Source organism: Pholcus phalangioides, unplaced genomic scaffold (genome assembly GCF_987345545.1).
Source record: "Pholcus phalangioides strain wild (caught in Gottingen) unplaced genomic scaffold, Ppha-v1.0 ptg000042l_1, whole genome shotgun sequence".
NCBI lineage: Eukaryota > Metazoa > Arthropoda > Arachnida > Araneae > Pholcidae > Pholcus > Pholcus phalangioides.
The window spans coordinates 11,909,034-11,966,674 of NW_028301628.1; the positions used below are offsets into that span (position 1 = coordinate 11,909,034).

Genomic DNA, 57,641 nt, shown 5'->3' on the forward strand with positions numbered 1-57,641 from the left:
TGGAACAGAACCCCAGGTCACTTTAGGGAACCTTAAATGTATATGTACCCCCAGGTCACACTTTAGTGATGTATAACAGGTAACTTATAAAAACCATTATAGAGTTGATCTGAGAATATGCCGTGGACTGTTTAAAGGATGCGGAACTGTACCGCGGGTCACTTGACTGATCTGTAAACGTATCGAAGGTGGCACACAGCAGTTGTGGTATTTCAATCTATACCTTTTCGAAGGCAGGTAAGTAAAGCTAATCCCATATATGTTCAACCCATGGCCCGCGAGCCCTATAAGCGATCAGGAAATGTGCCACGGACTATTTAATTGAAGTGAGAACGTGCCGTGTACCACTTAAGGGATCTATAACAGCACCCCAGGTCACTTAAGTGATACGTAAATGTGTTTCGGGCCACTGAAGTGATCTGAGAATGTGCCGCACTCCACTTAAGTGATATGGAACTGCACCACGGGTTTATTATGTGATCTCCTGATGTGGCTTTAATTCATTTTTACAAAGTTAGGTTTCGGGGAGCGGGCCGCATCAGTTCCCTCTGAGGGTCATATTGGGCTCGCGAGCCATGGGTTGAACATATATGGGTTTAGCTTTACTTACCTGCCTTCGAAAAGGTATAGATTGAAATACCAAAACTGCGTCTGTGTGAGCCTGTGATTTGGAGTTACAAGTTTCAATAATTTTTATTAGGAATAAAAGCAGTGGAGTTTTTTTCATAGCCCCACTGCGCGGTCGTGTGCACTTCATAATATCGTTAGGGCCCTGGGTTTCACCCCCCCCCCCCCGTCACACACACACACACAAACACACACAGGTAGCATAATGCTGATCGGGGCTAACGAGAAAGAGAACTCGAAAGAAAGAGAAAGAAAAAGAGAGAAGACTAACTCTTTCTCGTTAGCCCCGAATGCTGATTGGATGACGTTGATTTCACTAGTTTCCCATCATTGAAGAGCGAGTGTGAACCAATCTCCCTTTCAGCAGTCAGCCCTCGCTATACGATACTGATATACACAAATTCAACGCCAGTTCAGAAAATAGATCTTAGGACCTCTCAAACGCATCCCATATATGCATCATAAATAAGTTATCGACATATACACGTAGCGACCAGGAACCAATTCATTAGATTCGTCAGAGGAATGTTTTCAAGTTGCGCGCAAACAGTTTAGTAATATAAACACTTCGATAACGGACACTCCCGGTTAATGGACACTTTTAGTGAGTAATGTCAACAGGCTTGAATCTATTTCACCTCACATTAATGGACACTCTCTGTTAGAGGATAAAATTTTTAGTCTCATGTAGAAGTTTTCGTGGCACTTGAGGTTGTTGAAAAATTTCGTCAAAATCGCCAAAACCAGCGGAGGATATTATAATGTTTGCCTTCTCATTGTATTATAGAAATGTATTTCATTTACCCATCTATTAAAAGGATGTCATCGATGTTTTGTAATTATAATTATGACTTTTTCTGCAATATCATATTCATCAAAAACTCTATTAGCCAATGTAAACTGTCCGTAACAGTTACTCTTACTGTGTAGCTTCATTTAGCTTCTACTTTTAGATGATTTTATGCACATTACCCCCACAGCACACACGTTTGTAACTAACTTGCATGCCGTTCTATAACGGGGTAGAAATTTTTATTTATCTGGCTTACATTCTGAGAAATTGTAAAAAATGTTTCAGAATTTGTCACCAGATGGCGTTTTTAGTATTATCTACATGTTGCTGTACCCATATTATCATTTCACTATATTACTTATATTACTTTCATGACTGTATGTGCTTTATTTTTCAAAAGTTATCAAAGTTTGTTGAATTTCCCATGTTGTCTATTTCTCTTAAATGTTCATCTTTTTGCTCCCGGGCATCTCAATGATTCGGCGACGTCGTAAATGATTATAAGAGGTTGCGTATGCAGTACATGGTAAGTGCTCATAACTCGTGAACGGCTAAAGATAGAGCGATGGGGGAAAAGATTTAGGTATACTAAAATGGGCAAGCGCTACAAATTGGCAGCATCGAAAACGCCCCCTGGTGGGAAATTCTTGAACTTTCTTGATTTATCTCGGCAAGTAAGCGAGTTTTTGAGAAAATTACGGCTTTAATTTCTATAATTTTATTCAGCGAGATAATCATAATATGGGATTCACTAAAAAGTCGACTTAAATCACACCAACAACAGGATTTTCGTTGTGCCCCTGAATCAAGATCACTCGGAATGTTAATTTTGGGTCACCTTGTATTACTTTTACACAACAATTATAACGTAAAAAATTTAATACTTATATATCTATGCATATTAAATTCAAGAGTTATTTAAATATAAAGTTAATTCCCCAGGTCGTCGAGCTTGAGCAGTGGTATTGAAAAAGAGGTTCGAAAGATTGTGCGTGCGCATCAGCCCATCTCCTCTTCCTACATTTTCGCTCCAGTTCCTGCGTGCGAGATCTCTATCATGCCCCCCCCCCCCTCCTATCTGCACCAGGGCAAAAAAAAACTTACATTGGGTTCCCAAATACGGAAAGCTACAAGTTGTTAACATAAGTGATGCCAATGGAAAACAAAGTTGCTAGAATCACTTATAAATCGCCAGTGGCGCGAATTGAAGAATTACTGCAAATCGTAGTGTGTATTAGTAAATTCTACAGGGAGGGGTGGGACCATGTTAAATGGGATGAGCACGTCAGACAGGGTTGATCAAATCTCAAAATACATCATTTATTGAGTGACATGCCCAAAGCATGTAAAATTTTTGGCCGGTCAGGACACTTCCCGTTAGCAGACAAAATTTTCGGTCAATAATATGATTTATAAGGTTATAAGGTAAGACAATTATTTTTATCTTCGATTTTGGTAGAGAGTAAAAACTTGAATATACATCGTAAAATATACGAGGAACAAATCTGAGCATTCCTTCAAAAAAAGTTGGGTGGAGAAGGTCCAAAAGACCAAAACTAGGGGAAAATACGTGTCATATGGCGTCTAATGTTGTGTTCATGTGAGGTATTTTTCCGTAGTTTTGGTCCTCCTCCTAACCAGATCATGGCCCACCGCTCTGTCTCAATGAAGAGATTTAAGCAGGGTGGTTATAGAAGGCCTGGGCCATGCTGGAATCTATGCATATATGATCTATGCATATATGATCTATGCATATATGATCTATGCATATATGATCTATGCATATATGATCTATGCATATATGATCTATGCATATATGATCTATGCATATATGTGTTGGGAATCTAACGTGAGGTCTATAGCCGCTGTGGTGGTCGAGTGGTCATAGTGACGGACTTTTCGTCATCATCGGAAGGGCCCGGGTTCAAATCCCACCGTCGCTACAGTGGTGGTCGGCTGAAGTTGGTTTTCTGTGGTTCCCAACTTCGAGGTGCGAATACAAGCCGATCTCTCCGTTGAAAGCCACAGAGAGCAACAGGCCTACAACAGTAAAATCTTCAATCATTACACTTCACTCCTAGTTCGAAAAATAGGAGGCAGATGGTTGCACTATAACAAGCATTAGACAAAAATGAGCTTCGCATTAGGTTCACAACACGGACACGCACATTCCAACATGTACAAATTCGTTAAAAGTTCCGCAGAGGAATATAGACGAGGTGCATGTATGGTTTAGTAGTTGTAATGTGAAGTCTGTTTTGGTATAAAGCTTGTTATGCGTAGTGCTGCCATCTACAGTCAATTTTTCTAACTATAAGTGAAGTGTAATGATTGAATAATCGTGTCGTTGTAGGTCTGTTGCTTTCTTTACAACGAAGATATCGGCTCGCATTCGCACCTGAAAGTTGGGAACCACAGAAAACTAACTTCAGCCTACCACCAGTGTGGCAATGGTGGGATTCGGACCAGTTTTGGGCATCCCAACTTTTTTTGCAAAAGCGCCCCTTTTCCCATACATTGAACGAGAGAGAAAGCCAAGTAAATTTTATTTCTTCTCTGAAATCAAGCATTAGAATTACTTCCCCCACATATCATCATGATATGATTAGTATTATGACTATAATAATAAGTGTTCATTTCACATATTTGTCATATTTAACGTTTTTTACAACAATTAAATTTCGATCCACCACGGTTAGCAGTAGCGCTTCATCTCCCGCCATTAGCAATTTTTCACTGATTTTGGTCATAATTGACAGGTTTTTCCCCGCCTTTTAAAACCGTTTTTGGTGAAAATTGGAAATTTCCCATATTTTCTCGTATTTGAAATACTAAATTTATGTATTTTTCTCAAGTAATTATGGTCAGTCTAGTTTAGGGGATCTTAAACTATAGGTCGCGACCCAAACTTGGATCACGGGGCTTTTAAGTCAGGTCACACGTACCATTTGGTCACATATTCATTTGTTGCGCCACTGGTTTCAGGGGCATTGCAACGACTTCGGGCAAAGAAATAATTGAAAAATAATGAAAGAAAGAAAAGATAACTGAAAATATAGGTGAATAACTGAAAATAAATGAAATACTGAAACTGAAGCTTTAAATAGCTGAAATAACTGAATAATTGATAAATGAAAATTAGTGAAAGAAAAACTAAAAGTTAATGAAAGAAAAACTAAAAGTTAATGAAAGAAAAACTAAAAGTTAATGAAAGAAAAACTAAAAGTTAATGAAAGAAAAACTAAAAGTTAATGAAAGAAAAACTAAAAGTTAATGAAAGAAAAACTAAAAGTTAATGAAAGAAAAACTGAAAGTTAATGAAAAAAATAACCGGAAATTAATTTAAAAAATAACTGAATATTAATGAAACAAATAACTGAATATTAATGAAACAAATAACTGAATATTAATGAAACAAATAACTGAATATTAATGAAACAAATAACTGAATATTAATGAAACAAATAACTGAATATTAATGAAACAAATAACTGAATATTAATGAAACAAATAACTGAATATTAATGAAACAAATAACTGAATATTAATGAAACAAATAACTGAATATTAATGAAACAAATAACTGAATATTAATGAAACAAATAACTGAATATTAATGAAAGAAAACTTAAAGTTAATGAAGGATAGAGGTAATGTAAGATTGATGAGTAACTGGAAATAATGAAACTGAAACTTTAATAGCTCAAATAACTAAAAATTAATGAAAGAAGAAACTGAAAATTATTGAAAGAAATAGCTGAGAATTAATGAAAGAAATAATTTCAGAATGAAGCTTCCACCAATTTATGACCACTGTTTCATCCCGGACCCTATGCTAAAGCCCGGCATGCCTGCCCGTTAAGACGACACTGAATACATTGGCGTACGCAAATGGGGGGTTGGGGTTCTAACCCCCCCCCCGAGCCAAGATTATATAGCTATTTTGCAGGAAAAAAAGTAACCTTCCTCCCCCCCCCCCCCCCGAGAAGGAAATAAATCTGAAACCCCCTCGAGAAAATTCTGGGTACGCCATTGACTGAATAGTTTCACTAATTTTGAAAACCAAAATTTTTGTTGATGAATTTTGTTGAAGGAATATTTGACTAGCATTTTCAAATTAAAACTGGACCCATGGGGTCGGAAATTGATCTTTAAATAAGTGATCTTTAAACATCTCAGGGGTCACTTAAGTGATCTGGTAATGTGCCGCTCAGTTTATTTTTGCAAAATTAGGTTTCTTGTTGCGAGCCACAGGAGTTGACTCCGAGGATCCCATTTGACACTCGGGCCATGGGTTTGCATTTATTCGTTTTCCGCCAATTTTTTAAACAATTTCGTATTTTTTTTCAATGATTAGCACTTTTTGGCTGCGATCAGTGATGTCTCATATCCCCCCCCCCCCCCCACTCACGAAATATGGTAAGTCATATGCTACTGAATTACATTTTCTAACGTTTCAGTTTTGCGTTGCATTCGGATGTATATGACAATAATAATAAAAGGCAAACAACGCTACGCCTGCATCAAAATAAAAAGTCCGAAATTGTAGATGGTTATGTAGATTTTTTGTAGTAAAAATTTTAGATAGTATTTGAGATAGATTAATTTTTTTTTTTTGGGTCCTTCCGAGACAGATTTTGATTCAATCCGAAATTCTTAATTTGAATAAAGAAAAGCAGACGAGACAGACATTTTTATTGGATAGGTTCGGAGATGCGTAACTTGGACCGTACAGCAGCAAATCTCTTACAGAAACGGTAATCCTATTCGGTCGACGAGAATTGGCCAATCGGATATTTATAAGCTGGAGAGGAATGGCGGGCCAAACATTTCACGACAGACTAACCGCGGCCAAACACACTCTGTCGGGCCAGAGTCTGGCCAGGGCCGTATGCAAGGCAACGACAGAGGAGATCATCGGGCCAAAGAAGAAACATCTGGACTGTAAGATTACGAGTCATTCTAACTTCTCACGTGTTGATTCGTTTCTCTCTGTGCATTGCTATTATCTGTGAATCGCTTCGAAATTGAATTTCGCTTATGCTTATAATTGTGTAAAGAGAAATGGGCGAACGGAAAGCGGTGTTTACTTCCTTCCGGGGTCAAATATGGTCCGGGTCATGAATGTCTTTCGTAGCTGCCCTGCTCTGTGTGAGATTCGAAACTGGGTATGGAGAGGCTGAAAGGGCTCAAGCATTGTTTACTGTTCCACAAAAAGTGCGGGGGTGTATGCAGTTCTGACCTTTTGAGGGGAAGGGGTGCACAGTGAATCTCTCTCTCTCTCCCTGAGAAATTTTGATTGGCTGGCCGTCGAAAAGAATTTTAAAACTTTTTGATTTTATGAAATTTCTTCAAAAAAATTTTTTTTTTTTTAGGGGCATCACTTAAGCAGCCTGTGGCGCATCACCAAATATCCATAGTAGCCTGCAGCACAGTTCCAAATCACTTCAGTCCTTTGCCACCAGTGGCGGATTTTGCAGCAACCGCACCGGTTGCCCTGACTTCTGAAGGGTCCTGAAAAACAAAAACTTCACTTTTTTTCTAATTTAAAGGGACCAGTAGTTTCTTTTGCGCCCGGGGCCTCGACTGATTTTAATCCACCACACATAAGGACAGTGTTATGATTATGGACTGATTATACGTGGATGATGCTATGATCTCAATTTTTATTTCAGATTCTTTATTATATATATATATGTATATCGTTTGTTATTTTCACATAAATTGATAAATTTCCGTATACACCCATCCTCCGGGAAAGCTTCGATATCTCTCTGAGATGGGAAGCAGGGTGTGTCCAGTCCCTCAATGTTCAATGTCTGTGACATAATTCGAGATCACACAAGCAGCCCGTTGCTACTGATGTTTATAGAATCGTGACACAGTTCCAGATCATTTCAGTGACCTGCGACATATTTCTAGATCACTTAAGCAGCCCATGGCTTTGTTCTAGATCACTTTGGTGAATCATAGCTGATTTCTATTTCACTTTGGTGAGCCACAGAACATTTTTAGATTATTTCAGTGAATCGCGACACATTTCCAAATCATTTCGATGAACCACAGCACATTTTCAGATCTCTTCGGTGAGCCATGGCGCACACTCCATAACTCACATAAAGAAATCAACTCGGCCACAGACTTCTAAAGGTTGAGAACCACTGTTCTAGACAATAAAGAACAAGATTCAAATATAATATCTTATATATATAGACCAGCATGGGCGGATATAGAGCTCGCTGTTGAGAGGGGTGATTTTTCAAATTGGTGTGTGAATAGGGTGATTATACATCCCACATTTGTTCCATATTTTCCAGGACACTCCTGGTTTTCTTTGTTTTTTTCTCCATACATTGGATTGAAAATAAAATGTGGTTCCATATTTTAAAAAATACTAGTTCATATCAGGGCAAAAGAAAATTCTCTAGGCCGATTGATTTTCCCCTTTCTTTTCTCAATCTTTTTTACTAAGAGTATGTAATGCTTACTCTTATGTACGTAGCTACAATTTTTAGCAGTGATAAATAATTTGATGGACTCGTATGCCCTGCCATAGATAAAATAACTGCTATGTATTTTTCTTCTAGATTTGATTCACTGTACAAATGAGCAGAATGTCTCGGTGCCAGAGCTTTGCAACCTTCTGATTGAACGAACTCAACAGTCTTCCTGGGTAATAGTATTCAAAGCTCTCATAACAGCACACCATCTCATGTGCCATGGAAATGAGGTAATTAATCTTTTTTTACGATAATGTAATTCTCAGTGATTCTTTCTGGTGAATTCATCGATTTTTTTTTTATCTCAAACACCCAGTTCACAGGAGGAGTGATGGGTCTGCAGCCATAATACACATTATATTAAGGTTTCTAAAAGGTTAAGTTAACAAGGCCTCCAAAGTAGAATGCATTGTTCTGCAACGAACTCTCTGCTGACTGGAAATGTTTCTAGGCAAAGATTCACATGATTGATTTCTATACTTTTTCTTTTAATTCTTCCAGTTTGTTCTGCAGCAGCACAGGTCATTCTACGACGTACAACACAGATTTTGGCATATTCTGTTTTGGGCATTAAGGCTTCAAACTTTTCAAAGCTCTCACCTTATATCGCTTTGAATTTATACTTTTTAAACAATTTCTTGATGACTTCTTTCTTTTGTTTTTTCCCTTTCAGTGTTTTGTTTGGATCAGGGCCGTCTTAAGAGCATCATGTGGCCCCCAGGCCAAATGATATTTCTGAGGCCCTACGAGGCAAATTTTCAAAAATCTCAACCAGATCCCATTTTTGTGAGGGGCCCCCTTTTCTCTTGAGGCCCCTGGGCCATGCCCGGGTAGTCCCATGCCTTAAGACGGCACTGGTTTGGATGGGGTTTTTCAAATCACAACTATTGGTGTCCCTACAGGAGTTTTAGTGCAATGGAAAGAATGATGAAAAGGGTGTGCGTGACCAAATCTGATGATGATCATTAACCAGAGGTTTTAAATACATTATTCAAATAGCTTTTTCGCCGGGATATTTTTATTTGGTCGTTAAACAGTTTACCGTTAATGTACTTACTGTATTTTGTAATAATATAAATGGATGTATTTATATATATCCCCAATTTGTTGTACATTTTTTTCCCCATGAAAATAATTGAATTATTTATGCAGAAACTTCTCGGTCTAAAAGTTTGGTCTTAGAATTCTCATCTGAAATATTTTATTGGTTTTATTTACTGTTAATTCATTAGAAAGTTTTATACTGTTAATTCATTTGAAAATATTTATATATCTCTGTCATTTTGAATATTATATTTCAAGTGTATTTTTTTTTTTCAGCGTTTCGTCAGCTGTATGGCTACTTCCAGTTGCAAGTTTCATCTCAGCAACTTTGTGGATAAAACCACAACACACGGTAACTGTTAGATAGCATTGAATTTTTGATTACAGGATATTTATAATTCCACTGATGCTACTTTGAGTCATCTGTATCTCAATCTAATGAACGAAAGGACACTAAACTTCTTAGGTGGAAACTAATGGTTACATGGGAAGGAAGATTCTGCAGAAAAAGTAATTTAGTTTCAAACATCGTTGCTAAGGAAAAGCATTATGTTTTTTAGTCTACATAGCCGAGGATTTTCATGATTGCATATTTAAGAATTCAAAATATGAATTTGTGTCTATGTGGGCGTCAACGTCACCATTATTTCTGGCTCTAAATAAATGGGTAAATGTTCAAAAAAGACATTCTGCTGGCCTGCTCAGCTCAACATGTCTTCAGAGGTGCTGCTGACATTCTATAGTGTATGTAATACCCAGAATTTTGGGGGGGAAACTCATAAAATTTTGGTTAACGTTTTCCACAGGACGTGCACTTTCCGAGTATTGAGAAAAAAATATGAAACCCCCCCCCCCCTCATACTAACATTTCTTCTTTTTTCTCTTCATGTCTAGCATGATTGTGTTAAGTCATCATGACCTTGAAAAGTAGTTTCGCTACCTACTTTTAAGTACAAAGAAAGTTTTATACTGTATTAGTATAAAATATATAACAATATATAACTCAGCGGGCTGTCATGACTAAGGTTGATGAATTTTCATCCCTGAATGAGTGGCTCTCCACCCGCCCATGTCAGAGACAGTGTATTTACTGCTTAAATTTGCTTCATTCCCACAAGATTCTACATGGGTCTTTTTGAAGACCCGTGTAGGATTCAATTGCCTGTTCAAATTGTAAACAAAATTTGAGATCATTAAAAGGAAAAACAATCTGCAAAAACTCAAGACTTGTCATCTAGCTAATATGTGGTCATGAGTTTCATGTCACAAAAATAAGGGTTTGACCCACTAGGCCTTTAATATGCAGTTGTGGTCAGTTAAATACCATTTTCTGAGGTTTTCCATTTTTGAGTTGACTATCCCTTCAAAAAAAATATAAATTGGAGTGGAGCAGCATCGCTGTGTCTTAGATTACTGCAACACATTACTGTGAAATAGTTTTATCTTCACCAGTGCAACACAGCCACTCTTCATGAGTTTAGTAACCGGCACACCACAACCTCTGTAAAGGCCCTCTAGGCTATCAATTAATGCTGATGCTATTAGCAATGGTGATGTTTTACAGGGAATGCAAAGTATGGTCCACATAAGGTCCATGGAGGAAGGGTCAAATTGAAGGCAGTCAATGTCCTCATGAGGGAAGTGAATGTGATAAATAGAGCCCGGATTATATGCAAATGCATATGTGCATATGCTTTTGCATATTTTGACCTTTTTTAGCATTAATGCATATAAATGCATAAAATCAAAGAATTTTCAGTATAAGTGCATATTTTGAAGGTTTATTTAACTCACTCAATTTTTTTTTATAATTTTTCAAATAAATATTGCTCATATAAATAATATATTGTTCAAATAAATATTTTTATAATATCGATTTTTTTCCCGCAGGTGAAATTTAGTGAATTAATACATATTTATAAAGTATTTTACGAATATTAGCCGTTTTATTGTCATGTTAAATTTTTTTTAGAAATTTAGAAATAGTGTCGAAATTTTTTGTTTCTGGTATTTTCGTTATTGAGCAACTACGACGAACTAAAAGTAGAAAAGATGCATTTTAAAAACACATCTGCTTTTTTTTTGCATGGTAATTTTTTTAATGCATATTTTCTCATTTTTTGTACATACTTCGGAATTTTTGACTTTTTCAAGATTTCTAGTGCATATTCTGGAGTATTTAATGCATATTTTGGGATTTTCAGTGTATATTTTGGCATTTAAGTGCACATTTTAGCATTTTAAGTGCACATTTTGACATTTTAAGTGCTCATTTTTGTATTTTAAGTGCACATTTTGTATTTTAAGTGATTTTGCATTTTAAGTGCACATTTTGCATTTTAAGTGCATATTTTGTATTTTAAGTGCATATTTTTGTATTTTAAGTGCATATTTTTGCATTTTTAAGTGCATATTTGCATATTTTTAGAGCATATTTTGCCACTTTTTTAGTGCATATAATCCGGGCTCTAGTGATAAATAAAGCATAACATTTTTCACTGCGATTTCATCTCTGTCATTCATGTGTCTGTACATCTTTTTTTACACTGCACAGCACCATGGTTTCCCCTTTCTGCAAAATTTGGAGCTGCAATTTTTTTTTTTGTGAGATTCCCTTTTTCCATGTCATCATTAGTCCCTCGCCAAGTTTGTTGTCAATCAGGTTGTTAGATTAAGCTACAGATGACTCTGAGTAGTATCAGTTTAATTACAATCATCCTGCACATGTGAGTAAAAGATGGCCATGCCACTGGCGTGCCATTTTTGTTTCAATACCTTGTTTTTGATTTGATCTTGTTTTAGCAATTTTAAATATGCAGATTTATGTTTTTAGTTGCATATCCATAAGAATGTCATTTTATTTTTCCGCGAAGGCTAGCTTTTCTTGTTCATGATTGAAATGTTTCTGATATTTCTATATTAAATTAATGCAGTTGATTTTATGTGTGAACTACAGTAGGACTAAAGAAAGATTGCCACTTGAGTCACAAACCGTGAATGAAAATTCTAGGCTACCAAAAGCTCTCTAATGGTTGTCTCGATAGCCTGCCAGTGTCCTCAAACATTTTGACTAACTTGCACTTGCGAAGCTTCCTTGTTTTTTATTCCTGTCTGCAAGCGAATTTCAGACTTAAGAGATAGTTTTCCGATTTCTAAGGGGAGAAAATTTCCAAACATATTGATTATAGCACAAGTTTTTTATACATAAGATTCAGTGTTTTTACTCTGTGTATGAAATATGATATATTTTAAAGTAATCATCTTTGTCACGTTTTTGTCACTTCACAGGTTATGAAATGTCAACATTTGTGAGAAGGTATGCAAAGTATCTCAATGGTAAAGCTGCATCCTATAGATCTATGGGAGCTGATTTCTGTAAGATGAAAAGAGGGTAGGTATTTCATAGAGATAAAGTGAAACTTGGTTAATTTGAACATTGTTTATTCGAATTTTGGATAATTTGAACTTTTACGAACTCCCCTTGAGTTAGCCCCTATTTTGGATTGTTTAAAGTTTGGGGTGGGGGAGGGAATCATTATTGATGTATGAGCAAATGCAGATAGTTGAGGAAAATCCACAAGCAATCAGACGTTGCATCACGTGATTGATTTATTCAGTATCCAGGTGTATTGGCTGATGAAAAAATTTGTTAGAGTAAATCTTTATGAATAAAAGTTTAAAAAATTGCGAAGTTTCTAAATTTAGGCATGGTGGGTGTCTTTTTTAACTGGCGACACCACATGATCTAAATAAGTGACGGGGTAACTCTTTTAAGAGCAAGACAAAAAAAATTAATTTTGGCAGACCGGACATATTTTGATATTGATTCATAATTGGAATTTTTATGCTTAAAAGTGAATTTCTGTAAATCCTGTAAAGGGCTGGATGGAACCTCTATGCAGGCCATGTTTGGCCTGCATAGAGGTTCCATCCAGCCAAACTGAGAAGCTTCATGCCAATGCTAATATTTCTACTTGTTGACATGTTTTATGTGCAGTCAAATTGGAAAGCAAGTGATGTTTTTATTTTTTACATCATATTAGTCTTTTAACGGCCAATTGGATAGTGTATGTTTTCAATGTTAGTTCCCAATCGGGAACATGGTTTTTATTAATTGGAAAAAAGATATATTTTTCGTTCGTAGAAGCGCTTGCTTTCTTCCCCCCCACCCCCCCCCCTCATGCCCTGAAGGTGTGATATTCCATCATCTTAATTTAACATGGCCTGCAGTTTGCCCATCACTAATCTAAATACATAAAAAAGATTATCTGTGCTCAATTAATCCACCAGAAGGATTTGGATGACTAGGGAGCAATTTCAGAAGCACCTGTCTGCATACAAAAAATTCAAAATACTAATTTGCAAAGTTTGTTTTTTCTGATAAGTTTATGCCTACTTCAACTACTTTATGCCTGGTTCAGCTAGAATGCATCAAAATTGTGTACCACTTGATATGAATTATGTTGTTCGACCTCTGGAAACATTTCTTCAGAACAGTTTCTTCTAAAAAATTCTAATGAAAATGGATTAGCAATATTTTGGGAAACAGTTTCATAACTGATGATCAGTAACTGTTTTCGTAAATCAGGCTTTAAGTGTGAGCAAAAAATTCTAGTGATATTGGTTCCAGAACAGTGGAAGAATGTAGCAACGAAGATAAATTATTAATCCTATGTGAATATTAGTAATTAAGTTACGCAGTTTGTAGCCATTTTATAGGTAGAGTATAGATTAATTGGATTATTCGAACTTTTTTCGTGTCCCCTTGAGCTTCAAGTTAACCAAGCGTTACTATATTTGTGTTTCAAAATTTTAATTCACTAATACCTATGTTCGTATGTATGTATTTTTTTTTAGAACTGAAAAAACTACGAATTTGCTGTGACTTTATGTCCACAATTATATTCAAATATTGCTTGTATTGTTTTCACTGTCATATCATAATTTTCAATCTTTTTGTTATAGGAAAGAAGAAGGTGTCCTAAGAAACATGAACACAGAGACAGTAAATTATTTTTATGATATTAATTTTGTTTACTCTTTATGTAATTTCCTGTTGTGTGTACAAATACAAACACCACAACAGGCCCAACAAGGTGTCTGAAAAAGTACATATAAGTTACTCAACCCCTGTGGTTAAGCTCCACATTCATCAAAACTGAGAAGCTTCATGCCAATGCTAATATTTCTACTTGTTGACATGTTTTATGTGCATTCAAATTGGAAAGCAAGTGATGTTTTTATTTTTTACATCATATCAGTCTTTTAACGGCCAATTGGATAGTGTATGTTTTCAATGTTAGTTCCCAATCGGGAACATGGTTTTTATTAATTGGAAAAAGATATATTTTTCGTTCATAGAAGTGCTTGCTTTCTCCCCCCACCTGCCCTGAAGGTGTGATATTCCATCATCTTAATTTACAAAACTTCATTCATTTCAGCACTTTATGCCATAAATTGTTTTTCTAAATCGCCCATTTTTAGTGGGAAAGTTAGAAGTAAAATTTAATCTTTTTAATTTCAATGTTGTTTCTATGGACATGTGCAATTCCAGAAAACACACTAAAGTTTTTTGCCCGAATTTTTTTATTGATATCTGTAAATTAAAGATCCGAAGGGAAATAGAAGGAAAAAAATTAAGAAAATATCAATTCAAATCTTAATTCAGCCATCAAAAGGTTAATGAATTGGAGTATTTGTATTGTGATATTTCATTTGCGAATTATAGGAGGAATTTCATTTCTCAAATCAGTGAAATTTGCAGGTGTGGTTTATATTCTACCACTGATTCATACACAGGAAATTACCACTACTGCTATTAAACCACACTTGCATGTCATCCATATTCCTCTGCAAAATTTCTAACAAATTTATACATGTTGGAATGTGCATGTATGACAAGAAATTACTGAAATTTTATTTGTATCTCTTGGTTTGAAACCTTTATAATTAAGTGTTCAAATTGTCAATATGTAGGATCTTTCAATTTTTTTTTTTTGGCTAGTTGCTGAAAACTCTTCCATTCTTGCAAGAACAGTTGGACACTTTGATAGAGTTCGATGTGAGTATCAATTTAACAATTAAGATACAGTCGATGCTGGTTAGCAAAATGTTTCTTGAAATAGGAAGTTCATAAATGTGTAACACATTTAAAGGAGTAGTATATTGTTTGGGACCAGAAGATTAGTTTGTAAACGTATGTAATTCGTAAATTTGTGGTTTGTAAAATTGAGCGTAGACTGTATTCACAGAAATACAGCACTTTATTGCATAACTTAGTTTTAAAAATTTATGTGTATGAACTTTACAAAATATAGCTTTTATACAAATTTTTAATTTATTTCTTGTTTCATTAAAACCTTCAAATCAGTTTTAAAAGAACTTGACTGTTCAAAATTTAGTTTTCTTGTGTATATTTGAACTGTCAATCAGAATGGTTTAAAATTTGTGCTTGGTATTATCGCTGATTCATTACTTAATAACATTTAAAATCTTGTACTGTTTACAAGTGCTCATGCAAAAGCCTTGGCTAAAATGAAGTCTTTCAGAATCAATGAGCTTTCTTTAATTTTCTTTCTTGTTCTTTAAATTTGATTTTCCTTCAAGAATGGGTTACAAGGACAAAAAATTCCTGTATATCAAATGACTCTAGGGTGCTTATAGTCCGTTTCAGGTTAACTTTGCAGTGAAGAGGAAGCTACGAGGGAACCTCATCACTCGTTGCTATGGCAACAAAAGCCTCTTAACCAATGTATCTATGCGCGGCCTCGGTAAGGTATGGACGATTTCTAGGATACCGCGAAAATGTCGTTGTGCTTGCTATAGATTTTTGGATAATGGTAACCAATATATTTTTCTAATTTAAAAATTTCAAACAAAGAAACATCGGTTCAAAACGATATTTTTCCTTTTTTTTCACAAAATAATTTAAAAAATTGAAATATTCTGTATAAATGATCATCATAAAACTCTGATTTATGGGAACTTTATTTTGCTGCGAAGGAGTGCACTCTCTACCTTTCTCTCCACTGCAAAGTTAACCTGAAACGAACCGTAGTTTCATTTTAGGAGCAAGATTTTATTTCAATCTTTTGTACACCATTTAAGTGTTCTTCCCAAAGCATTTAATTGGGTGAAGTGTGTGTGTGTGCGTGTGTGTGTGTGTGTGTGTGTGTGTGCGCGCCTCCAAGCAATCGAATCATTAACAGACCACCTAAAATTTTGTCATTATATGGATGACTACCTGAAATTTTTGTAATTCCTTGTTCTGCTTAGCCTATAAACTTTCATCTAAATGCTTCTTTCTCTCACAGCTATGAAAAACTTCAAAGAAAACACTGATTTCACTGGATAGAATAAAGTACACACATCCCTCCTTTAACCATCAGTCATTTTGTGGTGACATGTAGCAGATCCAATAAATAAATAGACATAGATCCCCTATTTTGACCTGTCATGTTGTGTCTAGTATTCATTGAGACTGTAAGAAAGATTCATAGTACAGTAAAACCTCTATTAATGGGCACCCCTCAGATTCGGTCACCTCTATTTTGTGGCCAAATAATAATTCCCCCTTGTATAATAAAAGTATGCATTTCAAACCCCTTATTAATGTTCCCCTTTCTGTTAAGGATGAGTTTTTTTTTGCCTGCTGGTGTCCGCAAAAGAGATTTTGCTGTACATTGTGTTGATACATTTATTATTGCATCATTTTAGCTACATTATTTACACAAAATGAATGTAATTAACCATTGCTATGCTATTTTATGTTAAATTTCAAATTAATGGGTCTGGATTATTTGTAGCATCGTACTAAAGCAGATACTTGATAAAAACAATAACTCATTCTTAGTCATTTTAAATTAACCATATCAATTAACATTGAAAAAAAAAATGTTGCTTGACTGCATAAGTTCGTTCTCACAGATACACATGGATAAAACAACAGTTCCAGAAAAATAAATAGCCACAGTGCCCAAAGTTGGCATAGTAGATAAATGAGTTTAAATAAGAAATTATCGAGAACCTCAATTAAAATGCTCCTGCCATCTTTTGCTGTAGATATGGGTCTTGCATACCCAACCTGTATACTTGGTTAATCGTTCCTCCCTTGTTTCTATAGATCAACTATATAACTATATTGTTTTGTATAGTTTCCTTTTTTTTTTCTTGATTCTTGTATCAAACTGAATATTTATTCTTGTGCATCATGGATTTTTCAGTGTAATCCTGATGATCTATCAAATGGTGTCATGAATTCATGTTTTATGCTTTTATACCGTGATTTGATCCAATTGTTTGCTGTATATAATGACGGAATAATTAATCTCTTTGGTAAGTGATGTTTTTCTAAAACTATTTTTTTTTTTTAAACAGGATACCTAAAGTATTTGTCCTTGAATCCAAATTTTTATTACTTTGACTGTAATGTTTCTGAAGCATGAGAGACATTCAAATCAAAACAGTTGCATGAATATTGTTACATAGGTGCCAATGCTTGTGATTTCCTCAAAAGTCGCCTGATTTTTTTTTTTGCCTTATTAAAACTTCTGGTCTGAAACCAATTTTTTTTTCCCCTGAAACCCTCAAATTGTGCTTTGCAAAGATGAAAAGTCCCTAAAAAAAATTCCTCACTCTGTGCAATCCTAGGCCGACATATTTCCTCGACAAAAATATGGGAAATTAAGAATTCAAAAAACTTGTAATTATTGAGTGTTGCCAAAAAATGAGCAAAGTTGACAGTTATTGCTAAAATTGACAATGGCAGGAAATAAAGCACTACTGCAAATCACAGTGCATTGAAATTAAATCTGCAAAAAAATGTTTTGGGTGAGATAAATATTAATATTTTTCTAGTCATAATTATAATATGATTTATAGGTTGTGGAATAATTTTAATCCTTGATTTTAGTGAAGAATAAATATTCAAGCATGCTTTTTTTTTTTTTTGAAAATGAAGGAAATTGGATAGCTTTAAAAAAAGGGAAATGTTGGGACAGCCAATAATTAGGAGAAAATACTGAATTTTCCTTGGAGAAAACTGATTAAACGGCTTCCTTATGTAGTCCTTTAGAAAATCCCGATTTTTTTACCTTTTATTTGTATGGCAATTTTTATATCAACTATAGGATTTAGTCACAACAAACAGATTTTTCAAGTCTGGGAATTGGCACATATGTTATGAATTTCACATTTTTTATAAATATTCAGCAAATGTCACAAAACATGAGATTCCTATTCATTTTTGGCTTAGTATTGAATTTTAATATTGATCACAGGGATTTTCAAACTTTTTTACCGCAGCAACTTCTGGTCAGTTTTCAGAATTTGCAGGTGCATCCTGATGCCTTAATTGATATACTCCCCTTTTATAAAGATGTTGCTAAAAAAACTGATCACCAAGTAGCTCTACAAATTTTGAACCATGAAACTTCTGTTGTATCATGCCTCTCTGTTCGAAAACCCCTGGTGTATGAAAAATTTAATTTAAAAAAAACTTCAGTATTCAACTTTTGTTAAGGAATGAAATGTTAATGTTAATGTTCATGTTAAGGAATGAAATTCAAGTGTATGTATTTATTGAATTTTATTCTTTTTCATCAGAGAAGTATTTCAACATGAATAAGAAACACTGTCGTGAGGCTTTGGATATTTATAAGAAATTTATTGTTGTCATGGACAAAGTTTCAGATTTTCTGAAAGTTGCAGAGGTAACAGTTTTTTTTTATTAGTCTTCAATCTTGTTATGGATATAATCCTACAACTAATCATATGAAACCTCCATTTTAATTTATATTCATAGCTTAAATCACAAACATTTTGTGTGCATTCAAGCTTGGTTATAACATGATGATGCACAACAAAGAATTGCTTATCAGAGATCTGCCTAGCCAAAATTTGGATCCATTTTCCAGACCCTTCACAAAATAAAAATCAATAAAATCACCAATTTGGCTTTTTTTTTTTTTTTTTTGTGTGTGTGATGAACTAGATTTCCCTTCCCATAAAATTATGTATTTTTCACAAAAACAAGACTCTACAAAAAAGTTGGACAGACCCCCCCCCCCCCCCCCCCGTTTATACTTTTCACCCTTTCTATGTTAGTTTGCAGTATGGATATATGATAATGTAAATATCACATAGTTAATTGTCAAATTTGTGATTATCAAGTACAGTAGAGCATTGATTATCCGAAACAATTGGGGACTGGGATTGTTTGGCTTCCTCTTCGTGAAGGGTCGTCGATGATACTGGTAATGATTTCATCGTCCGTCAGTACTTGGTAGCCAGGTTCATCTGCATCACATTTGAGCCAGTCTTGAATGTTTTCCTGGTCACATTTTTCAAATCATGAAGATTCTTTCATCATCCCAGCCAGTTCTAATACAAATTGGCTGTTTGGTGACTCTTCAGGTGCAGTGATAGACATCCCAGACATCTGATGACAAGAGCTTATTCCAGGTGGAGGAAAGCGCTAGTGGAACGTCTACATAGCGCACAAATTTGAATTTGCCGGCTGGAACGCTTTCTATTAATCGATGCTTTACTGTATAGCTTTCAGCTAAAACTGACAAATCTGCTTCTTGCAATTAAATAACTTATGATTTGAGATTAAGATTCCAATTCAGAAATGTAAAATCTTGCATGAAATACATGTTATAATGTGTATAACACATAACTTTGTTATCATGTATTGATATGACACTACCCCTCTTCCTTCCCTATTCTGTCCATGCAGAATTTATTGTGAATATAAATATGTGATAATAAAACATTGAAAATGACACACACACATATATATGACAATATTTCTTAGTCAGACAGCCATGCATAACAAATGATACCAATATTCACGTACGAATGATTTGTATAAGGACAATATACTAAAACAGTTGTTCCCAAACTTTTTTGAAGAGAGATTTCTTTCCATCAGTGACTTCCCCCCCCCCTTTTGTGACAAGGATTGTCTTTGACACCGGTCATAATTAACTTCATTCAAAATAAACAGTAACTGCACTGCCATCAAATAGTTTTTTTTCTTAGGCCCTATATAAATTGGTTATTATATATATGAAATTTTTATATAAGATGATGTATATAGACTATGTGAACAGCTCAGTTAAGAGCAAAAACATCAATTAAACTTTTCTAACCTAAATAAAAATATGTCTAAAAATTTCTTACGAAACGTTTTAATTTCTGAAATTCTCTTGTGACCCCTTCCCATAATTCATAGACATGTCCCACACTCTGGGAACTAATATGCTAGACAATATGTCGAGCATATTTTGAAGTTATGAATAAATTTTGAATGTTGCAGTCTAATTTGAAAACATTCAAGTTCATAATACAGGGTGCATAAGTAACAGGGCATATGGTATTTTACTGCCAAACCATTTGTCCTAGATGCACCCTTCCAATTAGAAAAAGTATCCAAATAGTGTGTATCCTTAGATATGTCATTCATGTTGCAAGAGGTTGTATAGTTATTAAAATAAAAACATTTTATATGATCCTCTTGTGCCCAAAAACCCCTTTAGAAAGTTGTTGCACTGTCTCTTCTGATGCCAAATAAAAAACCACATTTCTAAGTGCAATATTCACTAAGTTATTAAAAAAATGAAGGAAAATTGGAAAAAAAAACAGCATTAAATGCAGGTAAAACAGTTTATCGTATTTAACACTTTTTTTCTCACCTTTCTTCCGTTTCTCGAATTTGAATAACTCGGTGAGTATTGCACTTAAATATGTGGAATTTGTTTAGTTGACATCAGGAGAGAAGGAGCATAAAATTTCTAAATGGGTTTTTAGGCACACTAGGATCATATTAAAATTAAAAAATTAACTTTTTATAACTATACAATTCTATAATAATCTACCCAGAGAAATCACTGACACTACTGCATTTACTTCCTTTTTAAAACGCCTCAAACTTGACCTGCTCGAACTCATTAACATTGAGTCCCATTTCTGATTACATCCTTTAACATTATACTTAATTAAATCATATCTTTAAATCACCTTCCATAATCCTGTACAAATTCATGTGCTGGCTCCATATTTATTATGTATATCATTAACATGTTATTCATATATTTTTTTCTTTTGTGTATTTGGGGTCAATATTAAGTCTATTAAGAATTCATGTTGATATTATTCACATGTAATTTTTATAGCACCTCCACCATTGCATGAGAATATCCTTTATTATTTATCTTTAGCATATTTTATTTATTTTCTGTTAATTATACTATTTTTATTTGTAACCACTATCTTTCTTTTTGTATTGTTTTTTTCCATATCATATATCTGAAAATAATTTCACTGCACTATATTTTATAAACCTATTCATTGTAACAACCAGTATGGGACATTGATCCGGTATGGGTCTTGGTCGTCTCCTTGGTTGCCAATAGTATCATATAACATGTATTCAAGCAAATCTTATATATAAATGTGAAAGTATGTATGTTCTTTATACAAATCTACAGTTTTATGCCGATCGTCGCCAGATTTTGCATATATAACAAACAGGACCGGGATTGAGCCGTAGGCTACTTTAAAAGTTCGTCAGAGCTGGGCAAATGCCCGAAATGGGCGAAAAACTGTGTGGCAACAATGGTTTTGGGGCTTCAACAATCACATTCGGAACGTTTACTTTGGTTACCGTGGTTCTGTAACAATGCGTTTCAGACATGTATATATGCCTTTACAATGGTTTGCCACTTTAACGCTGCCAGTGTATGTATAATAGCTTATGCCTTTATAAAGGTTTGTCACTTTTTCAATCTTCCCAGTAATGAGAGCTTTTTAAATAGACGTCAGAATCTTCATCAGCATCACTTTGAGGGACAGACAAAGGATAATCCCTATAGAAATCAGTGTTAAAATTGCCGATTTTACTGTAGAAATAGGAAAAATTTAGTGGGTTTTCTACCACATCAATAGTTTTAAAAATTGTATTGAATTCTCGATTTTTGAAATAATGAGTTATCTTAAAGATATACGAAGCCCAGGAGAGATTAAATATGATGTAATTAGCTGGACCTACTTTTGAGTTGGATATCCATGCAATAACATTGATTTCAACTTTTTATTTATATCTCCTCAAGCATGAAAATTAATCTCTCCATATTGTTTTTTAATATTCAACTTCATAAATTCACATAGTTTAAGTTGTTTTAAAATCAATTATGGGGCTCATAAAGTACATCGAAGAAATTCCGCAGCTTTAATTAAGCAATTTTGGGAAGCAGAAACAGGCAGGTGGATAACTTGAAGTTCATGGGGGGGGGGGATCGAAATACATAGCGCGCCCCTTAAAAAAGAAAACTATTCATTTCTATGTTTCTTTAAATCTAGATTTGTTTCTTTCATGAGTCCCGCAGGAAGTCGCCATATTGGTTAACTTGGACATGATTTGTATGCCCCCTCAAAGAAAGAAAGAGGGAGATATCACGTGATCCAAAAAGTCTCATTGAATAAAACCCGGGCTTGCCGGGTATTATAGCTAGTTGTAAAATGAATTTGAAAAAAAAAAAACCTCTTGCAACATCAATGACATACCTGAGTACTACATGCCATTTGGGTACTATTTCTAATTGGATGTATGCCTCTAGGACCAATAGTTTGCCACTAAATACTATACACCCTGCTACCTATACACTGTGTATGTTTTGAAATTTTAAATTTGGCTTCGTGAAAAAGTCTACTTTTTATTATTACATTTGCAGCTTAATATGTCAAGTTGCTTTTCACTATCCTTTATAATTTTATTTGAATGCAATCTTTTACATAATATCATAGAGTACTCTCTGTTACTCTAAAATATTAAGCTCTCCGTGTTCTTCCAGAGTGTTGGAATTGATAAGGGCAACATCCCAGACTTGACAAAGGTAAGTTTTATTTTACTATTATTATAGATTTTTGCGTAATTTAATATCTATTCTAATCCTCCTTATAATTTTCAATTAATTTATGAATCTAAAAGGCTTTTGTTTTTAGGTTTGTTTAAAGTTTAATGTACAGTAATACCTTGATAAGTCGTCACCTCAAGTTATTGAAAAATTATGACTGCTTAAGCGGAGTGACGACTTAAGCAGGTTGCCGTCAGTTTCAATGTGCAATGTTGTGAAAATCGTATAAATTTAAAGTAATATGAAATTTATTGAAGTATGAATCAAAATAATAATATTAATAAAATTTATAGATCGCAAAAGAATAAATAATAGCAATTTTTTTACCTTTTTTATCTCATTACTTAAATTACTGTGGTAAAATGTATACTGTAAACTTTGATTTATACTAGTAATTTTTAATTTAGACTAACAGTTGCTCTATTAGTCTAAAGCTGAAAGTAGCTTTTCTTCGTAATAGAACTCTCTATTGCACATTAATTTTACATAGACGTCAAATTTAACTTTAGTATTTTAATTCTTCATCAGTAGTTCATGATACAACTACAAAGTAATCTCCAACACTTTTGACTTGGTGGCGGGGCCGTGGGCAGGGAAAAGTAAACAGACCTCAACTTGGGAAAGAATGTCTAATTTTTTCAACAAAGATATTTTGTTTGAATTTCAAGCCCTAAATTAGGATCCATGCTTTCTGTGTGATTATTTATTATTCGTTCCCATTGCACTTTGACTTGATTAATTTGATTCTTTGATTTACATAATTTTTGATTTCCTCGCACTATATGTAATCTTTGACATATCAATAAATTTTGGTTTTGCCGGAGATGCCCTGCCCCGGGAAGGGAAGTGCTTGCATTGCTTCTTGCGACAGAGCTTGGGTGTCTCACGGTTTCTCCAATGGAGCCCAGGCAGAAATGAAATCTAGCTTGAACAGTCCCCAATGTTCCAAAAACCTTAGTCGGAAAATGAACTTCGCCAGTGTAACTTAAACTGTTCCGTTTGGGTATATAGGATTTTATGGTGACTTTTGAGCATATGGCAATGCTGTTAACAAGCTCTTTTTTAATGGGAGTCATAAAAATAGTCTGTCCCACTTTCCCAAATTTTGTCATAGTGACGAGTTAACCAAAATTAGCGAAGAGTAAACGAGGGTTTAATAACATTGTTGTCTATGAGAGGTGGAAGTGCCTGAAGAAAAATGACGGTTTAACCGGAGTGATGACTTATTAGGGTGACGACTTAATGAGGTTTTACTGTATATGATTTACAGTGGTAACTTGAGTTATATACCAGTGCCTAGAATTGCAAATAATCTAAGTTTAAAGCACAACATGTTCTCTAAAAGTGCTCAGACTTGCAACCAAATATTTTATACATGCGAAAAACTCATTTAATTCACAGAAATTAGGGCATTTTGAACAAGGTAAAGTTAACATTAGTTGTTCTGTACTGAGTATTGTGCCATGCTAATTGATTTTCAAACAATTCCTAGCTCTACTGTAAGCACAGTCAAAAATTTACTTTAATCAGCATGGTTTATCTCTGAGATTAAAGATTACTTTTTATCTAACAAAAACACTGAAAAATATAAATCAAAATTTAGACTGAAGGTATTTAGCAGTCTGTTTTTAAATATTCTATGTTGCAGTAGATATTCTTTTTACTTGAAACATTATATACAAAGACATTGAAAACATTTGTATCTGAGAGATCACACCTGACATTTTGATGATGTGGAATAAATTGAAGAGGTCTTCGTTATGAGAAAGTTTGTCTCTAGATACAAATAACATTCAGAAAAAACTCTGATTCAGATTACTCTTAATTTGACGTACCACTATCTGAGAATATAATTGTATCCAACAGTAATAGAACTTCAAATATCAGTGATATCGCTTATACTAGTGCGCAATTTTGTTTCCATTTATTTTCGAAAGTTTTTATTGAAAGAATTCATTACTCCCCAGTATTTGTAAAAAAAGTTGCTCTGTCACCTTTTAATCTAAATAGACTGTTTCTTTCTTTAAAACTTATTCCTACCTGCCAATGTTTCCTTTAATTTTTTTTTACCTGTACAAATCTGCTCGCTCTTTGTGCAGTAAGGCTACTCCATAAACACTGGTGGATATATTGTGATTTCACATGAAGCATTTCTACCATGAGCAACTGCCTACATAGAGGCTTAGGGGGAACATTACCACCCACCTCTAAATGTGAAATGTTACAATTCACAGAGCTGATGTAGCCAGAGTAGTTTTTCCAATGTGTTTCAGGAAAATAAACATTGTAACTTTTATTCACTGTACAACTGAATTGATACAATTACTACAGTGTAATCTCAATAACTGGATACCATAGCTGCCAAGTCTCCTGAATTTTAGCTTCATCTCTCAACCTCCCGAAAAGTTCTTACATTTCCCGAATTTTTGCAAAAATCGCAAAAAAAAACCCCTAATTGTCCATAAAAATTCCATACTTTAATTTTTTTTTAAAAAGAATCCCTGCTTATGAAAACAATTTCTAAGGAATTTCTAGTGCAATAAAATGTCTTTTGCCTCAGTTTTTTTCCCTTTCAAAATGACGTCATATGTCATAAATGGAAGAATAGTGGGAAATTCCTTTTTTAAGGAAGTTTTACAAACCCTCTGATGGTAACAAGAAAAGTTGTTTGTCTTATCGTGCAGGGAAATAGCCTATCAGCCAATAGTCCTGGATAATAATTGAATATTATAGCGCATGTGGTCAAAACTTCCTCTTTTGTTGAAGTTACATACGTGCGATAACAAAACATGAATACTGATAAGCAAAAAATATTTAATTAATTTTAAAGATACATCAAACGTTCCAGAAAAGGGCAGACTTTTTCTTTTTGTACAAGTTGTGTTAAGGACATAAACATCGGTCATGGTGGAAAGACTGACATCACCCATGTGAAATCAAGAAAAAATTAAGCAAGTGTGACAAAAAGCCAGTGTTCTTAAAAAATTGGTGCTTTTTTCCTTCATCTTCCGATGATTTGGTCATTCTCGTAGAATGTTTGTTCACATCGTTTCTGATTGAACACTATTTTTTTTAGATCAAAATTTAACTTCCATGTGTGTAAAATCCCTATTTTATTTGGAAAAAAATCCCTTTTGTATTTATTAGGGAGTGGTTTTTTAGTATAAAATACAGGTCCACCCGAAAATCTTTCAAATTTTCATTTTCAAAAGTTGGCAGCTATGTGATACCCCCAAAAGTATCAATGAACATGTCGAATTAAGTGGTTGTTAAGTTAATGAGGTTTCATTTGATCATTTATGCCATGTACTTATATTTATATAGTTGAACGATTCCATCATCTATAAATTAACAAAAAAAAATTATCTCTAATTTTCTACAAAAAGTTTCCAAGTGATCTCGAATTATGGTGGAAAAGACGTAAGTGTATCAAACTATCTGTTATTTGCAAATGAGCAGTGTGATTGCAAACTTTCATTTTTTTAATAAAAATTTAGATCTAAAAGAAAAGTTTTTAAATTATGCAACCATCTCACTCAAAAATTTCAGCTATCATCCATGCTTATCTGTGACTTCAGTAGTCCATTAGTTGAGTTTCCAGACTCCACAAGGTGGAAAATTATCCAACCCCGCAAGGTATGAGAGAGTATTTCCGTTAAAAAGTTTAACTAAGATTTGTTGAAATATGCAAGAGAGATGAAAATTTATTAATTTGTCAAATCCACTGGAAATTTTCAAAAAATTAGTTGTGATAACCTTTAATTTTGATTGTTGTCAACTAAAGTGGGGTTTAGCTATCTTTCATCAAGTAGAGATTTCTCCCCATTGAGTGTAATATTATGGCAACTATGGGAACAATAAATGTTCAGTTATCGAGGTTCTAGTGTGTTTGTTATATGTTCCAGCTAGTTATCTTTCATTATTTAGTTAAATATATTCATTTACAGGCTCCGGCTAGTCTGCTTGAGGAAATGGAGAGTCATCTAACATTTCTCGAAGGTAAAAGGAGTCATACATCAGCTTCAATCACATCTGGATCTTCCGCGCCTTCCAGGTGTGCACCCCCCCCCCCCTTATTCATGTGTAAAATAAAGTGTATGTAAATGTAGTATTAACCCGTTTTGTTGCTAAAGGTTTATAATTTACACTTTCAATTTCAAAGTGAGTTTTTTTTATATAGAGCAAACTCTGTGCAGACAGCAGTTGCAGCGTTGAACTCAACGGGTTCAGCATTTACTAGCAGTATACCTCCTTCTGATGAGATCAATGGCTTGACCTTTGATGAGAGCATGAGAAGGGCTGTTGAAGAGGAAGCTGCTGTCATGAACTTGATGAAGGTAATATTATGTATAGCTGCCAGGTCTTCTGGATTTTCTACTATCTCCTGAACTCCCGAAAATTTTTGACATTTTCTTGAATTTTGACCGTGATTGTAAAAAAAATCTATACTTTTAGGGGAACAAATATTCCCAAGAATTCATCCACTAAAACAAGACTTTTTTTTGCTGTTTATCCTTGAAATGACTTCGCAAATATAATGTAAATTGTCACCATTGCGTCAAATCACAAAAAAATATTTCATTGATAAACGCCGGCAAAAGCCAAAATTTGCCAAACAGCAAGCATCTAATCTGCCTTTCGGCAGTTATCAAAATGACCTTTTATCTGGCCATATGTCCGGTTTCCAGCCCGATGGGGCATGTCTTTGTTGGGATGGATTTAAGAATAAGATTTTATTAAATATCCCAGGTAAGTTTTTTATTGACAGGTAATTTAACCTTCAAGTTCTTCACCTTCCAATCCTGGGGCAACCACTGGTAGATGGAGCCTTCATTTCCCACTCCATTAGTTGGAAATTGCTGTATGTGGATATATCTAACTAGAGTTAATGTGTGATAAAGTAGATAATTTAACCTACTGTTTTTGGCGACATGGTGATAATCAGCAATGACTCACACAGTGTTATGCTTTTGCAAAGGAAAATATCTCCACAATTTTACTTTGCTTACATTGTTTTACAAATATATCTTTTATATTATTTTTGTGAAAACTTTTCGAATTGGGACTTGTGTGAAAACCTCACTTTTAATTTGCCAAAATTTGGCAGCTATGCATTGTATGTTCACTGATGCTAATAAGCAAAAATACAATAACAAGTGTAATCAAATTGAAAGAAGTTTAATAAAATCAGTCTGTGGTAGATGATTTATTCATGAAATATTCTCTATATGGGTAGGAACAGAAAATGAAAGAGATGGCTTCTCGTAGGCCAATAGAAACATCTGCTTCTAAAATTCCAAGCCCTCTGCCTCCACCATCCTCACAGCCTGTGAGTCCTCCCATGAAGGTTAAAGAAAGTTCACCTTCTCAGCAGCAGTTGCAATCTGATGCTTCTAAACAACAAACTGGTTCAAATTCAGCCTTGGATGATCTAATGGCAATTAATCCACCTGCCATTCAACCACAGGCGTTCGTTCAAGTGCCTCTCAATATGTATCCAGTGGAAGGTTAATGCCTTTATTATTATTTTTTCTATCGTAACTACAGGTTCAAGTATTTTTATTAATGTTTTCTCATGCATTTCAACATAAGTAAAATATTCTTTATGTCGCTTTGTTGTATCATTGCCTTTTTCTGTTTATCTCAGTTGCCTTTGTTATATCATTTTTTTCCTTTGATATGCAATTGAACTTTGATCTTTATGCATCAACGGTACTTTGCAAACCAAAAAGTATAAATACAGCTATATAAATAAAGTAATAATATAGCAATACCTTGACTAACAAATGCTCGGCTTACAAATTTTTCAGCTGAAAAAAGATTTTTTTTAATGATTTTTCATCCTCGGCTAACTAAAGTTTTTGTTGATATAAAACTGTATAAAACTATAAAATAAAAGCATGCACTAGCATAAAGCAGCTGCATCGTGAGCAGAATTTTAGTGCTAACCATTGTCAGAATTATGCAAGCTTAATTCACTTGTGTTCACCTCGGAATCTTTTCCAGGTGTATCTCCTTTTTCTGAAAGTTTCAAACTATTTCATGTGAAATGAAAGATTCAGTAATAAATGCATTGAAAAAAGGGCAACCTATGTTTTCTGAGCTTATGTTTTTTCAGTAAAAAAACTTTTAACACTCAGGCAGAGATAGACTTGGAAGTCTGGAGGGGCACTGTCATTATTGCTGGGGGGGGGGGGGGGGGCATGAAGATCATGTCAATTCATATATACATTAGATCAGTCGACTCTACCTTTGACGCTGGGGTGGAATGCCCCCATTTCTGCCCATGTTTCAACACCAAACTGAAGTCTGGACATTATAGGAGATCATCTTTTCTATCTGCTTTTATGAAAATGACCAAATCAGAAATAGACAGGGACACCTACAAACTCGACTTGGTTGTGTCAATACATTAGCTTTAGTGGACTAAAACTGATACTGTTGTTGATTGTGTACACATAGGATTCTGAAGATATTTTTATTTTACACTATCATTTATCCAATTTTAAAGCTATCCATTTTGGTTCGTTTTTGTCTTTTTTATAGTGCTTAGTGTTTTAAAAACTTCTTTTAATTTAGAGCACTGCCTGGAATGAATTGAACGATTTTCAATAGAAACCTATGGGGAATCACTTTTCAGATAACAAAGATTTCGGCTAATGAATGTAATTCCGGAACGAATTGTTTTTGTTAGCTGAGGTACAGGGTTACCAGTGACCTGGAACATCAGGGGAATGAAAAATGGCCAAGGAAAATGTAAAATATTTGGCAAAAGTCAGGGGAAAAAAAAATTGAAAAACAAAAATTTGGAATGTCAAGATTTTGAATTGTTCAGTGGAACCTCCCATAAAATGAACTCTTTCTTTCTTCCAGAGTTTTGGTCAAGAGAAATTATTAAACATATTTTGCTGGGAACCCTGAAATATCGTTGTAGAGGAATTCTCATTATATCAAAAGGCGCATGATTATTTCCCACCTCCAAATTTAAGTATTTGTTGACTGCACAAAATCATGAATTAATTATGTAATGAAATTCAGTTAGGTGTTCTACCCTGGTGTGAGTACTACATTTTTTTTTTTTTTTTTTGTCTTACATAGAAAATAATGATAGCACAACTGCATCTTCAATACTTATAGTGATAAGAAGGTGTGAAATACTGATGTCACGAGATGCATTCTTAAAAACAATAACTAGTGATGTGTTTGAAAACATATTGAAGCAGTTTTGAGCAAGACATGGAAAAATATCATTGTAACAATTTAAAAATACCTTTGAAAATATTGTTAGTGAGATTTATAATGTAGTATAAAGAATATTTTAAATGCACGTGCTATAAAACAAAAGTACAAAAATACAGGGAATTACATCATATAAAGCAATACAATGTAAATAACACAATAAAGAAAAGTAAACTTTTTTTTGTTAGTTCTACTACCTTGAAGTTCAAAATCCTGTACTGTTATTGGTATAACCCGCGGGCAATCGAAGTCCCTGAATGAATATGCTGAATTTTCTGCTTTCGGAAAGCATATAACCCGCGAAATAACGGTAATTTCGTGGCTACTAACCTGCGCTCAAAGACAACATATCTATGCTGTAAATTCGCTTTATTTTCCACAAGATTACACATGTGCCTTTGGGAAGAATTGAAAAGGGGATTCATTTAGTAATCATTTGAATTACCAAAATTTTTCGGAGATCATTGGGAAAAAACAGGATCTGTAAAAACTCCATACAAAATATCAATAGTTTTGTTATCTAGCCAATATGGGGTCGTGTGGTTATCGTCGGCGGTTGCTAATCGTGACAATTTCACATCGAGAAAATCCGGATTTGGCAAATGGGTGGCTCAAGGGAAAAAATCTCTGCCCATGCAGAACATATTTTTGGCGCTACTGGCCATTTTTTTTTTTTTTTTTTTTTTTGGTCGACAAAGCTTTTATTTTTTTCACCTTTTCTATTCCATTTGGCACCCCTTTTAGAGCAGCGCTCAATATGGCCGCACAATCCGCCCCTGTATTGGTGGGGGGGGGGGCATGCTCTTAACCAGGGGTTCTCAACCTTTTCTGACTTGCTGAGCCCTTTTCAGTGAATAATTTCTCTGGCGGAACCTTTTAACTCAAGGAGCCCTTTTTAGTATATTATATATATGGCAGTACCCTTTAGGCCTCTTTTTTTTGTTTGTGTTTATCAAATTTATTGATTTATTTTATTATTCTCGAGTGGCCGGAAGCCCCTGGGAAGTGCACATGGATCACCGGTTGAGAAATGCTGCTCTTGACAATAGTCAAAGGAAGGAGTTTCATTTCAGTAATGCATGTTTTAGTAGTGACAGATAAGATACTTCCCAAATTAAAGTTCATTTAAATTTTTTCTGAAGAAATTTATTTAGAATTAATTGTTCCAAAAAAAACTTATTTTTGGCAAAACTTCTGGCATTTCACAGAAAAATTACTCCTTATATTGCAGATATAGTTAGTTTTTAGTTCTGTTCCATTTTCAAAATTTCTGCTCCAAAAATGAAAGTTTGCTGCTCTAAAATGGATGAGAGATGTTTGCATCCCTGGAAATGCCTATACAGTCAATCCTTGGTTTGCAAATTTAATTCGTTCCTGAAGTTTGTCCCTTAATTCATTCGAAACTGAATCAGTTTTTCCCATAGAATCCAATGTAAAATGAATTTATCTGTTCCTGACACCCTGAAGTGTGAATTTTTGCAGCTGTTCCTGCGCATAATGTGAAACTGATGAAAATCGTTAAAATAATTAGTTAATGAAAAAATAACCACAGTATGAAAGAGACAAAATGGAAATGATGCTAGCGCCATGTCTTGTTTCATTTAATATCATCTATAGTTCCGATGTCAAAGCCCTCAAAATCTCTGCCCACAACACAGTCTGGTCACAATATCCTGCCAGCCAAATTCATAGTTCTGTAAAATATTTGCTGCTAAGCTGTCAATGGTAGCAAATGCAATATGTAATTCACAATATGCAATGTAGAATATTAAAATGTTTTGAGAAGAGGTTGAGCATATTATTTTTACGCCAAAAATTTTAAAACATTGTTGTAAAACCAAGACTAATTTGTGAACTGAATCATTTTTAATTGTTCTCAAACCTCAAGGGTTGACTGTGCAATGATATTCAAGGGACTGGAGAAACTTAGAGAAAATATATTCACACTATGAAAAGTACATTGGGATGAAAGAATATTATATAGGTGATTATTGTTATATAAAGAGCACCTTTATATGTGGGATTTTCACAATTACATTGAAATCTCACAACAACGACACTCGATGATCCCTTTTCAACAATATATTTTTAAGTTTTGTTTGGAAATGTGTTGGTCCCCAGAGTAGTGTTATATCGAGGTTTCACTATATACAATCAAAATGCTTGTGTAAACTTTGATCACTGGCGTATGGTTATGTTTTCTCTTTGTGCATGAGAGATTTCTTCTACCATTTATGTAAAAATTAAAATGTATTCATTAATTTATACATAAAGTACAAGTGTGTGCTTAACCGAGGATCATTTTTGGTTAGGAATGGTGAATCCGATGATGCCTCCTCAGGGGTTTGTTAGTGATGAAGCTTTTAGGTCAGCATTCACAGTTCCTTCTGACTCTGTGACATGTAAGTAATATATTGTTTATTTTGCTATGGTAATTTGATATAATTATTTGGATTTTATTTTTTAAATATTATGAATGATTACCACATTTAATTTTTTTTCCTGCAAGAAATCGATAGTCTCGTACTACTTGTCAGAAACTATTGGCGTATGCAAAGGGGGGTTTTGAGGTTCTAACTCCTTTCCCGCATCCAAGATTCTCGTGTAATTTTGCACAGGGTATGGCAATTTAAATCAGTTCGATTTTGATCACTTTGATTTTTTTTTTTAAATCATTGACTCAAAACAAAAAATTTAAATGTTTCCTCTACATAACTTTAATGATATTGAAGTAAAAGTAACCTGGTATGTATGTTACTGATATGTAGTAAAGTTCGTGATTGAAAGAAATATAGATCTTTGGGATAAATATTATTATTATTTTTTTTTTTTTTTTTTTTTTTTTTTTTTTTTTTTTTTTTTTTTTTTTTTTTTTTTAATAACGTGATCCTCACGTATTCCCAAGGGATCAGCATGATCCGTCCAGGGAATCAGGGAATATAGACGAACTGAATCCCTAGATACAGTGCAGAAAGGAAACTGCTCTATTTCTAGATTTTGTGAATGGGAAAAAATTGCAGAAAAATATAGGGAGTTGAAGTTAGCACTTAAATTAAACTGCACTCAGTATTTTCAGTGCATTACAATATGGCATGGGTTCCCTTGATTAAAAAACAGAGGAATTATTTTTTTGTATAAAGCCTTGAATTCTATGCCCTAATTGATTTTAAAATAATTTGTTGTATCAACATAAATATCATTGGGCTTTTGACTTACTTTTCAGATTAAAAATTTTAGTTTGCTCATTTTTTTACCAAAACCCATTACATCTGCGAAAAATTAAAAATGTGTAAACTATTAAGCAACATCATGCAAGTCGGAAACACTTCCATTAATTGTGCAAGAAACAGTCTTGTCAATTTGTTTTATTTAGTTGATGTGCTGAATGGCCCTTTGGTTGTACATCAAGTTAATTGAGATGCCTGCACCATGCGTGGAATACTGAGTTGCCACCACTCATTTTAATGTGGGGGACCTCATGAATAAAAACACTTCTCTATTTAAAAAAATGTTAATCCATGAAATTAATTCGAGCTGTGACCTTTCATGTTACATAAACACAGACTTTTGGTGTTTGTATTTTTTGCATGTAGTTTGTTTGTAGTTTATTCATTAATGCTTAATTAAATTAGAGCAATTAGGAGAAAAAATAAGGAGATATGAAAATATGCATTCTTAATTATTAACAAAACTTGTTTTAATTAATAAACAGTCAGTTAATTTTAATCAAAAAATCTGATTTAAATACAAAAAAAAAAATTTTTTTTTTTAATCATGATTTTTTCATACCCTGATTTTGCAGGGGGAAAAACTTAACCTTTTTCTTGAGAAAATCCTGCGTACACCTGTGCCAGAAACATCAGTTTTTGTTTTTTCAAGCACATTCAAATTTGATAATTTAAATTCTCTCTTTTACTGTAACTGTATTTTTAGCATTTGCACTCATTCTATCTATGACACCCATTGTCATGATTCATTCTTCACTGAGAGGTTAGCCGTTGACCTCTCGATGTGAGACTCTTCTGCGGTAGCAATTTTTTGGTTTAGTCAAGTTGCCATTTCTGTTGTACGTCCTCTTCAGGAAAGTTTCTAGCAAATACAAATCAGGTATCAAACTCGGGACACCTCTAAGCATCCTTTGGTATAGTTCTCCAACCAGGAGATGAGACGTGGCTATGTCATGTCAGGTTGCATCACAGTTTTGTCCAATTCTTTTAAGTAAAATGATTACTCATTGAGAAAATATTTTTGGTGGTGACAGCTTTTTTTTTTTTTCACGGACTCCTGCTTTCACATCCCTCTAAAAAAAAACAATCATCCAACATGACATGACGTGCTGTATCTAAGTCTCATCTCTTGGTTGGTGGATTATACTTCAGGCGAGTATCTCATCAACCTAGGCTACCACACACCTGAAAGGTTCCACTTTTTTTTGTTTTTACGCTATGAATGTACAAGAAAATCATTGTGACAAACCTAAAATTTCAGGCACACCCACAAAAAAAACCTGGCTTAGGAATCTCTATGCAAAAAATCTGATTGAAAATTCTTGGATGCATCTCTAACTATTATGTGTATATGAATGTTATTGATAAAGAATTTTTTCCCCCATAAATCATATATTTATCTATTCATAAATGTAGTTACCGAAATTCCAGTTATAAATTATTTGCCATGCTGCTTTCACATCCTCTGCACCATTTTCAGTGAATGCATTTGGTCAAGTTCTTCAACCCCAGTCCACTGTCAGTCCTCCTCCATCGTCTCCTGTATCTGAAAACAAATCATCACCAACATCAACTGCCAAGTTAATATCTGGAGACTTGGACTCAAGTTTACAAAGTCTAGTCCAAAACTTGGATATAAATGGAGGAAAGAAAACTGCTAAGTATGTTTCATTTCCTCATTATTGGATTTTTTTTTTGAAGATCAATTTCAACTTATTTTGTCTGTATATTATGATTTTTTTAAAGCAATGGTCATTCTTAATTTTTCGTTCCTATCAGGCCAGCTGGTCATCAATGGGGCTCACCCAAACCGCAAGTAAAAACTGGTGGTTCAAACTGGAGTCCAACATCTGTATGCATGTCTAACTATGCGGCACCTCAACCCGTGCAACCTGTGGTAATGCTTTTTTTTTTAATTACTGTGAATTCAGAAACTTAAACTGATGTAAATTTAAAATTATTTCAGGGTTACTAGCAACTTGGAAAGTCAGAGAAGATGTAAAATATTTTGCAAAAGTCAGGGAAATGCTAGTATTTGATAAAAAGTCAAGGAAAAATTTTATGAGATGGCTAAACAACTGAAACTCAAAAAAACATTTGAAGAAGCTTTAAATTTTCAGTTATATTTCGTTCTTCAGCAGTTTTAATCTGGGAAAGGCGGGGATCAAGCAGATTTTGCTGGAATCCCTGTCTGTTGAATGTATATTATCTCATAGGAAATAAAGCAGTACAGGGTAACTTTGGTGTACAATCATAACTTCCGTAAATGTGCTAGTAATTCAAAACATTTGTATATCAAATAAAACTTCCTCATAAGACATAATAGAAACTTAAATGATTCAATCCATGACAGTCTCTCTCAAGTCAGCCACAATCTAAGGAAAACTGCAAGTTCACTTTGTTTACATTATTGTATTTTTACGTATTTTATATCGAAGGTTTGAGTATTTCCGGAATGGCCCCAAAGCAGAATGTGCCAAAATCTGCAACATACGTCGCAGAACAATTACTGCTACTGCAGAACAATTTAGAAGAATTTTAAGAAAAAGTGCAAAAAATACTACTACATGAATGTGGATTTTTACTGCAGAACATTTCCAGTTCGCTGAGGGCCCGTCGCAGAACAGTGCTAAATATTTCTTGGGGCGGAATAGTATAGAAGAGTAAGGGGTTTCATTTTGAATTGCCAACAAGAGGGTGAGACAGTATTTCATGAGGTTGTGCTGTGAATGCTACCATGTCAGTCATGTCTTAACAAATGGGTCCAAATCAGGGTTGGCAGGTTTTTGATGGTTTTAAAACCTCAAATATTGCTTTTCAATACAAAAATTCCCAGTTGAAAATACACATTGATTGCATGTAATGTTTAAAGTCACTATATTATACAAAGAATAAATACTTAATATGATTGTAAAATAATTTTCTGCTCTCTACAGAGCAGGGTTGTTAGGTTTAAACCACGGTTTTAACCAAGTGGTTTTTTTCAAAAAATCAAATAAAAGTTGCCTAAATATCTTTTTTTTTTCCTTGAAAAATATCATATTGGTTCATTATTAGCCAAAATGTTTCATTTTTACCACATTTTATATCCTTGGGGTACATTCTGATAGTATATCTTAAATGACATAAGATTTTATGAGTGGTTTTTTTCAAAAAGTCTCATAAAAGTGGCCAGAATATACATATATTTTTCATATGAAGTATCTTAGTTATTTAAAGTTATATATATAAAAGCCAAAATTTCTCATTCTTACAACATTTTCTAACCTTTGGCTACATTCTGATGCTCTATCTTTTGCAAATTCATTAATAAGGATTGTATCACACATCTAAATGTACTGGTGTATTATCTCACAAGGTTTCTTTTTCCCTTCACAAAGAAGCAACTACAGTAGTGACACCATCATGCTAGGGGCAGGTGGTCCTATAATCCAATAAAGACACCAACTGTTCTTAAAGGACAAATACTAGTGTACTAGTAGTTACATTACCTCACATACATTTTCTTTTTCTTTCCCATAAGAAGTAGCACATCTCCTACTGTATATCTCCCAGTCTTAATATTCAATAGTTTTTTTTATACTTTCACACACACACTGTTAAGCCCAGTTAATCAAGGTTCTACTGTATAGTAGTAACAGATTTATGAAAAATAATCAGCTACATACAGGGTGATTATAATTAAAGTTTTGATTCCAAAACTATACAATAAGTACTGATCAGAATGACTTGAAAATTTGCATGGATACTCCTGAAGCAATGGAAGTTTCTTTCACAAAAGAAAAAAGTGCAAAATGTGCAAGTAGATGATGCTGTACTTGGCCAGCAGTATAATCTATTTTGTGCAACCACATCATTTTGGCACTTCCACAGCATCAGTGTGTGGATAGAACTTCTATCAAGATGCACATTGCAATACCAGCAAAGCAGCTACTGAAGACCCATTTTGACAGGATGCACCTTAACCCTTGCAACTTCTGGCTGTGGGGGGTACCTCAAAATGTTATAAACATGGTCAGATTGCAAACTTTGGTGAATTGCAATCTCCAGCACATTCCCTATATGTTAGAAGTTCCTCAGGAATATTAACAGGGCGGGCGTTTGGTTTAATAAAGCTGAATTGCAAGCACATCCACATTATGACTATGGGGCATACTCCGATTCTGTTGTTGAACAAGAATTTTTGTGCTTTCAACCTCATAGCCAGAACACGCGGTGGACAACATATTTAACATTTCTTAAGTTATAGTTATTTGTTCAATTACTTCGTTTTTTGTGATGTTTCCGTGAATTATGAAATCGTGAAATGCTATAATTAAGGTATCATTCTGCCATGACTGGCTATCGTTTCCATTCTGCGAGCAAATTTCCCACATGTTGGATGATGTCATTAATTTTACATTTTTAAGTATTTTTTCCCCTTTATCAAATAAAATTGAATTTTTTCAGGAATATTCATGTCGATTTTCAAGTCATTCTGACAATCGTTCTTTTTTTTACAGTATTTTGAAATCAGAACCTTAGTTATAATCGCCCTGTATATCGTAAATCATTGCTAATTAATCTGCATTATTTATGCTTCATTAATTATGCATACATTATATTTACCCAATTTTTATTACTTTTGCAAAATAGCTTCCTAATTAAGTATACTGAAAGTAAATGGAGAAAAACCTTTATATATTATATGATTAATAATAACATTAAAAGAATTTTCAAACACACAGTAATCCATTGAGTTAAGCAAAAATAATTAAATTGCAAAAGTTGGTTTTTGTTAAAATGTAATAAATATTTATTGATTAATTAGCATTGGAATAGTGTTAATTAAATTAATAAACATTTTATTTTAGTTAATTATTAGAAGTTTGAATGATTTTTCAGAAATTTCATTGTTTTTAATGTTAATACTATTTAAAACAAAAAAACCGATTTAAACCAAAAAAACCCGATTTTTTGGTTTTTTTACCAACCCTGCTACAGAGTTATTTTAGACAATATATGTGTATTTTTTCAGGTAACATATGCAATTTCAATAGTGCATAATACAAAAGCTGAAGGAAAAACTATGGAACTATTTGATATTCTTCAATTCAACATGATTCTCGTCCTTCCAAAATTTCAACTACTTTTACAGTATACGTGTATTGATATAAACTATCTGCTGTGCTCTTTTCATAACAGATGTTTAAAAAGTTTTTACACCGTATATGTAATGTTGATTTCTGTATTAAATTTTCTAGATAATCACTGATACTTAAAACGATACACTTATTGTGCATAACATTAGAATATATCTAGCAATAAAAATACTAAATTCAACGAAAATGTCCTTTAATATAGCAGTGCTGATTGCATATAATGCTTAAGAAAAGCTGCTATAACTTATTCTAAGTGTAAAAGCAAGAGTGACAATATTGACATGTTTTTTACTTTTTTAAATACCAAGTTTTTGATGTCAAGTACCTAATCCTGTGATCTCCTATCACACGCGTATTTTGAATAAACAGCTCTATTTCGCTTAGAAAATCAAACATATGTAATCAGTAGTTTAGATAACATTAGCAGTTTGGATAAAATGAACAATAAAATTATATATATATATATATATATAATGTTCTGCACTCTCTGTCAAAAAATTAAAATTGCAAATTATAATTAATATTCAGTTTTAATTATTGTAATAAGTTGGTGTTTAAAAATAAAACGCAATATACAAAAAAGTACGTTCTTCATTGTGTTATCAACCTATTGTGTTAAAAATATCCAAAAGCATTCATTTAGGTTTTTGACAAGTTTAAACCAGTTTTTGATGCTTGTCATGTCAAAAACCCAACTTTGGCCCAAATCAAATGAAGGCCTTTAAACTATTGAACGTTTTCGTTAATACTTGTAATATACATGTACGATATATTTTTCAATTTGGTCTTTCAGTAAAATTATAGTTTTAAAAAAAAGTGCCCAAAAAATGCTTGAGCCTGGTCCCTTAACTTGTCAATCTGTCCTTGCCAGCAATGTGAGCAATGGCTGCTTGTTAGTTGAGATCATGTGGCGCTCGACAGACATGGTGAATACACAAATTTATAATGCTCATATAGGAATCTTTGTTATATGTGCTCCTCATATTGCTAGAAATATCTTGTTTATTAAGTTAATCTGTTTTAAAAACTTCTAAAACTTTTTTTTTCTCATCTTGCACAACACTTGTAGATGGAGTTACTGGTAATCTGAAGTTTTACTGTATAATCTTACACTAAGCTGTTGGATCCTCCTTGTCAGTACATGACAAAATTTAAATATTAACCTTCATTTACAAAAGTGGCCCTTCAATTTTTTTTTTCTCCTTTGTATAGATGGGCTCTGCACCTTTTCCAGCAGTTGGAGTGGTAGGTGCACCTATGTATGGCTATCAGCCTGCTGTTCCTGGTGTTGTTCCACAACAGCCATATATGGTAATAGTTCTGTCTGTGATTATCAAAGCAGATTATTTGTGTTGATATTAAATAACTGATGTATCATGAACATATGATTTATGAATTTCGAAAATGAAAGAGCAGAGAAAAGTGTTGCAGAATTTTTCTCGTGCAAATAATCCATTTTATTTTCACCACTACTCAATAAATAGTTTAAATGATAGCACAGCCGTTTGTTATATAAACTTGTGCTTTTGCCATTTCAGTATTGTAGAAGCTTAAGAACTATAGATTCATGGCTTAATCACTTTTAGCTGCAATTATAAAATCTCTCATTTTATGGAATTGGTATTTCCTTGTTATTTAGACATTTTCTCTTTGTATTGTGTTGAATCTGCTCGCATTGTACAAAGGTGAGTGAGGTAAATTTAAAGTTTGGTTTAATATCAGCTGCAAATAGTGGTAAATTGTCGTGAGAAGCACAATAGACGAGGGCTATGCTAAATAATAAAGTTTAAAGTTCCGAGAAGATTATCCCTCTTGTTTGCATGAAATAACGGTGGTATAGAGAGATGTTATTTTCTCAGCCCATAATACTTAGAAAAGAAAGATTTTTGTTAGGTGTGGCCCAGGAATCAAACTCAGGTCCTCTTACATACCAAGCAAGTGCACTACCTATATACCAGAGACACAACACAACCTTCCTTTCTCTATAAGATGCATTAATAGCATGCTGAAAAATATTTCTCTCACTAATATTTAATAAAAATGATATTAGTATTGATATTATTATATAAATGATATTATTACAAATTAATAATGTAACTACCAAAGTGGAAGATACATTAATTGTGTGTGGAAAAGACATAAATTTGTCAAGTTTGTTAGTAAAGAAAATAAAAATCTGTTTTAAAATCTGCAGTTATTTGGTTTTGCAACTTCCCAATAATGTAGACTATTCTCTATTAATACTTTCAGACCCAGATAGCACAAATGTAGAGGTTGCTTTTTCTCACTGCTGATGGGCGTATTCCTTTTTTTTTTACCTCAGGAATTCAGCTCCGACTTCGGGGATTGAGAGGGCTCAACTCCCTGGGGTTAAAAAAGAATATATATATATATATATATATGTACAGCGAGAAAAAGTCCACGTTTGTGTGTGCAGGTCTAAAAAGAGTTTCATTTTTCTTACAACAAATTTTGGAGATTCATACTCAATTTTCTCTTAATCCTACGGAATTTGTGTTTGCAGGTACAGGGCATGTGGGTTGCACCTCCTGCTGGCTATGGAGTCATGTGTCAACCAGTTCAGAATGTAGCAGTTGTCCAACCTCAGGCCCACATGGGAATGATGGTCCAGCCTTCTCCTCAGCGATCGCTTACAGAAGGAGCGGTCAACAACCAGCAAGGTCCATCAGCTGCAGCTGGCTGGCCAGCAGCAGGACGTGATCCTTTTGGAGCTTTGTGAAGGTGAATTAATTCATCATCCTTTCTTGGGTTTTAGAAAATGAGAGAAAATAAGGAGGTCTTTTGAAGGGCCTACATGCAGCCAAAGTTACAAGAAGTTTATGAAAAACTTTGGGACATTTCTTTATTCAGGCCCACAACACAAAATCCTAGTTTTGAGGGCTGGTAAATTCCATATAATTCTTATTTAGGTCTTGGTTGCCTATCCATCAATATATTTAGTGATATCAGTTTTTTCTCATTGTTCCCATTAAACATGAGAACATTTTTTCGTATGAGTAATCATTCTTTTGCACCAGCTAGTGACTTCAAACCTTTTTTCTGCACATTCATTTCACGAATCCACACTTCAAATGCTGTAGTACAGATCATTAAACTCTCTGTAAAGTGTTGTAGGATTTTTCTTCCTTCTATTTTCAAGAATTGAATTCTAGCCGATTTTTCATTGGAAAAAAGTCAATGGAGAGCAACATTTAAAATTTACTTATAATATAAAATAGCTTTCAGAGTCATCTGCTTCTGAACTCTGATGACAGATGTGCAGCACTTCTTAAATGTATTACAAGCAGTCATCAGATACATGCAACGTTCTAATTGCATTTGTCACTGCAAGTGATCAGGTAAAGACACATTGACAATGAACAAAACAGTTTGTTAGGTTTTCTAACAATCAAAGAATTCTGAACAGAAAAGTTTATCACCTTTTTCAAGAGTTGGGAAAATTGAAGGAGCTGAGGCAAGTCCACATGCAGTTTTTTATGACAGTTACCCATCTAACAATAAATTGGCACAGGCAACTTCTGGTGGAGACAGTCCTCAGAAAACAAAAGTTTGATCCATTTGTTTTCAGGTACCTCAGCAATGACTTGGCTGGCAGCTTACAGAGAAGTAGAACTCCAAGCACACCATCGGTTCTTACATTCGTAACCAGCAGTTCTTACTTTCGTAGTCCAAAAGCAGCAAAGCGAGAACAAACTGAGTCTTCATATATGAGTTGCATGACTCCAAATGACAATTAGACTAATTTGCATACTAGGAAGAATTCCTTGACACACACGTGCAGCAGCGTAGTCAAGAAATACATATGATGCCATGAGAAAGATTACCTCAGCCTCGGGAAATGTACGATCAGAGATCGTCACAACAAACTTTACGTTAGACACACAACACATACATTGCACATTCAGACATGCGCCTATTCGTTAGAAGTTAATCAGAAGAATTTTTGTGAGGTGTTATAGTATTTCTACGAAGCATTCATCTACTACATGGTTGCACAAACTATGGCCCACAGCCAATTTGATTCATTCAAGAATTTTACTTGACCAACAAAGAAAGTTTTTTTTTTTTAATTCACACACAATCGTTATTTAAAATACATTATTTTGTGTAATGTGCATGCATTAATTGGTTTGCATTTATTGGTTTTGCATATTGGTTTTCATGCAGTGATAATCAGGCAAAACATATCTCGGCACCAATATTAAACATGTTAAAATTAATTTGATTAATTTTTTTTTATTGATATTTAGCATATAATAAAATAATTCAGCTCATATATGGCCCACAAAATTAATCTTTTGCTAAACATTAACACATTCATTGCTTCAGACAAAATATCTTGTCTTCCAAGAACATTTGCAGAGCACTAGCGACAAGATAACACGTTTTCTATGTTAGGTTATTTCATGTTATTGCAATATGTCCAGCAACTTATTTATTAACTTTTCAGCCCATCCCAGTCTATTATGTTTACAAAATTTCTACAAGGGCACTAACTGCACAATTTTTGAGGACTTTGGCAAAATTTTTGCATATATTTGATCAGCTGCTTTCCTATTACTCACCATTGCAGAGATCACTAAAATGATACAAAAAAGTTGTGCTTCAACATTTGGATATGGCAGTTCTTAACTCCTATGTTTTGTATACCAGAGTCGGTGGAAAGCAACCTCAGATCGGGTTTTGAAAGGAAATTACATGTTTGCTACTAAATTCTAGCGAACGTAAGGGTACACCAGTTCTTAGAAATTATCTAGAAATTAGATGCATTATAAGTCTTTGGATATGTTGCAAATTAAAGGCCAACACCAGTTCCTGATGTGCAAAACATGCACATCACAAAGCCTGCATTATTTGTGTAGTGTCTTGCTTTGAAAAATACCATAGTTTAACTTTGTGCCAGATTGTAGCAGCAATTGTAGTAGCTTTTATGCACAAGCAAACTTTAAATCATTATAGAGCACATATATTTGATTATTATTTGTTTTAAAGTAAAATAAAGTAGTTTTAAATTAATTTGGATTTTGTTTTAACTTTAGCGTACAGGGTAAACCACAGGCTCGCCATTACTGTGATAAATGTGTTAAATATGGCCTGCTGACTATAAACTTTAGGCACCAGTGTTCTGCTATGACAGAAGGCGTCAAGAGTTCACAACACTTTTCAGTCCTTGTCAGAATTTTTCCTTGCACAGAGATACTGCTACTACTAAAGCAAACATGCACCTCTTCCTTATTCCTCTGGGGAACTTCGGTATTGGTACACGTGCCAATTCATTAGAAGTTCCGTTGTACTTTGGAATGTGCATGTCCATGTTGTGAACGTTAGGGGTTTAGGTACAGAGATATTGCTTCCACTTGTGAAATGGAAATGTTGCCAACACCAACAAATTGTTGGCAAGAGACATGAAATTAAAGTTGTTTAGAAAAATTGGTGATAAACTGTAGGTTCTCACCCAATTAAGCCACACTTGCATTATATGATTGTTTTGCAATAAAGTAATATCCTTACTGCGATATCAACTTTAAAAAAGTTTGTTCAAGTTAAAATTCCCCCCCCCCCCTCCCCCAATCTAATAAACAGTGAATGTAAACTGTTTTTTCTGGTATGGAAGTGCATACTTATTTCATGGCTGCCAAGTCTCTCTGATTTTCTGGGAGGCTCCCAAAAATGTACTACTTAAATTTTTACAGTGATTGTGGAAAAAGTTCCCTACCTTTGGAGGACAAAAATTGTTTCCAAAGAGCTAACCTGGATGAAGTGTGTTGCCTTTGTTTTACCTTTCCCCCAAAATAAGGTCACATGCCTAAAGCAGATTATTACAGTTATGCCAAATGAAGAAATGTTTCATTTTGGCAAGGCAAAGACAAAATTAGCCTAACAGCCAGTTCAACCTCTCCACAGTCGAATCGGTGGATGACCTGCATACTATGTGTGACCATAGAACTTGTTCTGTCTGTCCCATATTTTGGTGCTATGGTAATGTTTTTTGTTTCTGTGATTTTTACTTCAGTTGACAAATAATTCACTACTATTTGGTGATAATTAGCTTGGGTTAACAATACAGGACACTTTTTTCTAAATTGAAAAAAACTCTGGTTTTTACTCTCATTAATAAAAAAATCCTTAATTTGTTTTGCATTTGTCTGCCTAAAGTTTTTGTACAGAATTCTGATCCACGTGATAATCTCAAAATTTGCATTCTCTAAAGTTAGCAAATATGTTATTTTAAGAAAGTTGTGAATTAACTGAAATGAGAGATTATCATCATCTTTTTGTGAGCATTATCTTGTACAAAATTATTACATAAGATGTTTTATTATTTCACAGGTCTCTTGAAGCTAGTCATTTTCAGAGAGTGCAGTTTGCCCGTGAATGAATGGTATTCCAGATTCTTTTCCCCCTCCCCTCGCCGATTTGAAAAAATAAATTGACAATATATGCAATATTTCAGAGAGCGTTCGTTAATGCCTAATCTATTCATATACAAACATGTGGTTTATATAGTGTGGTTTTTTCTATATTGATGTGTACTTAAAAATAATAAAATACGGCATGGAGTACTTCGATCACATTTTTTATGCATTTAGAAATGCATGGATTTTTTTTTTCCCATTGAAAAGAAAGTTTTTTTTTTTTTATTGTCTAAGAAAAAAATCTATTGCAGTAAATTTTTTTTTTTATATTTAAATTAACTTCATCCATTAAATGTAATCTCTCTTTTTTTAAATTTATTTATTTGTCGTAATGTAAGTGCCATTTTGATTTTATCTACTCCATTGTTCAGTGTATATGAGGGTCATCCACTAAAAATTGAGCCGAGGGCTGCTAGAAGAAACATTTTAGACAATGCTGCTGAACTGTCTACGTCTATATTTTTAAAAAACATCCCTCACACATGTGCATGGGACCTCAGAGAAAGCTAACAGAAGGTGATGAACCAATTGTTTGCACTGTTCACACAGGCATTACACCCTGAATGAGTGCAGATGTGAAGCATATTGTTGGAAAGTGACTGTAGTCTCTATAATAACAGAAAAGTTCTCTCATAAAAGCAGGTGATTTCCTGTCCCCCGTGGACATGAATGAAATATAATACGCTCGATTCTATATTCGGATTAACTGGTACGTCATTTGTGTGAAAGGTTCTCAAAAGCATCTTCTTGGCCAGGAAACCCATTACGCTGCTGAGATTGCCTCTGCCTGTCACGGATAGCTATCAGGGAGGATATGGATGGCAGGATGTTAATATCTTCCCATTCATTCCCATATCTCTGTTGCATGAAGTAGACAAGGAATGGTCATTCTTTATTATCCCCATTCTTGCGCTAGCGTGACAGGTTTTTCATATGCTGGATGAAGAGGTAACCAGTGTTTTGACCCCAACTTGAAGTGTATTGTCGCTGGTGACTATATCCAAGACAGGAAGTCGTCTTATGTTGTGTATATATTGTTATAGTTACTGCACTGAAATCTCGCCTCTAATCTGGCTTGAAGGACTACATTGACAGTTTTAACCGTTACCCTCTGCTTGTGTCACAGTATTTCAGAATTGTGCACAGAAAACATTCAGCAATAGCACTATAGAAATGAGCAATATAATTAGATGCATGACTGGTCTTTCATCATGATGCTGTTGATGGTATTATATTAACTTTAGTTATTGAGTAGTGTGAGGTTTCTCCTTGTACATTTCTCTGAGAGAAACCCTTACAAATAACAAATTGTATCCTCCAGAAATTTGTGTTGACTGTGGACTTAGCCAATTAGATAGAAAACCATTTAGCATATCTAGAATACCATGCTAATACTTTGGGTTTCCTATAGGTAACTCATGCAATACATAATAATTTAGTTGTCCAATGCCCGGTTCTGCAAGTTAATGGTACCCAAACATTAAAAGGCATTATCCCTCATAAGTTACCATCAATGGGTCTAAATAACTCTGCGGCCATAAGCAAAACATTTGAGTGTTGGTGGTGTTTTGTGAGTTCTTATTTTTCATAGACAATCCTGTAACTTTCTCTGAAGTCCCATACATGTGTGGGTGTTTTTCTTGGGACTGAAGAACTCCTGGTCTAAGGAGTAGCTAAACTTATTTTGTTTTCTAAAAAACAATGAAGTCTTCCTTCTCTTTCATAACTTTATACTATACTACAGGAATTATTTTTTTTTTGTAATCAGTCCTTTAACCTCTTGGGGAGCCTTCAGGTGATCCTAGATCCTGCTTTAGGTACTAGAAACAGCATTGTCAGAGACATGTATTTCTTCTAGCAGCCTTCGTTTAATTTTTTCATTGGATGCAGTCATTAAAATTTCTCTTCCTCCACAAGGTGTAATATAGTCGTAAAACACACCCTCGGTGAATTGTTACTGCAAGTTATATAGTAATGTACAGAAACAATTATATTGGCTGCAGATAGTATATATATACTTGTATATGTTTATGGACTTTGTTGATGACTATTTTTTTTTTTTTTCTTGTTTTGTGTACTAGTTTTACACACACATCGGTGCCTGTTATGTGTTATATAGGGAAGAGAGCTAGGATATTTTTCGTTTTTTAATTAGGTCATTCCACATACTAGTTGGATTTTCTCATCCTCCCCTCAATTCTCACATTTATATGTAACGATCACAAAGAATTTGGAAAAAAAAATTGTTTTGGAAATTATGAGAATTATTGTGTTCCGCAATAACTTTATATTTATTTTTCCCCCCTTCGTTTTACAGTTTTAATCACTCACGAGAAAAGTGGAAGTATAATAAACGTTTTACTTTAGTACTTGTGGAAATTTCATTACCTATGTATTTCATTTCATGTGCTGTGGCGATTTTTTAAAAATCAATTTTGTGTTTATGAAATGTGTGGTTTTTCTCTGATGGGGGCTTTTTGCCATTTCAATTATGTCATCTACCTATAGGAAAATGTTTGTCTTCTCTGAGCGTCAAGTGACATCATATTATACTGAAATAATAGCATCACATCAAAAGTAGGATGGGACGAATAATGATTTGGCTGAATACGGAATATTCAGTTGATGTTTGGACCGAGTACCAAATATTCTGTGTCAGAATATTGTCTTAAAATTCAAAATTATAAATAAAATTGTTTTTAATTGAAAATTAAATTATTGGTAATTTTAAATATTGCATTTCAATTATGCAGTTTATTTAAATAAATATTAAAAACAGTGGTAATTGAAAGATTTTTATGGTCATGATACTGATAATCGAATTTAACAATGATATATACAGTCAAACTTCATTAATTCAAAATCCAATGTCACTGGAAAGACGTTCGATTTATCCAATTAATCTATTCTGGACCTGTAAAAAGGCTAGAAATTACAACTTAATCATCAACATTTACATGGGAGGGGATAATTGATAAAATTTTAATAATTGATAACTGTTTCCCAAATTTTAATATAATTATCATAATTGATATTAGCTACTGTTCTAGAATCAACATCACTGCAGAATTTCTTGACCGTGCTTAAAGCCTTACAGAAACAATTCATGATCATCGGAATCGATCATCAAAATTTGATTATAAAACTGTTTTCCACATTTTGCTTGTCATTCTTATGCTACCAATGAAACATACTTTAATTAACGTATTACAATTTGTACTTTAAAAAGATTCCGATTTTGAATGGTATACCTTGATCCATAGGTTGAACAACATAATTGATATCAAGTTGTATACATTCTTGATGCACTCCAGCTGAACAATATCAAAATATGCTTTTCAAGTTATCATAGAAAGAATAGAGAGAAACAGGATATTCAAAACTTCTTTGAAAATTTGTTTAACTTGGTCAAATAAAACAGTCTGCGTAACTCTTACAATTTTTCCAAACTAAATTTGCTGATACAAAAATCATAATTTTTCTCTCCAACTTCGAATTATCCAAAACATTCAAATTAAGCAAGAAATTTTAACATTAACTTATATACAGAAAACTCAAGGGGAGTTCGTAAAAGTTTTTATTATACAAAATTTGAATTAATCAAGTTCTACTGTATTGTATTCTAATATTACTTAAAGAATCAATTTTTTCAACCCATCACAATTTCACATCTAATAAAGAAAATGTAAACCATTATTTACTCTCAACTATTAATGCATCATGAACTTCACAACTTATTTTCCCACTCTTGATGTTCTTTACCCCTTTCAGTGGCTCAGTACATTTCTTGTCCAGGTATATCCTTCAGTTAGTGAACTTGTGTAATTCATGCTCACTTCCACATTATTGCTGTAGGATTCTATTCTTAGTTTAATGTTTTCTTTATCCTAGAAATTCACCCTGACATAGCCTCTCTTACAGAAAGGGATACACACCACACAATAAAATATAATCAGCAAATTTGTAATTTATACGAAAAATTCCAATTGTTTTTTTTTTTTAATTTTGTTGCACTTGGATTTACAGATATTTGCCCAAATATCTAAGCATTATTGGACCGAGCCAAATATTTAGCCCTCGTGTGCAGAAAATGACAGTGGTTCGACAAAAATGATCAATGATCGAACCAAATATTCAGCAAAAGGGCAGAATATTTGTCCCATCTATAATCAAAATATAAAATTTTTTGTGAGTTCTAATATGCCTTAAAATTCACACCATGAAAATCATTTTGTTCACTTTAAAGACTGCAGGGACTCCAGTTTATGATGATTTTTGAATATTACGATAAAGTTTCTTTCTGGGTTGGGGCATGTGAGTTTGGATGAGAAAACATAACCTGGTAGTTTAAAATTGCTATATACTGAATATTATGGAGTGGGGGGAGGTTCTTGTGTAGATCCCTTTGGCGCTAAGTGTTCATAGAACATGGAAGGTTAAAAAATTGACAACTGTCAAAAAGCATAAAAAATGTGCAATGGATGTATTCAAATAATTTTTTGATATGTTGAAATTCAATACACATTTTTTATGCACAATGCAATGTTTTACAGTTCGCTGCATTAAGTTGTTATAATTATTAAGTACAAAATATTTTAATTTTCATTTTCTTAATTTTAGTCTACACAAGATTCTATACTGTAGCAAAATTATGTTACTGCACAGTTCCTGATAAGAGTAATTATAGAACTTCAATATTGTGTATTTTTATAGCATGAACAATTTTTCACACACTTATTTGTTAGAAACACAGTATCGTAGATAAGTATAATGATAATTACATTAAGATAATTCTAAAGTGGAAAAGTGGAATAGCTATTAATCCATATCATAATAATAAACTGATCATTTAACTAAGTACAGGTGTAATCTTATTTTGGATATATATATATATTGCATACAATTAATTATTTTATTTTCCATATTAAAATGCAATATTTGAGGTTTTTGATGTGACATTCAGGGTTGGTAGATTTTTGGTTTAAACTGTTTAAGAAGGCGGCGCATGCTGCAATTCACACCACACGGCAGCATTGATCAGAAAAATTTGAAATTTGATTAACTTCTCTGTGCAACTGTTTCAATAATTCAATGCTAGCATAAATGGGTTAGTAATGCTCACTGCACTCATTTTTTTTAAATTTGTATTAACATTGTAAAAAAATTTTAAATCTTCAAATAAAATCAATAACTTCTAATTTCCAATCTGACACTATCGCAAACTTTCATGCAATTAGGGCATAATTACTAAATGGTCTGTCTCATAGATTCCCAAACTTTTTGTTTCGTCACCTCCCCCAGCTCAAGCAAACCCATAGGGTCCTGTGTTATACCCTTAGCTTCTATGACCCCCGTGGGCGATATTGCCCACTTTGGAAAACACTGGTCTATATCAGATTCTACACTGCTGGCCACCGTAAATGCAACACCCTGAAGGAAGCATGCAAATAATATGAAATTTACAACATGCATTAGCGGAGGTGAGATATGCAAATGATGAGAATTTCAGCGCAGACGCACATCACGCGCGCCTGTGGCGCCACTTCAAAGCGCTATTTAAGGCTTGGAGATTTGGACGATTTGAAGTACGGCAATTGTGTTTTTCTTGTGGTTTTTTCAAAAAAACGATCATCTTTTGATCAAGTATCCGAGTTCGACAGAGGAAGGATAGTGGCCTACCGAGATTGTGGATTATCTTTCAGGGAAATCGGTAGTCGTGTTGGACGAAACCAAACAACTGTAATGCGGATATGTGATCGTTGGATGCAGGAGTGTACGACGGACCGACGTGTTCGATCGCATCCACCTCAGTGCACCACTTCACGTGATGACGGGCGTATGGCAGTGACGGATCGCCCAGCCACATCACGAACCATAGCACAGCACATTCAGTCTGTACCGCATCATCCAGTGTCTGCGCGTACCATTCGACGCCGTTTACAGCAGAGTGGTCTGTCCGCAAGACGTCCATTGCTTCGTCTACCCTTGACGCAGAACCACAGACGTCTCCGCCGCCAATGGTGCGATGAAAGAAGGATGTGGACGGCACAGTGGAATGAAATTGTCTTTACTGACGAGTCACGCTTCTGTCTGCAACATCACGATGGTCGGATTCGAGTCTGGAGACACCGTGGAGAGAGGATGCTGAACAGCCGCGTTATGCACCGCCACACTGGTCCTGCACCGGGTATTATGGTATGGGGCGGTATTGGATATCACTCTCGCACTCCTCTAGTACGCATTGCCGGTACTTTAAAAAGCTAGCGCTACATCTCCGAGGTGTTGGAGCCAGTTGTCCTTCCTTACCTTCAGGGCTTGCCCACAGCCATATTTCAACAGGATAATGCGCGACCACACGTGGCACGCATTGTCCAAAGGTTCTTCGTCAATCGCCAGATTGAATTGCTTCCCTGGCCAGCTCGCTCTCCGGATCTTTCGCCGATAGAAAACATGTGGTCCATGGTTGCTCAACGATTGACCCAGATTACATCCCCAGCTGCCACACCAGATCAACTTTGGCAACGCGTGGAAGCTGCTTGGTCTGCTGTACCCCAAGAACACATCCAAAGTCTCTTTGAATCAATGCCGAGGCGTGTGGCAGCGGTGATCTCCAACAATGGCGGCTACTGATTTTGGCAGGAACCACACTTCACAGAAGTCTATAAATTTAATCATTTGATGCTTGGTCAACATGTTATCTACAAAATAAATATTGCTGCGATATCTCTTGTCTTTCTTGGTGTTGCAATTTGGGTGGCCAGCAGTGTATATACAAATTTTTTCCAATACAAACACCACATGAAACCGAGCAGTGAAAAAATTTTAAGCTTTTCAATTTTTTTTTTTATAAATGTGCTGTTAATTTTTATTCATTATTTTTACATTATTAAAATGTTCAAAATTCAGGAACTTAATGAATGAACTGCTAAAAAATCAAGACTTTCAACTGAGCTTTAATAAATATTTGAATAACACCACCTCATTTTCAGTCAAGTAAATGTTGAGCAAAAAGTGTATGTTGCTGTTTTCTACAGCTGACATAGCAGTAGATATTTCTTCTCGCAGATCTTTCTTGTCATCTTCATTCCACTTCGTATTTGAAATGCCTAAAAACATTTTGAAAAAGATAACATTTATAATAAACTAAAATCTCTATCGCAGAGGGTTCCACATGAATGGAACCCTTGATCGTCACAGGAAGGAACTATGAATATTATAAAAACATCCTGAATAAAGATGTTTTTATTCTAATATCAATGAAAATTTTTACAGCTTTTGATACTGCTGAACACCAGATGGAAACCTATCCTCTATCTGAATCTTCCCTTATACATCAACTTTCTAGAATCCTACTCATTAAACTAATGGGTATTTGATTCTTATTATGGTATTTCAGCAAATTGTTATATGGGTCATTCTCATGAAATTGAACAAAAAATAAAAAATTTTAATCACAAAAAATTCTTAGGCACACTTTACCAGGTGATAAAATACATCCAGCAGTGCGAAATTTGTTCAAAATTAAACTTCAATAATATTTTTTCACTATTAACCATGTTAAGAGATGGGCAAAATGGCACGTTGGATTTGTCACTTAACTTTATATTTATGCTGGGCAATGGTAACATGTTCCATCTATTTTGGTTGCTCACCTTCATTTTAAACAAACGCTGATACTCTGAACCATTCTTTTTTCTATTGCATTTTTATTTGTGTGTTTCTCATTCCCTTTCTGTCAATTTTATGGGGACAACAGATTTCTAATTGTGTTTATTTTTTGTTAAAGTGTGTAAGAGGCATAAGCCTTTGAATGAAACACATTACTGCAGCTTGCAACCAAGAAAAATTTTCCCCCTTTTATGATTAAACCTTTCTTTTGGTCACCTAATGCCAGGAGAAAGTCCTTTTTATACGTTTTGCAACATTCCGAAAATGTGCTTTTCAGAAATAATAGATGTCTGAAGTGAAATGTGGTAAAGTGAAAATAATTTTAAATTATATTTCCTCACGTAAGAAAAAATAGCCAGAAGGGCATTTAATAAAAACTCACCTTTTTTTTCTGAATAAATCTAGTGAATTAATTTGCAATTATAATTAATTTAAAGGGAAGTTCAAGTGACGGCTATATTCTTCTCTCTCTCTTGACCTTTTCAATGCAAAATTTGATGGTTGGTAACTGGTGTTATAGGATTTGAACTTGTCTTCCAAATAATAAAAAAAACCAGGGAAATTATCATTTTTGGCTATAAACTAGTGATGAAAAAGATGAAATATGAAAGTATACTGAGATCCTAAAAATATATATTATTGAAAAAGAAAAATATGTGCTTTTAGGATAGAAAATAATTTTAAAATTTGAAAAATAAGCTTGGGACAAGCCAGAAGAATAATATTTTCTTAAATGAAAATTTATTCAACCAAATTTCAGAAACCTGTTAATTAAAAAATTGAAAACAGAGTGGCGACTTGTCAGAAACTGGAATATGAATAGAAAGTGATGAAAAAAATAATAATTTATGTAAAATACAGGGTGTTTCAAAAAGAATCATCCGATTTAAAAAAATCATAACTATTCAGCTTTTGATCCATTTTGATCGAATAATGTATAGGTAGAAAGAGGGAAATCTCGAGTTTCCCACAGTTACCGACAGGTAGCGCTAACGCTCTACCTCCGGCCGCCACTTCAGTGATTGTCAATATTGGCTTTTCCCACAATTAGAAAGCGATTCGGACGACTTCATTTTCCAGCAGGACGAGGCACCACCACAATGGAGCTTGGACGTTCGAGAACTTTTGAACAATCGCATTCCTAAACGATGGATCGGCGTACGGGACCTTACGATTCGATTAAACATCATTGGCCTCTAAGATCGTCTGTAAAGTGGGTACGCTGCCGTCCATATACGGTCCCGTTCAGTGCACACGAGCTACAAGGAAAGGGGGTCATTCATGTATTACGTCAGCATCGATGGTGGGGGGGGGGGTTGTTTCCGATTTGATGACTAGGGGGGTGGGTTTGGACGATGCTTACGTCATCAACCACCCTTCATAAAAATATGAAATATTCTTAATCGCATCTTAACTTACTCGGTGCGTCAAAAAAACGAGAAAAACCTTTCGCTAGTTTGCGGTCACTTGAACTACATTCTCCGTATACGCTACGGTAAGTCTCCTACAGGGCCACTTTAGTGATCTCTAAATGTTTTGCGGATCCAAGTGATTTGGAAATGTGTCCGGGTAGCTAAAGTGCTCTGGAACTGTCACGCATCAATCAAGTGATCCGTAATTGTGCCGCGGATCACAAGTAACCTGGAAATGGGCCGCGGGTAACTTGAGTGATGCAACCGCACTGGGTACAGCCGACGAAATCCCCTACTTGAGTAATCAGGAAATGTGTCGCGGGTCACCTAAAGGATCTGGAATTGTGCCACGGGTCACTTAAGCGATCTGTAAATGTACGGCTTAGTTCATTTTAACAAAATTATGTTTGGGGAGCAAGCCACATCAGTTAACCCCCAGCACCACATTTGGTCCGCAGACCAAGGGTTTGCCATAGAGGGTGGGTTGAACTTCTTAAAAAGAAATTTTGATTCTTCAAATAGCATTGAAATCAACAGAAATTGGCTATAATAACATATAAAGGTATTTTCTTCCGAAATTTTAATTTAAAAAAATATTTTTTGCAATAGAAAAATAAATTTTTATCGTAGGCACGACCCGCCCTATCCCCCCCCCCCCAGGCGTACATCTCTGATTCCACTAATATGTATGGAGGCAGGAAGCAGAGCTGATGAAAAAATTTTGCTGAAGAGGGGGGGGGGGCAAAAATGACTATAAATTTCTTCGCAATGCCAGTTGTTAAAAAACCTTCGAAGTGGATACGTGTTGACACGGAGTTTCTTATGTCCATTCCAGCATCAACTTCATGCAAAATCAGGGATCCAATGTCCGTTAATATTATCCAGCACACCAGACCATATTAAATCCTACTCATCTCAATCCCCCACCTCCTTCCAACTCGAGATAATCCGACTTTTTTTTTTGCCATAGTTCTCGGGCGAGATTTTGATTGCGAAATCACTTCAAGAAATTACAGCACATAATTACTTTTTTACTCATTTTTAAAACATGAAGTGATATGGGAGATTCTTTTCATATTTATAGAACTTCCGAAAACATTTTCAAATCGCCAACAATAAGCAGAACGCTCTGTTGCATACCCATATAAAATATTGATTTTCTGTCTGTCTTTTTATGTCCTCTCATACAGGGCCGTCTCAAGACCATCATGCCCCCCCCCCCGGGCCAAGTGATTTTTGCGAGGCCCTACCTGGTAAATGCTCAAAAATTTCAACCAGATCCCATTCTGTGAGGTCCCTTCTTCGTTTGAGGCCCATCCGTTAATACAGCACTGCTCTCATATAAAAATGAGCATTCGACCATAATCGAGATTTGTTTGTCTAACAGGTCTAACGTGAACAACAGTCTACTTCGAAAGTTAGTTTTGTTGGAAAATGGTCGGCGAAATGGTCGAAAACTGTCCGACAACAATTGTTCCTCAGCTTCAACAATGAATTTCAGATGTTTGCTTTCTTTTTCATAGTTCCCAAACAATGCGGTTTTAAACATGCCTATCCCTTTGAAATAGTTTGGCACTTCTTTAATGTTCGAAGAGTATAGAAAAAATCCAGGCACCGGTCATTTCAGCTATTTGGTAGATAATAAGAAAAGTTCGGTGAGGATGAAATATTTTTTATTTTGGGTGTGTGGTAGAAATTTAAAAAAATTTCTAAACTCATCAACAACAACCAGTTTCAAGCCACTCCGTTCCAACTCCCCAAAGATCAGATTTCCTTGAAATGCTTTTTTTGCTTATATTACAGAGTTTAGCTTCATTACAGAGTTTACGTTCGATTCACAAAAAATGCTGTCCTGTTTTTCTAACTGAAAGTATTTCCCGCCTATTACATAGTGATGTTGACTGGAACGCACTTTTCCTGTGCACGTGTCTCACGAATTTAACGTGCTTTCTGACATAGAATCAGCCATTGTTTTCAAAGAAATAGACGCAAAAAAAATCATGTCATCAGGTTGATGAATGATGTCCATTAAGTACCGCAGCTATAAACTTCCCTCTGGCTGAGGGCCATAATAACTTTCAGGAAGAAAATCTTTTTCGAAGTTGGAATAAGAAATGATTGCACAGCATATTTCACCAACTGAGCCAGACTGATGCCAATAAGTTATCTTTTACATGCTGATACTTCTCCGGGGAGACACCGTTCTACTGCGTTTGGTAATATCCATTGAGTCTCCCACTACAAAAGTCTTTCCACAGAGAGCAGGCATACCTTCATTATGATATTTACATAACACGAAAATTCAGGCATTTCCATCTCAAAATATGGAAGCAGATGGCAGCACCAGTATAACACGAAACAAGCACACCAAACATGCCCCCTTGAAAAGACGTGAAAGGCTTGCATACCTGTAAGTATGGTAGAGAGGTTTGTTTACCCCTAAACATGTGTAGAAGGCTTGTGTACCACCAGAAAAAGACCACCAAACACAAGTACCCCCCCTTCAAAATGTAGGAAGCTCTGATTTATACAGGGTGTTCTTTCAAAGGACCGACAAACTCAGAGGGTTGTTAGTAGACATCAAGAGGAACAAAAATAGCAATGGAACATGGTGTCGCAAACCACGTTGAGAGGGTGAAAATCGCGAAAAACCCAAATCGATGTTATATACCCAAGGAGGTGGATTGGATGCGCGGGACCAAACGTTGCTTGGCCTCCACGTTCGCCGGATCTCAATCCGTGTGACTTTTTCCTATGGGAGGGGGTCACCTTAAATCACTCGTTTATGTGACGCCTGTGAACACACCAGAGGATCTCATAGCGCGGATTGTCGTCACTGTGGCATACATCAAAAGCATACCTGGTATCGTCGAGCGCGTCCGGGAATCGTTTCTACCGCGTTGTAGACTGTGCAATGATATCGGCGGCCGACACTTCCAACAACTCTTGTAGTAATTAATCAAGTAAATGTTTTTGTGGTTATTATTGTACTTTTTGTCGTTCCAGCGTAACGTCGAAACCTGAAAATCGCGGGAAACGTATGCAGTGCTTACGTTTTCCACGATTTTCACACCCCTCAGCGTGGTTTGCGACACCATGTTCCATTGCAACTTTTTTTTCCTCTTGATGGCTACTAACAACTCTCTTCGTTTGCCGGTCCATTAACAGAACACCTTGTACATAGAAATACCCGAAGTCCCTAAAAACCTAAAAATTCCTATAACAGGTGTTTGTACTCCCACAGGAAGCCTTGCTGGCGTTGTGTATACGAACGACGACTACGCCGTTATATACGGAGAACGCAAGGTTTCAATTATAATAAAACGTTTATTTAGACATGAGCAAAGGAACAAAGGTACGACTGCCTCAAGCCGATATAAAATACATTTGCCTCAAAGGCGGGAAAAATAACAGATAATAATTGTGTAACCACATCGCCATCTAGTGTATGCCAAGCCTGTCCCCGTAGATACGTTGGTTTATGGAAACTTAGCTTCCGACAATTCGCCCGGACAGGGCCAAGTGAGTGGGCGAGTGTCCGCATGAATGACAGTGAGTTGGCGAGTGGACGTATGAATGACTCATGGGCGGAGATAATCACCCCACACCAAGGTCAAAGGTGGAGTCGACTGATATA

General features: G+C 34.6%; 1 protein-coding gene across 1 annotated transcript; it reads left to right on the plus strand.

Moving 5' to 3' along the window:
* The first annotated feature begins 5,945 nt into the window (after window positions 1–5,945).
* On the plus strand, window positions 5,946–47,308 carry LOC149064479 (phosphatidylinositol-binding clathrin assembly protein-like). Its single transcript, XM_089254564.1, has 18 exons — window positions 5,946–6,364; window positions 8,008–8,150; window positions 9,241–9,316; window positions 12,253–12,355; window positions 13,930–13,969; window positions 14,969–15,025; window positions 17,187–17,298; window positions 18,568–18,674; window positions 22,818–22,859; window positions 26,828–26,934; window positions 27,061–27,217; window positions 28,117–28,387; window positions 32,432–32,521; window positions 34,827–35,007; window positions 35,126–35,243; window positions 39,700–39,798; window positions 41,012–41,229; window positions 44,839–47,308. Exons 1-17 carry the CDS (start codon window positions 6,235–6,237, stop codon window positions 41,225–41,227), a joined length of 2,049 nt encoding a protein of 682 aa, XP_089110690.1. The 5' UTR covers window positions 5,946–6,234; the 3' UTR covers window positions 41,228–41,229; window positions 44,839–47,308.
* The last annotated feature ends 10,333 nt before the right edge of the window (window positions 47,309–57,641 follow it).

What these genes read in the sequence shown, in the direction of transcription:
- LOC149064479 (XM_089254564.1), top strand. Translation starts at nt 6,235, where the DNA reads ATGGCGGGCCAAACATTTCACGACAGACTAACCGCGGCCAAACACACT. An exon ending in TCATGTGCCATGGAAATGAG is followed by an intron (nt 8,151 to 9,240) that starts GTAATTAATCTT and finishes TTTTTTTTTCAG; the next exon opens with CGTTTCGTCAGCTGTATGGC. An exon ending in TCCTTCTGACTCTGTGACAT is followed by an intron (nt 32,522 to 34,826) that starts GTAAGTAATATA and finishes CACCATTTTCAG; the next exon opens with TGAATGCATTTGGTCAAGTT.